The sequence below is a fragment of the Phoenix dactylifera genome, chromosome 3, assembly GCF_051530095.1.
Source record: "Phoenix dactylifera cultivar Ajwa chromosome 3, Ajwa_hap1_PhDact_Kaust_v1.1, whole genome shotgun sequence".
In the NCBI taxonomy this organism is placed as follows: domain Eukaryota; kingdom Viridiplantae; phylum Streptophyta; class Magnoliopsida; order Arecales; family Arecaceae; genus Phoenix; species Phoenix dactylifera.
In genome coordinates, this window is record NC_143192.1 from 34,623,224 (window position 1) to 34,684,171 (window position 60,948).

Genomic DNA, 60,948 nt, shown 5'->3' on the forward strand with positions numbered 1-60,948 from the left:
GAAAGAAAGAGAAACTATTTTTTTCTCCAGTGCAATGTCCAAATGGGAAATAAATGACAGAACTAAGTTTAAGAGAAATAAAATTGAAAAATATTACCAATCATCACAAGCAAAAAGCTAGGCAAAACACCACCAGATTTCCGGTAGCAATCAATATTGCATTAAAACTAAAACGAGAAAATAATCATCAAAAGGCTCGGAAAGCTCCTCCTGTTCCTACTTTTTAGGCCTTATCTCGATTCCTTGGATGATGAGTCCACTCTTATTATTATAATTATACATTTGTGTCATGGTCATCTCCAATTCGCCAACTTCAGCCTCACCGTTCCGGAGCTGTCCCATCTTCCATCTCCATCCAACCATCTTCCCGTGCCCGAGGGGTTCTGAAACCACCGACCCTAGTGCCGAGATGGCTCATGAAGTGCCGATAGCTGCCTCTGCCCCTGCGTGTATATGTATCGGGTTCATCAGGTCGTAGACAACGGTTTGCTTGGAGACATGGGCTCCCAGTTTTACTGTTGTCTTCTTTATGATGGGGAAAGCCAAGACTGCATGAACGATCGCTTACTTCGAAGTAACTTGAAACTCAGCTAAGGAGCCCACGTAACTTGAACAACACCTGAGAACCTTGAAGAGGAGAAAATTACTTGTAATACCTAGGCCCTTTTAGAGCCTGATTACAAACCGGGCAAGATCCATTTGACCAGCCAAAAAAGCATACTTCGGCCTAAAGAAAAAAAATTGACGCATGCCATGCATGTGCCGGGAGGAAAGAGACTTCTGATCAGAGTCTTCTTCCTCCCCTGAAATCATCGGACGGAATCAGACTTCGGGTTGGATTCTGGTCGTGGCCGAGCCTATTTAGAGGCCCTTTTGGTCCCTCTTTCACTCCACCGGAGGTCCAACTTTGATCAGAGCTCCCTGCCAGAGAATTTCTTCGAATCCTTCTCCGAATGCCAATCGCCTTCGCACCGTCTCCACGACCAATCGTCGTCAAAAAACCAGTAAGGACCCTGCCACCATCGAGCTACTCCTCTCCTCTTTCTTCCAGACCTTTTGAAACGTCGATTCCAGCCGATGATCATCAGAATTTGGCCGAGAAGGGCAACCACCTATTTTTCTCTGTTTTTGAAAACCGACCCTATTTTTTTCCTATTCCAGCTGCCTCCTAAGCTAGCGCTTGTCGCTAGAGGCTTTTCTTGCTCCCCCACAGTGGCTAGAAGTTGTGGCCAGAGCTTCAGCCACTAGGATATGTTGGATCGATAGTTTAGGCGGTCAGAACCCTATTTGTTTTCTCTTTTCTTTTTATTTCAGCCGCCTCAGCTGTTGATGTTCATCACCAGAACCTTCGCCCCTAACAGATGCCGAAGCTCCAGTCGTCAACAAGCCGATTGGTGCTTGGATTTGATTGGATTAAAGATCGCTTCTTTCCATATTTTTGGGTTAAATTCAGCTGACCACCACTGCCGGCTACTCTCCACTGCCGCCACCTCTACTGTCTATCGCCTCGCCGGACCATCATGGTTAGCCACCGGTCAAAGCCTCCTTCATCATCTATTTTAACAAGAAAAAAAGAAAGAAAGAAGAATAAGAAGAGGAGGAGAGAGAGAGCTATATTTTTTCTTATTTCTCTCTCTTTCTTCTTTGTCATCTCCCTTTCTCTCTCTTATGTTTCTCTCTTCCCCATCCTTTCTCTCTCTATTCATCTCTCTCTACATGAACTGGGGCTCAATAGAGGGTCCTAGGTATTTACTTTGTGGACTCCATAATGGCCCAAATAGGAGATACGTGACTAGCTTAATTGTGACCATTCAACAATCCTGATTGTTGTTGGATTCCACTAGATATGGCCATCCTGGATCACTATAAGTTACATGTATTTTGATTTGATCTTTGATTGAATAGAATGGACTTGACTAGACCGATTTGATTGTTGGCCAGGACTTGTGAGAGGGAGAATAGAAAAGTGGTTGATTGGCTATCCAAAACCTCTCTCAAGAGATTAGAAAGACCGAGCGGCCAATGACTAGAACGTATGGAAGTATTGGAGGAAAAAAGTGTTTAAAATTTGTTATGTTATAGAAAAGGGAAAGAAGAAAAAAAAAAACTCGCATTTACAGCGGAACTGAGGGGGTCTACCAATCATGGCCATCCATATATAGTTTGATGGCTGAGATGAATATGTCATCCATATTTTATGCGGGGCCTATTCCATCATGATTGCCGTGCCGTATACGGATGGCCTTGATAGACAATCTTAGACTGTTCACATTTGGTGTGGTGGATTCATGTGAACCTTGTGCGAACTGCTTTATGAAAAAGAATCCAAGCTTCTAGCCCTCCTACTATGGAGAATGAGATCTTTTTTTCAAAACTATTCTTAAGTTATCAAAATTTATGAATAAAGTATTTTTTTAATTAAGGATATATAGTAGATATTTGTACATAACTTTTTCAATAAAATAAATGCTCATCTGGAATATATTACTTTTTTATGGTTAAGCAAACATACCAAAACTATTTTTTCAAAAATTAGCTTCTTAAAAAAAAATATTCTGATAAGAAAAAATTATTTTCACGAATCAAACGAGTCCTCTGTGGTGAAGTAATTATGGATATATATAGCACCCACGAGCTTCAAAGAGGACCCATCAACACCCGTTCATTCTAGGGATGGTAGTCAGACATGTTTTTTTTTAGATATTTGACCCATTTAGAATCCCAATAGGACTCATTTGGCAAAAACTTATAGGGTTTGAAATTTAAAATTAAAACTTTTTAGGATTTGGGACATGTTTGGGATTTGCCTCTCAGATACATGCTACTTGAACCCGATTACATATATATATATATATATATATATATATATATATATATATATATATATATATATATATATATATATATATATATATATATTGTGAGGGGACTTAACCCCAAATCTCAAGGATATCTTACCTCTACCAAAACTCATTTGTATTTAGATTATCTGCCAAAATTTTTATACCCAATTTTAGTTGATATTATTCCCCCTTTTTTAATTTTTTCTTGTAATTTCGGGTCGGTTATCCGACCCAACCTGAATAACTTGATTCGAATAAAGATTTATCAGGCGGCTTTGGGTACCCAACGGATTTACTATTTTTCGATGGAATGGGTTTTAGGATTTTTAAGCAAATTTTTAATCAAGTTTGGGATGAGCACAAATAGTCAAATTTTAAACAGGTTCGGATATAGGGCAACTTTTGCGGGTACATAACCCATGCCATTCGTATTTCATTCTTGGGTTTGTGAGGTCCCATTCCCCTCATAGAAGACCTGTAGTCCTATTAGCACCATTCTTTTGAGGGTTCGTGATTTGATCTTGCTGTTTGTTCTTTAGCTCAAGTGATCGGTGATTGGTACATCTAATGGTTCCTCCATGTCCTTCTATTTTAGAGATTTTTGAATTCTCCGGTCTGCTTTTCTTTGAAACTGGACTCTATTTTCTTATATTTGGGAGCGGATGCTAGTCATAGCTATGGATTCATGCCTATACGAGAGATTATTGTGAAATATTGCTTTGTAAGCAAACAATGGGCATGATTAGGGATCTGTTTTGGTTTAAGATAGATTTAAGAGGCCGAACGTATACACAATTAGGGTTTGTTTTTTGTAAATAAAAAAAATTCTCAGAGAATACTAATTTCGAGTAGCTTTTGATTCTGATGTTTCTTCTTTAATTTATCCATTTGATAGCTTTTCGTTATCTTCTTTAATCATGCGTTAAGGGATGAAGTTAATGTAAACGAGATTTTAGAAGCTCTTTTGGAATCGGGTCCATGGTACAAACTAAAGGAGATACTTCAGGGATAAGATGGCCTCAATAACAAAACTACTGTGCCACGAAGAACCCATCCAAACAATTATCGACCGTCGCCATGGTTGTAATAGTTCTTCTATTTGCCCCAGTCTATCCGATATTAATTTATCTAGTATTAAAATAACAGCAGTGATAGTTCTCATTATCTAAACACCTGTTGATGATAATATGAACAAAACAATGGGTCTCTTTGCATGCTAATATAATGGCTGTTTTTGTTGAACCATGCCTTGTTGCACCCCTGATGCAGTCCTAGCTTTTCTTTTTTTTCTTGGAGAGGAGTTCAGTTACCGAATTTGATATGCTTCTTGATTCTTATGCTCATAGATGTTAATTGATGCAGCTGTTATCATAACGAGGGGCTTCGAATTTGAAATGGAAGAAGGCAATTCTGAGTGTGATATCTACTCGCCTCGTGACGTGTGCCGGTGGTCGGCGCGTCCACCACCTTCTTGTCCGCAGCAATGTCGGATGTCTGTCTTGTAATGGATTTCTCTGCAGGATGCTGTCCTTTGCTCAGGATGAGGTTGCTTCGGTTTGTGAATGGATTCCTCTGCCCAATTCCAGGCCTGTGCCTTCTTTCCCAAAACTTCTCGACTTGATGGTTGGTTTGGTCAAAATTTCCTCTCATTGGAGTGGGCTGAATGGGGTACTGCTTTTGGTACGGATTTACATGCCTCATTCCAAAATCCCCCCAATTTGTTCATGTTTGTGATATTGCCGCGTAACATGGCGCTGCCTCTTTCATTTAAGCCTAGAAGTTCTTGGTGCTTTTCTAATTTTATTGTTGAAGTTGTTTATTTTTTGTTGTACTGGATATATTATCATCGTATATTCTGGATTGGAGATTGGTAATGTCAAACCCTGAACTCGAAGCGCACTCTGAACTTAGACCGTAACAACGCCGAATACTTGCAGAGCGGATCATGCAAGCATGCAAAGCTACAGATCAAGTCATAATAATCTCAAAGTAATAATATTAATAATTCTTCAGTCCTCGAAAACCAATTTAATCAAGACAAAATCATTCTCATAATTAATTGTTCTAAAGTGACATAAGTCAAAATATGCTAACTAATTCAAATCAAATACAATGTTCTAACTAAACTAAGCTAAACTCGAACTTCAATAATTTTGAATATCTTCAGAATATCTAGCGCACCCCCTAAGTCCTGGGCAATCATGATTTAGGATTGAAAAATAGATAAAGAAAAAATAATAAGCTATACTAGCCTAGTAAGCAGCATAGCACCAAAAAAGTGGAGTCTAAGCATGCTAAATAAATAAGTAATTAAAGAGCATAATACTGACCAAGAATAAATCAGTTTTCAAATAATACATATATCACTTCTGAAATTTATTATTATTTTCATAAACTAATACTAGAAATCCAATATCAGGCTATGGCCACATAACTCAGTGGCATGAGTCAGATACAGAATGTACAAAGTGCCAATACCACTATTCTAATTACCGGTGGTTCAGTATTGAAATCAGTTTTTCAGATTACAAGTCTACAGAGCTAACAAATAATCTCCATTGGCATGGTCAGATCATAGCCATGCAGAGAATATATACATATAAAATAAATTTCATAATTCATCCAATTATATTTTTCAAATTTCATAACATGACACGTAACATAATTTAAAATAATTACTATCGTAACAATAATATATCCGTTTAACTAAGTATAAAATAGATATCATAATCAAATTTAATTATCATTCGGAAAACATGCTTTGAAGCATAAGGTTACTTACCTCATCTTGCTTCAAAATCTCACTTCAATTAGATGGGTCAGCTTTGCTTATTTTAATATCATTAAAATATAATTGATTTTATCATTATTTTAGAGCCAAGCAAAGTTAAAAATTAAAATACTATTGCAGATACAGCCTTATACCCAAATTAGGATGAAGGAAAGGAGAGGCAATGTCAATGAGATGGCGGTATCCGATTGAATGGGTCGGTCTGAACAAGGTGAACTGAACTGGTCACAATCAGACATAATTTAAATAACTCAATGAAGATCAATGGTAATCATATTTTAGGAATACCCGACAGGGCTGGGGTACTGGGCTGATAAACCGCCCGAGTACTGAGGTAATTTAGGGCCTCCTAATCGGAGCCATCTTGGATTCGAACAAAAGAAAGACATGGCTTCATGTTCGATAAGGATGAAGATGATACGGCTAATCGAGCGATGAGGCCCAAAATAAACATATTCACGTAATAGTTAAAGCATTCACCACCAACTTGCAAACTCACATGAAAATTAGAAAAAACAGAATCATTTCAGCATGTGGTTGAGTAATCTCGGTCACAAAGAATTTTATCCCCAACCTTCGAGGCATATTTGAGTCACGTCCATTTTCAGAATTAAAAATGATTTGATCCCCCCCCTCCCCCCCGCTTAATTTATGACCGAATTCGAAATCGAAATAAAATTTGAATCTTAGAAGAGAGTGGAGATTAAATTTTAGAGGATTTAGACATTCCTATTTCCCTTGGATCGGAATGAAACTTCTTCCAACTAAACGGCTTAAATGAAAGTCATCCAACTTCTCCCCCATCCAAACATACTCTCAAAAAATATCGGATGCCTAGTGACCTCGACCTCGACTTCCATAAAAATCCTCGCCACGACTATAGTACCAATATAAAAAAAGTAATACACAATTACATTACAACAACATCAATCACTAAACCAGTAAATTGTCAGGTCAGCGCACCAAGGAACACCTCAGGGAAGCAGGGCGACAGTGGTGACCTTGATCCTTCCAACTAGTTATAAACGAAAGTATAAAGGAAAGCAAGAAGAGCAGAAGACTTGTTGATTTCCCCCCACTTATCCACCAATTACATGCACTTTACAAAAAAAAATATGGAGAGAACGGTGGCAGGAAAAGGACAAGTAGCCCGCACAAGACAAAATGTTGAAAATTACAGACTAGTGTTCATGCTTCACGCGCGTCTTTAAAATTCCAGGAATAGGAGGTGAAGTGGGCAGCTTATGCGTAGAATTGGGCCTCGCAGGTTGTTGCACGTGTTGCTGATACGTGCTCAGCGCACTGGAGCACTCACCTCCATTTGAACTGGGCTCTTGGGCACCATCCTTACGTTCGCTTTCACAGAAGCTCATTTCTTTCAGAACAAATGCGTCGTCATGCAACTCAAAAGGAGTGCTGCATTTTGGAATTGCATAAAACCATATGACCAAAAAAAATCGCTGTAACAGCCAATACAAGATTCTTCTTAGGGTTCTTGTTTATTTCCAAGATGAGTATAATAAGCTGTGCGCTACATGATCCACAAAATAATAAGCCATAATCCAAAAGGTTGCCTATTCTATTTCCAAATTGATTGTGTTTTTTTTTTCGTTTTTTTATTCTTCGAAGTCTGTCAAGAGTTTTTTGATATCTTGTTTAATTAATACTTTTGCATTCGTTAAAAAGTTTTAGACTAAATGTGTAGAAAATTTATTTGATTTATGCATTTTAATTCTAGAGCACATTTTTTGGACAAATTACAAAAAATCAACAGAAACTACCAATAGAGCTTGGAGTGAAGCTGACACTGGAACTTAGCTTACAAACCTTGCAAACGTGGAGGATGGTAGCCGCATAATTAACAGAAATCACTCTCATACTGCTCGGCAGAAAACTAAACAGAAGCAAGGCTCAAGGTTGGGCAGTGATTAAGACTTCAATATGAGTATCTCCCCCACCATTACAACCGTCCATAGATGGAAAGAAACCACATTTGTTTTATCTGACTTGATGATGGAACTCAGAATGCATGCTCAAAAGGACCACCAATGTAAACACTAAAAGATTTTCAGATTTTCCAACCATTTCTACTGATTAGTCCAAGTTGCCTGACATGCTTGAAGTTTAGGAGGAATTAAGTAATTATGTCAGGATTGCTAAGAGAATTCAGCCACTCACTTCATTAACTACTTACATGCACAGTGAAAGGCCACTATCTTTAGCCCGATGGACAGACAGATGGACAGAGGACAACCTAGCAACATTCATGGCCTTCTACCTTCATATGTATTTTGAGAAATTAGTTCCTAATCCTCATGAAGATGTCAGACAGGTATAACCATTAATTCCGACCCCCTGCACATTCTTTGTGTGGTCACATCTACTAATCAAGAAAAACTAGAAAAACCATACCCTCATTTCTTACAAATTTAACGTTGCAAAAGAAAATGTACTAGTGTGTTATTGAGGGCCATGAGAATTGGAATGGGTCATGGATAGCGGTTTGGAAAATGGAATCATTTAAAAGAAGTCGCTCTCATAATGACACTTTAAGAAATCTAGAGAAATTAGGATAAAATGATTTTCAATTTGCAAGGGAATTAGATCATCCTCACTCAGTTGACAGATAACCAGGGCAGGTCAACTTTCCGAAGGTTGGAACAAATTCATTGTCAAAAGGCCTTCGTGAGTCTCCTCTGTTGCTGAAGCAATCTAGTATTACAAGCAATCTAAAGGAATAACTTCATCAAAATGGCAACATACAGCAACCAAGGCTAGGTTACTATCTCTGAGGGTGGTACTAATTCATAGTTGAACGGCCTTCTTAAGTCTCCTCTGCTGTTGAAGCAAGCTAATCTTACACGCGCGCACGCATACAAAAAGAAAAAAGAAAAAAAAAAGAGAGACAAAGGAATAGATTCATCAAAATGACAAGCTACAGCAATTCATTCCTAGTGCTGAACTACTATCTGCCTCAATAGTCATCAAAAAGGAAGCACTAGAGGCTGTGCATCAGCTGGATTTTAAGCATGCATAGATCAAATTCAGTTTTGAGGTTTTTATACATATTGTGCACGAGTTCATGAATGAACATATGCATCTCTTTTACAGCTTCTGTTGATTCTTAGCAGTCTGAAATTTAGAAGTTATTATATGATACGTTCTAAGGAAAACTGGAAATATCATGCAAACCAGATGCCTAGGTGAAATAGTGGACAATATTAGATGCAGGATTCCCTACTTATAGAACATATTCAGCTACCTTAAAATGTACATGTCACATAGAACTTCTAGTAAGTTGATCTAGAGCAAAAATTCTCCAATTCCCCATTACAATGTTGGTTGTAAGAGGTTTATGATTAACAGAGGAAATAACATCTACAGTTTGTTTACCCATTATATCAGCCATATGAGTCTACATTCAACAGTTTTTTTACCATTAGGAAAGTTGATCACTATGAAGATACTGAGACCCATATTCCAGCCTGGTTCAATGATTTAAAGATTGGCACTTAGAGATTATGATCCAAGTTACCATCAAAATCTGTTATGTGCCTTTGGAAATGCAGATATTTAGATGGTGATATTTTCTGAACAAATGATGTGATGCATGACAAACAAGGGAGAAGTTATATGCGTTACCTGTTGAAGTCGAAATGCACCAACTGCATATCTTCTGATATTTCCACCTCTACAGTTGCATGTGAACGAGTCTGTTTGTTCACATTTGGAAAGAAAAAGGAAAGAATCACATCATTATCTAGTCAATTGAATCTAAACAAGAATATGATATCTAATTGATGGGCATTGTTATTTTTAGAGCGCCAAAAAGTGCTTCTTGGAGGACCAGAAGCTCTTTTGGATGATTTTGAGATGTTTGGTAAAAATTTTGAAAAAACTTTCTAGCTCGTCCAATAGCTAAAAAGGATCTACAGGGGAAAACTCCAATTTTGAATTTTTTGGCCAAAAGCTCTAATTGAGATTCAATGGGAAGCCTTTTTTTAGACGAGAGACCAAGGTTCAAGTCCTAGCAACAAAATTTTATTAAAAATTAATTTATATGTTAACAATACTTCATAAGAACAGTTAGATGATATTGGAAGGTTTTGCAGTCATTGTGGAAATTCCATTCTTGCTGCGATTAGTATCTTCCCTCGAAGAAAAGTTTTGATAGTACAATAAAATAACAAAATAATATAACATACTAATAATATAAAAGTATAATATATTATATGATATTATAATAATATTATATTAATATCATCATTATTATATTATAACTATCATATTATAATTATTAATATTATTATACAATAATAATATTATAACTTAGTACTTTTGTAATACACAAATAATAATATCATATTATTACATTGGGATAATGATACTATTGTTGTACAATAATATTATAAAAATACTATTACATTTTCATAAAAAATTAAGATTTTATTATTTATTATACTATTTAGCATAAATATCACAATAAATAATAAATAAATTAAGAATAATTTATTATAATATTTTTTGATAATACAAACAATTAGACAATTAAAAGCACTATGTAATATCTTTTACTATCATTTCTTGATACTAAAAGCACTTTCTTAGTTTGATTACCAAACAGATGGTAAAGTTCCATAGCACTTCGAAAATGTAATTAGCAAATAGTAAACTTTTTATTAAAAGCTCTAGTACCTATAGTAATACCAAACAAGGCCTAAGTCGTCATATCTTGTAATTAAAAAGATAAGCAGGTTGCAAGTGGTCAAATGATGAAAGAGTTTGATCTTCAAAGTTACTAAGAATATTTATTTGCACTATCCTTATAAGACTTTACTAGTCATATAGGTAGGTAACAAACAGATTTTACTAAGTCTTTTCCCCTTCAGGTTAAATGATACATTAAGATGATATCTAGGAAATTTATATAGCTCCAGAAAGGGGAAAAAAGCCTCAAAAGGGATGGTACCTTAACCAAGATAAAAGGCAAAGCCACTCCACCTGAAGGAGCAATTCCAGATTTATATAATTGCTCATTCCGTTGTATCAACTTCTGCAAACCTACAAACTTAATGAGAGAAGGGAAAACAATGAGAAATATGCTCTTATCTCATAACATATCAACTTTAACAGCATTGCATATGCCTCTTACTATTTATTTCTCCTTAAAAGGAAAAAATGCCTGTTGCTATTTTAATATTATTTCACGCTTGTAGCATTCTAAACATCTCCGCAAGATTAAGTTGAATTATTCATAGAACATTAGCATGGGGCGCTGCTTGATGCAATGGTAAAAGACGAGCTGACAAGTACAATGGCATAGGTTCCGGTCTTGAGGCAGCCACTTTTTAAGGAAAAAAAAGGCGAAAGATAGGTCTACCCCTAGTCCACCCCTCCTAAGACCCTCGATTGTCGAGATCATAATTGGATAATGGCCTTTTATTCATAAAACAATAGCATTATATCTTTAATATTAAAGTAAAGCAACAAGCCTTACCACATTTGCCAACCAGATTACCCAGCTGTTTGGCATCCTTCACTTGGGAGATTTCCAGGATTCGAACCTTGGTAATGGCATCCCCACCATATTTCCCAAAAAATAAAATTAAGCCCTATCCCACTCATATTGTGGATTAACGAATTAAGATGACCAAGAAAAGTATGGGTATGTCTTTAACTCATGCTTTGGACCTGACATCAACCATCCACATGGGTGTCAAACTCATAGACAAGGCAACTCTAGAGTAAGAGAAGGGCCTTCCGTAAAACCTATAAGTCCAATCAAGACCTATTGGTTAGGTAAGGATGGAGATTTCTTCTTAAGCACACATAGATATCTTTTTTTCCTAATAAAACATGGAAACATAAAAAGCAAGTAATGGGACCTTCGTGTTCTAGGGTCTTCACAACAAGCAAGCCCATCAAGTTATACGTAAACTGAAATTAGCCAAATGAACAAATTATTTGTTTCTCACTTCTTTGCACTTAAATTCTTTGCCTACACAAGCAGTATATACTCAGTGCCTTGCTGGAGGCACTACATTATTTGCTATCAGTATTTTCTATCTTTCCAACAAGGCTATAACTAAAAGGTTCTAAAATCTAGGAGGTGTCACCTCAGATAAAGGAGTCTCAAGGTGTTCATGCAATGAAAGCAATAAATATGTCTGTAAATAACAATCAAATATCAAACTAGCATATTCAGAGTTTAATCTACGAATATGTGGGTAATCTTACTTGATCTTGTAATTCATGCAAATATGTGGCTCTCTTTTCAATCTTGCTTTTCAAGCCAATACGCTCTGCCTGCAATAAATATGTGGAAGTCAAAGAATTAGCAATACAAGAGAAAAAACAATGGCTTTTAGAAGTAAAAATATATTCAAAGATCTCATGCTTTTATCAGATACTAGCAACTCAGCATACATAATGCACACTTGAGGAAAAGAAAATAAATATCAAATTTTAAATCAAATTGTATGACATGTTATGAACAATAATAATATTTGAATAAAAAAATAAATATTACATAAAATGGATTGACATGAGAGTGAGACATAAAAGGAAAATATTATCATACAGGGATGGAAGATTTCAAAATTGAGTAACTCAACAATCAAAAATTAAAAACTTAGTTTTTCAATGGTTCGATTGCTCCAATTGGCGACAAATGCATCGAGCGATCAACATAAGAAAGAAAAAAAAGAATGGCAGATACACAGCTATACTATTTATTCCTTCAAAAAGGAAAGGCATTTTTTGATTGGCTGAATTTCCAATTTAGATAAGATTCAATTGAAGAGGGATATAATTTTGAGAAAGAAAGGACTAAGGGTATCGTCATCACAGAATCTACAGGAAAATGTCATTAAAAATTGTCATTTTTTCACATAGTATAGACTAACCAAAATGTTATGAGATGAGAAAAATGGTATAGACAAACCTTTAACTCTTCAATATCATTTAGACTCGTTCGAGGTAAACCTTTCCACTGTATTTCCTTTTTATCTTTAGAGATAATGTCCATCGCCATAAGAACATTCAGAGCATCGTACACCCTCCGCCGTATGTTCTTCTCATCATACTGTTGCTGTTTATTTTCAAAAACACTTTTAAGAAATGTTTATGAAATCACATCTAGAAAAAAGAAACTAGCTAAAAGCCTTTCTTCACTGCTAAGTGGAGCTCTAGACTACCTGATCTGGAGATGCCAGATTACTGTGGGGATCTGCAAATTCAGCGACAAGTTCATCTGCAACCTGAAAAGTAAAAATTAAAAATTAAAAAAAAACATGAAATAAATAAAGACTAGCAATTATAATGATAAGGACCTGATACCATCAAGTAACTTGTCTCTAGAGAAGACAGGAATTACTGTTCTGCCATTCAATGGATGACAGTTTATATAACTATTTAAAATAAAACAAATAATATTTCAAAAACAAGCATCTCTTATTGCTTCCTAACATGTTCTAATCAACAAATTGCAAGTGTAGGGATTTACCACTTTTGCTATCGGTGAATGAATGGAATATACTACTGCAGGCTTGCTAATAAAATTAAGTTGGACTAAGAAGAGAAGCAAACAAACCAAAATCCCCTCACAAAAAAGAAAAAACAAAATGCAGAAAATGAAGCTACAAAAAGAAAAACCAGATGAGCGAAACAAAAAAGAGAGATTGTTTTTTGTTAAAAAAACGGTGACCAAATCTTGACAGGATCTACCATCACAAAATGAAAACAGGACTAATTAAAAGAAAATGTAATGGGTGATCACCCAACAGGTAATATTTCACTTAAGAGAATGCAAAATAGCAACTTAAATCACAGATCCTCCTATCTCCCTTACTATATTAGGATTTTTTCAAGGGGATGCTCTTACAAGCCCCTACCAAAAATAGATAAGTATAATGAAAGAACAAGATTCAATGAGAAAACAAACAGAAATAGATGTGTATGAGAAGCATATGTTGGACTCCCTTTATTCAGACGCTCACCACAAACTCGTTGAAAAGGTTGAGATTTTGTCAATCCGTTTACTCAAAGTCCCAACTGAAGGACATACAACCACAGAATCAGCTCGTCTTGTTGTCGGCAGACAAAAAATTAGCTAGGTAAGTAGCTAGGTAAGTTTTCCCTGGATTTTCGTTTTCTTTTCCAAATTCTTATAGGCGTGCAAGATGCTTATATTTTTCTGACTAGAAGAGGGAAGAAACCACCTCAAGTCATATCACAATCAACAAGAAGCAATTACAGGGCTAGGTCCACAGCCCTGATGTACAAGTCCAGCACTACCATGACCGATGCAGTACCATATAGAAGTATGCGAATCCTTGGGAATAAGTCCCTGCCAATTTATGATTAACAAAAATCTGTATTCATTTAGCAAGGAGCTATTAAATCTGGTTAGTTATAGTCAAACATCTTTCACAACAGAAATTTTTCAGATATTAGAATGGAGGACAGTTAGCTGGATGTGATTCTATAATTCACTCCTGATAGGGAATATCTGTGAATTGATATAGCTATCAAGTACATTTGCAATGTAAAGCATCTGCTAACCTGTTATTTCACATGTTGACAGTGAAAAATTCAAAGATATATTGTCCCAAAATAAACACAAATCAGAATGTACAAAGCACCACCATTGTTGCCCCATGTTACAGAATAGTGCAGATTCTATGCAATAAGACAGCAAAACATATGGCAAAAAGGAAACCAAACAAAAGGAAAATGGATAGCTGCCACACCTCATTGTAAGTGGTTCTTCCTTTGCTTTCCACTTTCTCACAGACTATGCACATTCAGAATGCAAATGTTAAAAGTGAACAAAGTCAAATAATTTTTCAAAGACTACTCAACAGAATTCATAGTAACTGAAGGCTAATATTCTATAGCATTAGCATATCCCCACTCTTTGAGAGACTTCATGGAACCTGGTCTCCTATTTTCAGGAAAGACATCGTTTCAAGATGAAAAGAATAACAAAAATTAACCAAGAAAAAGGAGAAGGATTTTTCACTCACCTTTCATGCTGAATTGGCGGAGTCCCCTACCACTTTTATCACCTCCAACCGTCCGTGCTCCTCTCTTTTTCTTCTTGCCACTGCTCAAAAACCCATGCTAGTTTAAAAACTCAGAAAAGAATGTTGAAATCAAATTCACTGATTGGGATTTCTTTTCAGGCAATAATTTTTAGCAGAGCAATCAATTTCTACAATAACAATGAAAAAAAGCAAAAAATGAATTAATTAAGACTATATGAAGGAGATACATGTTTCACTCATTGCAGTCATCAGATATATGACAAAGTAGTATCCTAAATATTTTCGAAAATGTTTGAGGGTATGCCACTCTCTATTTCAAGATTCAGCTTTTTCAAATTTAAAAACATAGAAGAAAAACCATCATAAGGAAGCCATAGGTCAAAAGATGCCAGAAAGATCTAAATAGGAAAGACTTCCACCTCATTTAATAAAATAAACATATCTTTGATGTTCGAGAAGGTGAGTTCACTCTTTTGATACCTTAAATGCATTTTTACTTTTTATGCCAACTTAGTTGATAGAAAGTTCCATAAAAGATTTTACCAGCATTCACAAACTTGAAATATCTTGATCAACGAATCATCAGGGGGTGACATGGGTGTCAAAGTCCTTGCAGCAAAATACATTTCATGCAAAAATAAAATGTTCAAAACCCAAATTCACTGTCCCAGTTTTCATGCTCAGTTATGAACCACTAAACAGGTTTGGAAAAGCATCTCAGAGACGCAGCAAGGAACAATGGACTGGAAGTTTAACCAATCGGCAAAATAATAGAGGCTTTTCCTATTGTTATTCCAATCAAAACCTTGACAAAGACTATGAGCAATCAAGAAGTTCTTGTTCCAATTGTTCAATCACATAATTTAGACTAAGAACCCTTTATTGCTCCTATCCATGGAGCAACAGGTCATGTTAGAGTCATCAAAACTACATCAAGGACATAAGACGTTCAATATTTTCATTTGACCTAATGCAGCATAATTTTCCTTATGATTGCATCTTTATAGATCCACAATAAGAAAAAGCACCCTTGCTAGGGCCTTTCCTCGATTATGCCCAATTTCATTCTTCACAAAATCTTAGAAAACATCATTGGTTCTCGCATTTGTCCATAACCTATAATATACATGATCCTTTGTAAGTATGCACCTCCCTTTTGATCTTTATATCATACACAGTTTTAACTGGATCTTGAAGTTACTTCAGTACACTTGCAAACAATAGTAACAGGCCAACAAATGTCATATGCTCATGTTTAGGACTTTTGGTTCTTACTGCACATGACTAAGCCCCTTTCATGTTGCACGAAAAACCTTCTTAACAGATCAGTACAATCTCCCCCCCCCCCCCTATTTTTCCTCAAATCTCAGCAATATACTTAATGGTTCACAACTTAAGGCATAATTTTCCTTATGATTGCATCTTTATAGATCCACAATAAGAAAAAGCAGCCTTGCTAGGGCCTTTCCTCTATTATGCCCAATTTCATTCTTCACATAATCTTAGAAAACATCATTGGTTCTCGCATTTGTCCATAACCTATAATATACATGATCCTTTGTAATTATGCACGTCCCTTCCTTTTGATCTTTATATCATACACAGTTTTAATTTGATCCAAAGTAGTTCATCAATATTAATTCATTCTTCACATAATCTTAGAAAACATCATTGGTTCTCGCATTTGTCCATAACCTATAATATACATGATCCTTTGTAATTATGCACATCCCTTCCTTTTGATCTTTATATCATACACAGTTTTAATTTGATCCAAAGTAGTTCATCAATATTAAAGGGGCAGGATTCAAGAAAATATCATAGAACTGTTTTCAAGACAAACAATGAACCCTAATCAACGACCAAGTTAAGAAATACGATTAGGGTGAATGGATCATTAACATCATGGAGGGACTCTGCTTCTTGCTAAACAAAATTGGCAACTGGTTTCAGCGAGTATAGAAGGCTACTGGATTCCAATCCAGCATTTATCAGGACATTTTGCTAAGACCTTGTCTTCTCTAAGAGTATGGCAGGTGTCCATACTCTTAGACAAGTTACGATAATGATCATTGCTATGAATTGAATGGGCCTTACAACAAATGTAGAGGGCTTCCACTAGTTCAATTTCTCAAGCATCATTAACATGCTTATAACTCCTAGAAAGTCCCTATTCCAGCAACCACAAGGCATAAACGTCTCAGATATAAATATAGAGAGAATAAATACATCTTAAAGGCCAAATAAATTTATGGATCCTCCAAATTCTTCCATAAAAGGTATTTCTCTCAAAACACCTTCATTCCCACACACAAGGTTAAAGAATGCACATAAATCCTTAAGTACAAATCAACTATTTCTTTACAATATAAGTCCACATATCTCTTGTTCACCATGTCATTGCATGAAAGCCACTGCAATTCACACCTGTACTAGTAAAAACGCTACTACTGGTCAGTAATAAGTGTAGATTTTCTATGAACATTTAGAAAGATTCCACTAGTACATGTTGTACTTCTTGAAAAGGGAAAAAAAGAAAAAAGAAAAGCAATGTTTGGTAATGCCCAATATAGAACACTTCAAAAAAACTGGCAAAAATCAACTAGCTGATTTTAGGAGAAGCTAGACAATCAACATTTCGCCGTATGCTTAAATGAAGAACATGCCTATCTTGCACAAAAAAAAAGATAAACCTTGCTTAGAAGTTGATATATTGAAGGAGCAAATAGATTAGGTAAACTCTAATATAAATCAGCTCATCGTGGACCCCCTCAAAACCCAAAAACATGATTCCAAATTTCTTAACCTAGATATGAATTTCAAACAAAGTTCAATTTAGGTTTAAAGAATTATAGATGCCAACAATATTGAAACCAAACCTAAACAGTTCTTTTACATTATCTATTAGCAAAAACACCAAATAAGTGACAAAGTGCTTTCTTCAAAGAACTTTGTGCAAGTGTTTCACAACCCTTCCAAAAAAGTATGAGCAATCGAAACATGCCAATGATCTTCCTGATTGGAGCCTTATTTAAAATTTTTAAACTGCAAAAGGCACAGGGAAATGCAGACATCCCAATGGAAGCCTCCAACCCTATCATTAACACCAATATATGTTAGTGCCACAAAAGATGATCATATAGTTATTCTTCTTTTCATTGAAAGCAGTGAAACATAAGTAGAATTAACTAAAAGATAATCCAGTGTGGTCTCTTATATAGTAGAGACCAGGACATGATGCATGCAGCCAGCCAGCTTGGATCAAGACAGCATCATTAGGCAAATTTATGCATTCACATGCAACTTTCAACTCCCTAGTTCACAAAAACAACCAGGGTAGAAATAAAGAAGTGTTATGTCGACATGGAAGGGTCTTCTCCCTTCCAGGGAGGAAAAAAAACAAAGAGGAGAAAAAAATTTGAAGCTGTTACTGAGTTAAGGGTTGTTATGGACAGACAACACCAAGGATCCTATGAAATTTATGAAAATGTAGAATCAATAAAAATATGTTAAAATTCTTAAATCACAAGAACTTGCTACTACAATGCCTGAAGAAGAACAAAAGATATCCTATGTAAAATTTTATGGTTTGGAACGTCTTGCATTCTTGTCACATAGTTCTCATATTTTTCATGTTTGCTATCAACTGCACAAATAGATTCCAAATGATGTCTAATAGCTTTGATATTGTTGATGCTGCCAGCTGGGATTTTCCTTGATTGTAACCTCTGGTGACCCAGCATCTACCAAAAACTAAACAGAGCTGTCTAAAAAAATATCCTCAGGCAACAAGAACTGAAGTATTGCATGGCCTAAAAGAGCAATAAATAAGTTTATAGTGGTTTAAAGATGGATTGGACAGATAACTAGCAAGGGCAACACAAAGAAGTTTAAGAGCTCCATGAAGTGGAAAGAAATGGTAAAGAACTGATCGAGATGGCAAGGACATGTTTGACGAAGACTGATGGAATCACTAATAAGGAAAAGGCTTGAATTTATGCCGAACTATCAACAAAGAGGAACATAATTTCCAACAAAATTCTAGCTTCAAAGATGCAAGAAGCATATGACCCTTTCCTCAAATTCACCTCATTCAACACATTTATAGCAAATTCTTTATGTACAACAAGCGTGTAATTCAACATGGATTCAATGTGCTAAAGAATAAGATAATTTTTATTGGAGTTTTAATTAAAAAAAAGATTTAAATTTTCTTGTCCCCTAAATTTTAGTTGTTTTAAATGCTTTAAAATATTTTTTTTAGACGCCTCTTTCGAGAGAGTTGTGACTCTTCGAAAGATAACATTGGTTTCCAAAAAGAGACGATGTTTCCGAAACATTATATATCTTCGAAACTATCGCGTCTCTTCGGTATTCCCGATAGAGTTTATAAATACTCCTCTGAAATTACTTCAAAACAATCCGATCTCTCTCTCATTCATTAGCGCTCTATCTCCTCTCAAGAGTTTTTTCCTCAAACAGAGTTCTTCATCCACTCTTAAAAGTTTTCTTCTTTCTATTCTTTTTTTTTTTGAGCATCCGAAGGAGTCGGTTGGATCAAGCCTCCCCAACGATCGTACTCATTAGAGGATCGGGCTGAGCCAAATTGTTGTACCTTGGGGACGAAATCGCTTCATACCTGCACGTAGAGGGCGAATCACGTTCTTAAGACAGTGTATATCACACGCCTCGATTCAAACAAACTCTTTCAATCTTCTGATTTTTATTCTAGTAGATTATACTTTTATAATATTTTTATATAATAAATATATTGCAGTTTTTAGACAAAATATTTCCGACAGTCTAAGAACATGAACTTGATTGTACTAGAAATTGCTATATATATATATATATATATATATATATATATATATATATTTATATATTTATCAAAATTTAATTTGATAGCATAGAATTAGTTTAATCTAATTGTATAAAAATATAAAAAGCCTTAACTTCATTCAGTAGGTTGTTTTCTTTGCAAAAATCAGTCTTTTAAGAAAGTTATATTGCTCTAAAAATTGTGCAAATAGATTTCTGTAATTTTAAAAACTATATAGAAAATTTTCTGCATATTTAAATTCTTTGCAGGATTTTCTGCATCTTTGAAAATACTACAGAAATTTTCTGCATATTAAAAATCTGTATAAAAATTACTGCAGCTTTAAAATCCGTACAGATTTTCTACGGCTTTAAATTCTGTGCAAACTATTTTCTGCAATCCTTAATTTCTGTAATTAATTATATTTATTTTGTTTTTAACTCCTCTAAGTGAACTCCTAAATAACAATTAAACTAATCCTCCATAATTTCCAGATCCTGAAGTGGTATCACCTCAACAAATCACAGCAGAACAACCCAAACCGACAGCAAATGACCTCCATCGCATCAAATTCCTCCGAACCTCCATGAATTTACGCAATGCTGTTCCCAAAATAATTAAATTTGCAAATAAGATGAAGGAATTGGGCAAAGTGATTGGCCTGACCTCACTGCCCCTTGGGAGGAGCCGGCATCGTCCCCATGGATGTCGAGATGGTTCATCCGCACGAAGGTGCTCTCACTCGCGGGCGTCGCCGCCGTCGTCGGCTCGCTCCGGCTCGAGGGGGACCCGGCGCTCCCGCTCGTGGACGCCGATTGCCCGCCGGAGAGCGCCGGCGTGCCCCACGACGGGGGGGCGCCGCCTCCGGGGGGCTTGGGAAGGCTCGCGGCAGTCTTATTACCGTCCTCCTCCTGGCGGTTGCCCACGCCGGTGACCATTCCGGCGAGCGATCGAGCCGGAGAGCGGATCAAGAAGGGAAGAAACCCTAAAAAGACAAAAGGGAAGATGCGAGACAAAGAGGCAGCAGCGATCGTATGTTTCCGTGGTGGGAGCTCCAAGCATGTTACAAGGGGTGCGGGGAAAAAAAAAACCGCAATGCTCGCCCAAGGACAGGACGGTGCCCCGGAAGTAATAAAAAATTACTTTTTATAGGAGGCTGCCGAATGCTGTGGTTGTGGATAGGACTAGCTGGCCCATGGACTGCCGCTAGCTGGGCCTGGCTAGGATATAGTTTAATTCTATGTTTTCAAAAAAAATATAAAACATTTCAGGACTAAAACATTTTGAATTTTTTTAACTAAAGCCCGTCTGGCAGAGCTTTTGATGGGGCAGAAAGCACTTCCGGACCTTCCAAAAATACTTTTGGATAGAATAAGGGTGTTTGGTAAAAACATTAGGGGCTCATTTGGTTCGCAGGAAAAGAAGGGGGAAAAGTGTGGTCAACGGGAAAGTAATGAGATGCCTTTTATTTGATTGGAGTTTTCAAAGGAGTGAGACGGAAAAGTTGTATTCCCATGGGAATATGATTCCCACATTTCATGGGAAAGTCTTTTTCATTAGAAACATGGGAAAGTTACTTTCCCATGAGGCGGGAATCACTCAATTTTTACTTTTTCCCAAAAAAGCCCTTCAGCATTAAAGAAGTATTAAAGAGGCATTAAAAATCTAATTTTTATTAAGGGCATAATAGAAATTATACATAACTTTCCTAGGAAAGTGGATGGCCAACCAAACATAAGCACTTTGGAAATTTGTTACTTTCCCATGGTCAACCAAACATACCAAAAATACTTTTCTAGGCATCCTCTTTCTAGAAATTTGTTTCCCAGGAATCATATTCCCATGGTCAACCAAACATGCTAAAAATACTTTGGAAATAGCTTTTTATAAAAGCTCTACTACCGACAACTCTATCAAACGGGCTAAGTTTGCCCAAGGGTGATCCTGCTTTATGGCCCATGTTACTTCCAACTTGAGTATGAAATTGACCAGTTCAACGCCCATCTTTTAACTTTACTATTTGTCCATGGATCTTGTGAGTTTCTACATATAATTTGGTAGGAAGTTATAAGTTTTATAAGATGACCTATATAAAGGTTTAATGAATAAAAGCAACACTGAAATAAAAAAAAAAAAAGGAAATAAAGGAGCAAAAATTGGTGGCAACCTGTTGTAGAGCAAGAAGATCAAAGAAGTGCCCCTCAAAATAAAAATCAACACCATTGACTATCATCTAAGCTGTATAAAGTACTTGGAAACTAAATCATTTATTTTGAAGTTCAATTTTTGTTTTCATTGGATGCACAAGTAAAAGATCTTAAAATTCATGATTTTTTATTTCCAGCAATTTTATATATTAGAGTCATGATTAATGGGATTGGTTTTCAATTTGAGTGTCATTTCATTGATCTCTAATAGGAAGAATTGAGAGCCACATAATCTCAAAAATATTCTGGCATATTATAAAATATATTTATAAATATATACATTGATACATACATATATGCTAATATATGCAATTGCAGAAATTAGAGATTGGAGGGATTGTAAAGTTATAGGTCAAAATCTGCATTTGCACTCTTGGATTAAAAAAATATAGGGTGCATAATAATGATATTTGCAGTTTTTCCGTCGGAAAATATTCAAAGATCACTAGAATAAGTAAATGGTGATCATTTGTAACCTAAATAATATATACATCTTCCCTCCTTTTGTACCATTTATAGATAAAAATATTAAACTGTCAATTTTGAGCCAAGTGTGAGCCTAGTCAATTTAGACTCAAGTTGAATGGCATAAGGTATAGGTTATTCAAGTTGGGCTCAAGTTTAAGATGTCATGGCCCAAAACCTGTCTCGTTGGCAGCACTAACTTTGGTAATAATACAATTTCAAAGACAATAATGCAAGCAAGGACATTAAATCTCCTCCACTGTTTCCTCTTCTTGCACCCTTTAGTATGCATAATACCAATATGGATGGCCCCACTAGCATGAAAGAGTTGAGGATAGTTGATCACACATCCTTGTATGCACTTCCAAGCGTAAAACAGAAATTTTTGCTTATGGTGCTACAGTTACAAACAGGATTACAAGATAACATCAATAGATAAAGTATTGGTTAATCATTGCCGTATTTTTCTATAGTATCATGGTGGCGTGTTTTGTAGGTTTTGTGTATCAGGGCTTGATTTTCTATAATTCAATGGAAATTCTTAAGCATAAGTTAGCAGTAGTGTTGACTCCATTAGAGACAATAATTAAGATATCTTTTTGTCTAAAAGAAGAAATTAGGTTGGAGCCCAATTCAAAATTAGACAATAAATTTAGAGATTAAGATTTGGATGGTGCAAATTAGTATAAAAGATGAATTTGAAAAACAGACATGATGTCATCAAAGTAGATGCATATAAGATTTGTTATGTAATAAAGTAGATGCACATAAAGTATGGTTGCTTGAACTCGATTTGGTATATAAATGGTTAACCAAGCTTGGCTTGAACTTGGATGAAACTTAATATAACTTGTTCAAGATCAAATCACGACATGCTGAACTTATCAAGAATCATTTCCAGAATCTTTTCTTGAAATAAAAATAGGATTTGACTTTTCCGCAAAACATGTGTTCGCCCATCGATGTAGTTTAGATCATGAAGTTTCATGTTTTTCAAAATAGACTGGTTTGCACTAGGGAGAGCAGCAACAACAAAGAAACCTTTCCTGTCATTTTTTCTTAGTATGACTCGGGTATCTCCTAGCAAGTACTCCAATTGAAATAAAGGAGGAGCGGAGTAGGATAGCCCTATATATATAGAAAGAGAGAGAAGGGGAAGGGGGGGGGGGGGGGGGAGAGAGAAAACTCTCTTCCACACACACACACACTCTCTCTCTCTCTCGATTTAGAGAGATGAGTGGGGTCGAGTTTATTTCTCCTATCTATGGGGGAGGCTTGCCTTATCTTCATGAGGCTCGAAAATAGTACACCAAAAGGAGTGTAGTTTGATAGTTAAATACATACTCGCTCGTCAAAAGACAGTCAATGCATACATTTTACGAGTGCATATTTGTCGAGTGCTAGATGCATATAAAATGTTTGTGAGACAAGCATCAAAACTTTCAAAATTTTCAGAACTAAGAAATATATGTACATACATACATACATATATGTGTATGTATGTATGCATGTATATGTGAATATGGAGATAACAACGATCACATGGAGACATCAATTATCTCAAAGCTAAGTTGTATGTATATATACATATACGTGTGCGTGGATATGTATGTATATGTATATAGTTATATAGATATGTACATATATATATGAACATATTTATGTATATACAGAAGTATCTACACATAAATATATATACACACACACACGTACTTATATACATTTGTATGTATATATGTCTATATATGTATGCATGTACATATGTATGTATTGCATGTACCAAATATGTGCTAAGCCTAGAAATCAAAGTTACCTTGTGTGACAAAAATTAAAAGTTTGAAACATTTTCTTGTTCTCACAGCTTTTAAAGCAAAATGCTTTCGCATCTAAGTGCAATGCAAAATTGAACAATTTTTATATGTATATATTTATGTGTATACCTAAGTATATATGTATATACATGCATATGCATATATTTATATATATACTACAATGTCTCACACTTCCTACCAAGAATGAAGAACTCCAAGACCTGCAACTTCTGCCTCGAGATCTTCTTCCACCTCAGCCGCAAGTGCAGGTGGCTCAATGATGAGAGTATGAGACGATCAAGAACGGCACCCGGATGCACCACGACATGAATTCCAAGACATGAATTCCCTGTTAGACTCTTGCACCACGCTTAATTAAGATCTTCGAAGGCATTCTGTTGTAACTGGACTTTGGCGGTCTCGAGAAGAAGCTGGCCAAGAAGTGGACACGCGATGTGTCGAGGTTTGAATGCATGGCAGCGGTGACGGCGGCAAGGATCGATGAGGGCGAAGGTGAGGTGGTGGAGTTTAGCGAAGTGAAAACTGAGACCTATGAAGACAACAACATGATGGACTTAAGGAATCATCGGAAGAAGAGGAGGAGGAGGATTGCTGTACTTGTTTTGAGTTGGATAAGGTGGAAAACGAAGTGTGGAAGTTGACGTGCTCCCACTCGTTCCACAATCACTCTATAGAGAAGTTGTTCCAGCAACAGCTGTGCCCACTTTGCCGATCAGAGGTGGATTAACAAGCTTGATATTTCAAAGACATGCGGAGATTTGAAGGCCATATGAGATATGCCATGAATGTACACAAAAGGATTTCCATCAAAAGATATGTACTAAAGAAATTTGTTAATAATTTTATGAAGTTTGGTTCCAGAATTTATTATAATTTTCTTGGAATTTTCAGATTTTTAATTATTTGCTGGGAGGTAATCATGATCATACTGCAGGGCTCGAAATCTTTCTTAATATATAAAGCAGGACTCTTTATTCAGCCTCTGTACTTCTCTCATACATCCAAGCCCACTGCAAGCTTTTAAAATTATTTTGTCTAAGAATAGGCACCTGTGCATAATATAAGAGGTGGTTTCACATATATATTTTTTTTCATGTTGTTTCAAAAGTTGTCCTTTACTTTATAGCAGGCTCTTGTGTTTCATGCAGGTGAATATTAAATGGAGAATATTTTCTTACCCTTTTTCTCTTTTTTTTTAAAAAATAATTTTTAATATAATTACTCTTCTTACAGAACATAGTCAGCCAGTTATGTAGCTGGTTTTCTTTTACTGCATGCATGCACTTGATACTAGTACTCCTTTCTTCTGGATTATATGGAAGCATGTGATAAGGACTTCAATAGTGGCACATGACAAGGTTCAACCTAAGCAGTTGGCCTACAATCGAGCTATCCATGGTTTCTCTGAAAAGTCACCATTTGAGGTTTGTTTAGGCTATCTACTATAAAGTCCTTTCGTTCTAGAGTTTACAGTTGGTTTTACACCAAAGAATAGTAAGGAGGAAGGAAGCCAAGCATGAGCTCAAAGGCTCCTTGAGAATATCAAAAAAATGCATCAAAAGATCAAAGCGCAGCTTCATCGGATATATACAATTGGATGATGGCCCATCTTGGGAAATGGATATATGATATCCCAACATTACTGTTAAGCTTCATCAGCCATAGAATTGGTTGGAGACCCAATAGAAACTCAACTGCTTCTAGCATAGGTTTTTACTTGGAAGCTATCGTGGGATGAGCTAACGTATATACAAGTGAACTTCTCTGGGGCTTGTCATCGGCCGGATTTTCAAATCAGGTTTGTTTTGAAGAACCCAACAAAAAGCTCCAAAAAAAAAATAAAAGAAAGAACCCAACTTAAGACAACATAATTGATCACACAAGGATATCAACTATATCTTATCCATGAATGATTTATAATTTTGTAATGAGGACCAAATCCAATCCAAAACCTTGCCCAGGTAATAGTGAAGCCTTGTGCTCAAAATTTTATCAATGTACACTATAGCATCAGAGGTGACAATGAGGTCATTAGCCCACTAAACCAATATGTGGTAGGTCATTACGATGACAGTGAGGTCATTATAGGTCAAGTGGGATGTCTCTAAAAATAATAAACTTGATATATCTGCACATCATCATTATTATTTTAATTATTTTATTCTTAAAATTATAATGAATTTAGAGCATATGCAAATAAAAGATAAAAATTTGAATAAATAATTCATGTCTAAAATAAAATAAATTATAGTTGATTGCACTTCTATAACATCTTTCCTAATGTACTGTAATTATGATTACCTTTTCTTTCCTCCAATATTATGAAGCTCAATTGCATTTGCTTTTTAACAAATTATGATCATTTGATTTTTTTTTATTTTTAAAGGATGGAGACTTTAAAAAGGTTCTCTATTTTCAAAAAAGTTGATGAACAGAATTTATAAGAAAATATTTCAAGTATAATATAGAATGTAGAATTTCACGGGCATTTCCATTTATCTGTATTTTGGGTTTCTATGTGAGGGATTGTCATTGTGTACATGCTTAATATATCTCTCAAAATTTAGTCACCTCTCCTTTCATGTTCATTTGTGTTCTAGGATGGCGATCTTGCTGAGCGTTGGTGCAATTAGTTTAGGTTGTTCAGACCTCAATTAAATTTATTTTTATCGATACAGTTCATTCTTAGGTTAGGTTGGATAGTTTAACGTTTTGTCCACATACCTGTTAAACTGGACCAGTTGATGCTTAACTTGGTCCAGAAAATAAAAGCTGCAATCATTTTGAAAACCTTTCAACCTCAGCTCAACAGGATGAGGTTGATAGCACACGACACTCAAACTTACCAAGTAAAACCTATCAAACTTCTTATTTTTAGGAAACTTCGATGACTATAATAGAAGAGGATTTTAACTCTTGGTCCGGTTCTAGCTTCTCTATTTCATGTTTCCATTCATCCCTACCGTGTGAAATGCGCACTATATATTGATTTGTGCCCAAAAAAAAAACCACTATATATTGATTAGTGGAACCTACTTAAATAAATGGATGGTGATTTAATTAGATAGAATTGTACATGAACAGGAATTCATGAGAGGATGATACAAACTCCTTTAGATCCCTTCCCTTCACACAGAGAGAGAGAGGCATGTAGTGGGAGACGCGCATATCGTGCGCGCGGACGCATAGAGAGAGAGAGATGTTGGGGGTTTTAGATTTATAACTAATTAAAAAGAGTTGACAGTGCATATTTCAGGCTTGTGGTGGATAATGAGTTTACATAGACTAGATGGTGAATGCTGGATGAAAGAAAGAGAAGGTGCATTGCAGATTGCATGTGGTCTAGTTGAAATAAAGAGCAAGATATGTATGATAGGGAATAGAGAGATAATGAATATAAGCTTTAAATATGCCTAGATCAAATCATGGCCACTTGATATTGATAGAACCAAGATCTTTTTGGCCCAAAATTTGGTTATGGTGGCATTTTGTTTGGTTATGATGCCTATCCTTTGGAATCATTTAAACAGTTCATTTCATGTTGAAGCAATCACAAGAAAAATCGCAATTTGAAAATAATAAAAAAATATATGTTAGATGAATGCTTTTATACTATCGAATAATTTCTAACATAATTTGCTATAACTGTATGTTGAATAACAATACCATATACTTGAATATCAGTATAAAAATGTAACATTATAACTCTGGATCCATGGCTATATCAATTATTAGTCTCCGTGGAGAATGAAAAATTATTGCGCATAAGCCCCTATGAAAATAATACTATAAGGAAATATTTTGACTTAGAAAACTTATAATACTATTAGAATCATCCTTATAGAAAAAACATTTGTTGTTAATATAGCTCATATTTCAAGACTAAGATTGTTTTATATCTGTTTTTAATTGAATGCCAACATTATTTATTCAACCATTTTATTGGTAGCAAGTTCCTATCAATTAGATATCTTATCTACTTTCAGCCATTCACTGCTTTATTTACAGATAAGGGGCATAACAGGCTCAGCCATTTTCATCCTTACAACCAATTAAAGTCTACATCTATTAGTCATATATATATATATATATATATATATATATATATATATATATATATATATATATATATATATATATATATATATATATATATATTGAAAGTAAATGTTCTAGTTAGGATATAGAGTTCATAAATGTTAATTCTGTAAAACATTTTGAAGTTTTATGCAAGGTGCTGTAAAACTTTTGCTCATGGTTATTCCGACACTATTTTATGATGATGCTATTTAAAACCATGAGTTAAACCTAAAATTCTTTATTAGAAATTTATTTAAAAATAAATTTATGGATCCCACCTAACTAGATCCAATGGCTATTATTGACATAATGAGACAAAAATGGAAATATTTAAAAGCAAAAAAAGGAAAAGCTTGAACATAAATATACCAAGTAACTATAATCAACAACTCATATCTAAATTACTGCTTCGCGCATTTGTAAGCCACAGACTTGAGTTCTTGTGAGATCATTCTAGGAATTTCAAACTCAAATAATTTCTTGGTTTCTTAATTAACTAGGTATTAAACATAGTGTGGATGTCATTTTAATGGCATCAATATGCATGTTTGCAACTTTGATATGCATGATGCACGGTCAAATTTATGGCAGACAAACTATAAGCAATTAATGAACATGAGGTTTAGTACATCGAACCTAAAATGGTTGCCCAGATTGTTGCCTGATTATTGATAGAATAATACCATTAATGGGGGAGGGGGACAAGGTTTCAGCTTTAGATTGGTGCCCGAAATCCAGATTAACCTCGGCAACAGGTCTAGTTTTAGAATTAGGGAACATTCAAGGGCTCTTTTGGAAACATGCCTGCTCTATTCCTGAATATATCAATCTATGGGCAATCCACGTCGGCCCTTAATAATACCACGTGTTTTGGACCCCGTCATCTCCTCTTCCTCTTCTAGAGTCCAAAAAGACGACGAAAAAACAAAAAGAAGACGGCCTCACGGGTCCCACGTCGCACATGCATGCATGGGGCATGCTGCTTCTGCTGATGATGATGGTCATTCATGCTGCGTTCACATAAAAGTCTCTACGATCCGAATCCGAAATAGTATTCATCCCCCGTTCTCTCAAGTCTCATCCTATTTATATCTCACCCCCCAAGCTATATTTCGCCTGCAATTCTCCGGAGGGAGGGAGAGAGAGAGAGAGAGAGCGAGCGAGCGAGCGCCAAAGATATGGGTGAGGTGAGGATGGCTTCTCTTAGTTTAACTCTGATATCTTTCAGGAGTAATTATGGATGGCTTTCTTTATTGACCTTTTTTCTTGTTTTGGTTTCAGAAGGAAGAGAAGGGAGAGGAGAAGCAGAAGAAGGGAGATGGGGAGAAGAAGGAAGGAGGAGGAGGCGGCGGCGCCGGTGGCGGAGCAGGAGGAAAGAAAGAGGAGGGTCCGCCGGCGGTGGTGCTGAAGGTGGATATGCATTGCGAGGGCTGCGCCAAGAAGATCAAACGCTCGGTCAGAAGATTAGAAGGTCAAATCTCTCTCTCTCTCGCTCTATATGTATTATATGAATTGGATTTATTTTGGATATCGTGGTTCGATTCCATGAGCTGAAGGGAGACAACGGGAACTCTGGAAATATCCGTTCCTACCGGTGCACGTTAGCAAGTAGCCCCCTTGTACCTAGCGCGACCCCCTTTTTTTTCTCTCTCCGTATTTAATACGTGGGAATATCCATCATTACCAAATTTTGTCTAAAATCTTGGACAAAAAACTTTCTAAAATCTAAATTGCCTTCGGCGCACGTAAGCGTGGAAATCCGTTTCCCTACAGTTATTTTATATGCGGAATCTGAACTAGGTCGATTGGTCACAGGAGTGGAAGGCGTGAAGGCGGACACGGCGAGCAATAAGCTCACGGTGCTCGGAAAAGCTGACCCCTGGAAGGTCAAAGAGCGGGTGGAGGCCAAAATCCGCAGGAAGGTCGACATCATCTCCCCCGCGAACCCCCCAAAGAAGGACGCCGCCGCCGGCGACGTCAAGAAGCCTGCCGCCGACGATGCCAAGAAATCCGACGACAACAAACCCAAAGCGGTAAATTACTCAATCAATTTGTTCTTCACGCCATAATAATTATTATTTTTAATTATAATTATTGATCAATATTTTGTGCATTTACTGATTTTTCTATTTTTGGAATTTAATAGCCGCCTGCGGTCTCCACCGTGGTGCTCAAGATTCGCCTCCACTGCGAAGGCTGCATGCAGAGAATCAGGAAGACCATTCTCAAAATCAAAGGTAATCGATTGCATTTATTAATTTTTTTGGATAACAAATAAATCCCCTAAATTTTTTCAAAAGAATGGAATAAAGCAGCTATTATTGAATAAAATAAATAAAACGGTGTTAATGATAAGTTTGGTAGTTCGGCCTTTTCTGACCGGTACAAGTCCGCATCTGACGAAGGATTTGCACGGGTTTATCACTTTAAATACCGCAAAATGACCCTGCTGATTTCTCGTTATTACGTTTATATCCAGGGGTGGAGCACGTCAGCATCGACGCGCCCAAGGATCTGGTTACCGTCAAGGGCACGATGGACGCGAACAGCCTCCCGGCGATCCTCAAAGAAAAGCTGAAGCGAACCATTGAGATCGTCCAGCCTAAGAAGGACGGCGGCGGCGGCGGCGGAGGCGGAGGCGACAAGAAGGAGAAGGGTGGCGACGGCGGGGGCGAGAAGAAGGAGAAGGGAGGCGACGGCGGCCGGGGCGGCGAGAAGAAGGAGAAGGGCGGCGACGGCGAGAAGAAGGAGAAGGGCGGCGACGGTGGAGAGAAAAAGGATGGAGGGAAGAAGGACGACGGAGCGAAGCCCGCACCGCCACCGGCGCCGACGGTGGCGGCGCTAGTGGCGCCGGCGCCGGTATCTGAGGTGAATATGATGAACTACTACGAGCCGTACGGTTACCGCATGGAGATGATGGCGACCGCACCGCAGCTCTTCAGCGACGAGAACCCCAACGCCTGCTCCATAATGTGATGTTCCACGGTGCATCCTACCGCTTGCTAGTGTTAATAATCGAGAAAAATGTAAATGAATATATAAAAAAAGGAGGATAAGGGCGATAGATAACTGAGCTGGGAGAGGAGCGGAGAAAATAGCTTTTGGGCTTTTGCTAGTGGGTTTAATTCGATTTTGTTTGTTGGTTAATCTCTTTAATCTGGCTGTTTATGATATCAAATCAATCGGTTATTAACGTGCCACGCGTCTGAACAATTCTCCCTCGTATGGGTTGATCACCCACCATCCATTCGATTAAGGCAAGATAATTAAGATGGACGGCTGTGATTCAGGAATAGCTGTCTTAAAAGTGGACAACTCATGATTCCGGACGGTATTGGGAATTTATGACAAGGATGACGACAAAAATTCTTTGCCACCAAGGTGGTAGCCTAGTGGTACTGGACAGCAATTCTAACCATGTCCCAAGTTCGAATCGCTGCGGCGACGATTAAATTGTGGACCGGAGCTTACTACTTTGGCCACTGCTTGAACTTGTGGTGTAGGACCGCTCTTGAACTGCTAGTAGCCGGGGTGGTGCCGGGTGTGACGTACTCACACGTGGGACTCGAGCCAGAGCTCAGAGGAGTAGCTGAGCCGGGCCCACGGGTGGGGAGGGTATGAGTAAAACCGGTCGGGGTGCCCAACACATGGCCATTTCTGCCCGCATCGAACATTCTCCTGGTGGGGCGAGGGCCCAGTGGGGGCTGCTACGCGGGGATGGGCTTGTCCCTTCCTCCCCCTATCCCTTTTCTTTAGCAAAAAAAAAAAAAAAAAAAGAAGACAGAAATTCTTTTATTAATTTTGGATAAGGAAGTTTCACGTAGAAAACACGCAAAAACGACCATTTTCAGCCGAGGCGTTTACGAAAAAGTTGTAAAACTTTTCCAGGGGATTTGATTCCATGGACGGTTCGGATTTTGACGTGAAAACTAGATTGTAGAGAACTGTCTTTGCGCTGCGTTTACTTCACACCGTGAATCCCAGCAGGTATATAAAAAAAAAAAAGGGTTGCTGGGTGGTGAAAGGTTTATCTGAAAAATAAGATAAAGTAAAACATAAATAAACTGTAACTTTTGTCCAAACCGTCCAAAAAAAGAAGAATATTCTTTTAAACTGATAGAAGAAGAATATTTCACGGTTATAAAACTCTGGACACCTTATTCATAACTAGTTTAAAGATATTCATATAAATTAATTGCAAGGAATGATGCTATGATTTTCTTCGATTCACGATCAATCTATATAAAAGGCATGGTTTTAAATGATGGTATTATAACCATATAATAACTATTTTATTATAACAGTTTTGACCACCTTGTAAATAACATGAAAAAATATAATTGCCATTCTTTTGATTTATATTTTCTTTTCAATAAAATAATATTTATTTTAGATTTGATTTATTTTAATTTTTATAAAAAAATTAAAACCTGTTATATTATCTAGAGAATATTATAATTAAAAATATATTATTTTAATATCAAATAACAAAGAGTGGGATAATACTGTTATTTTTTATTATACCACTCTTATAATAGTCATTATTTTAGTGATTATTTTAATATTTAAAATTATAATGTTAGTTTTTTAGACAAATAATGGTCATCACAACCATTATGATGGTAAATAAAGGCATTTCTGCCGGGGGTAGGGGTGGTATATATGGTACATGGTAATATGTTATCTCAAACTTTGGTATAATGTCCGCTATAGCTGGATAAATTTTGCTTCATTTTAATAGAGCAATAATGAAAATTAATATTTAAAAATTTTAGCAAAACCAAGTAACCTATTCTCAATAATAGATTAACTAGATTAAAAATCTTATGCGTTCCTAATTAATTGTTGGTGGTAAGTTTTCCAACCAACGAAAAATCTATAGAAAGATCTAATCAAGGATAAGTATTACATTAGAAGGCATTTTCGAAGAGACTTGTTGCAATTTATTATAAATATGGGCTTCTATTGATTGTAGACTGGTTTCACTGCTTTATTATGCTATACGGGCTAAGTTGTTGTATGAGTATTTAAAGAGCCTAAAATTAATTTATGATAATGGTGCTGTTAATTTGGGTCTTGTTGTTTAAGTTATGTAGTATAATAAATGTTGGTGTAGGTCTGTATTGATTAATGAACTCTGTAATGGATAGACCTATTGGTATTATATTATTTAAGCTATGTTTCTACTCTACTCCTACATATATCCATCGAATATAAAACTCTAGGGCAATTGGAATTCTATGTTCCTAAATGCACCTATCCCATTAAGTAGGTAGATACTAAAAAAGTAAAAGGGGAGGAAGATCTGTCCGTGCTCTCATCTTTTAAGATATCTCACCACAGTGATCATCAATGATTTTTTAGAGATCTTAAGATATGCCTTGACCTTTTGTAGCTTATTATTTTATATTTTTTATATTTTAATCTCCTGCATGCATGCATGCATGCATGCATAATGTCCATAAAAAACTCTACAGGGGCTATCTTCATCCTTCGCTTTTGAAGAAATTCTGTCATGTCCATAATGTTCTAAATTTGGTGCTTGCTTCAAATTGGCAAAAGTAAAAGTCATCGAATTCTGAAATGTTTACTGAATTGATTCATAACCTCTAAGGACTTTATTCCATCACTTTGTAGTCTTGCAACCATTAAAAAATGCCCTGGTAGCTGATCTTTTCTACCTTTCATGGTTCTGCATATAGAATCTAGGATTCACTCATCATCAAATTCCTGAAGCCAATGAGGAATTAACCGAGCTTCTTGATTCACTGCATTCTGTAGTATTATTGGATAGAGAGAGGCTGTCGTGGCGTGGAGGGGGACTGAGGATGCCTTGTTTCCTTTCCATGCTCCGTGATGGGTTCCAATCACCTTTTTCTTAAACGTACAAATAAAAAATTCAACCCTTTATACTCATTTCACATACCACCAAAAGTATCGCGTTCATCTTTTCTCACGGAGAGGTACTGGCTGTCGGTGACATGTGGAGGAAGAGCCTGGCCACGGACGCAACCATGCACTGTTAGTTGAGATTGGTCTCGTCCATCAGACTGTTGCCTCAATAGTAATTATTTTAAATTTTTTTTATAAATATTTTTCTAAATATTAAATTTTGTATGAATATCTTTTCAAAATTGATATTTGCATGTATACACTCGTGAAATACTTGTTTTGTCATTTTATTCTCTTTTTATTTTTATTTTTACATATGTACCCATACTATCTAACGACGTTAAAAAATTAACGGTTTCTAATTAAAATGACTAAAATATTCTTAATGGGTAGACATGCAAATAGATCGCGATCCTGATAGCAGAAGAAGAAGACAGGAACAATAACGTAATTTTAAAATTCTATTTTATTTTTAATTAATATAAATATGATTTTTCTTAACACCGTTAGAACAACCGTGATATTACGGGCACTTGTAGAATAACGGAGTTTTACAAGGGTATACATACAAATATCAATTTTGGAAGGTTATTCATACAAAATCTGATATTTGAAAGGATATCCATGCAAAAAACTTGTATTTTAACCTAATAAATTAAGAAGGATGACTATGATGGTAAGAAGAGAAGGGGTAAAACTTGCCAGCATAGCCCAACCTTCATTTTTTTTCCTTGTTTATTTCTAAATGATGTGAAATTTTTTTGGTCTGCACAAGTACATCTAAAGTTTAGTTAAAAAATTAATAATATATATTGGTTATAGCTTAGCTTGGAATGAACTCGTAAAAAAAGTGTATCTGCTATTAGGGACGGCAATCAAATTAGGTTGGATAAGATATAGATCGGATCAAAAACATGGTAGGTCAAAAATTTATTAATCCGAATCCACCTCGTAAAATCCAAACTTGACCGGTGATTAAACAAATAATCCAGCTCGATCTGCAATGGATTGAAACAAGTTAGACAAATTAAATAGTTAAACGTCGCCATCTCTATTTGCTATGTCATTCTTGAGCCCTATCCATATCAAGAATCGTGTGAAATATTTTTCTCTAATGAAAATAAAAGTGCTTAGAGCTTCGGCAAGTTTTCAAAAATAATTCTCATTTGTATCACATGCTGCATATCACAAATCATCACTTGCCAACCACTCTTCCATTAAGGCCTTAGGTCGTGGATGGCTAGCAGAATATTCAAAGCATGCAATACCTTGTAGCATTTCTTTCTCCCTATATGACAAAAGGGGACCAATAAGCAAAGAGGCAAGGCCAAGAAACCCAGGTTCCAAAATGACATCTTTCTAATTAATTACTTACAGAGATTGTATGAGTTACGATTTGATCATACAAAAAGAAATCATATGGATTTTAGAAAACAACTACGTCACAGCATCTGTATTCTTTATTGTTCCTTGTAGTTGGGTTCCTTATATTTGCTTGGCCTTTTCTGTTTCCATTTGGTTGTTCTCTTTTAATTCTAGAAGGTGATCGCGTTGAATCCAGACAAAATAAAAAACGAAAACCGGTGTAGTGTCCTAGGCGTAGTCGTCTAATGCATCAGGCCATCTGGTGGGCAGGACCCACCACCTTGTTTGGGTCTGGGTGTCTCTTATCAAAAGCTAAACGATTCTGTGGTGGATACGAGCTGGATTTTTCAATTGAGATTTTCCCCCAACGCTCGCCCTTTTTAGTCTAATTATTAGATAGACCAAGTCCACCGGACCAGTCCAATAATCACTCGCTATATTATACAAAATGCCCTAAAATTTGGACTGATCCACTAAACCTAGTCCATGTAATAATTTCTCCTCCTCCGTCTCCAAAACAAAAAGCCACTCTACAAGAAGAGGATAATTTCTATATATATGCAACTCTAGCTACCATTAGATCACCCACTGCGCAGATATATAAGCACTTTAAATTTTATTGTGCAAATCCCATAGTGTCCTAACAAGCTACAAGCTGAGAAAATGTTAGTTTGCCATGTTCAACTTGCTCTCTAACTCTCAAGAGTTGTACACGACTCAAAGTCTTGGTCCTTCTTTCCTCTTCTCCTTATTTTCTGCTGTCTTGGTTTGTAAAGTCGGTAAAGTTTCATCTTATGAGCATTAACTAAAGGTGGGAATGGTGAGCTTGTGACTGTAGGTATACAAGCGATTGGGTTGAAAAGCAAGGCTCTGAAGACGTAAATAAACTCCAACCAAACTTATTTATATATTTTTTTAAAAAAACATATTCCATATGATAGAATATAGAGTTAAGTAAATCAGAACAATGACGTGTTAATCGTGCCTTTGAATAAAGAAACAACGGCGGCAGCAACCGAGAGTGATGGCAACGGCAATGAAAGTGATGTCAGCGATGGGGGGCAAAAATATAATTTTTATTTTTAAAAATAATAAAATTAAGATTTTTTTATTATAATTTTCATAAAATAATAAAATAATCAGAAAATAATAGTATCAAATATTTTTTATTTTGATTTCTGTAATTTTATTTAAAACAAATTGTTCGGAGCAATAGTTCACAAAGAATCAATTTTTGTCAAATAAATAAACTGTACATAAATGAAAAAAAGAATATTTAATATTAACATAGATTTACGATTCCATGCCAGCACATTTTTCTAAAAAAAATATTTAATCTATTTCTTAAATACAAGGATAGAAAGGAAATGGACAAAATATAAGACTTTATTTATTAATATAGTTACTCAGAAAATAATAGGAAGTAAAAAGAAATATATCATAACCATGCATTCATTAATTTTCTTCCAACGTGCTCGTACACGTAGCTCCATCCAACGATCTCAACCTAACAAGGAAAGAGAACTAATGAAAAGAGTTTTTTCATATATAACCAAGCATGGAGGACGATCGGGACGCATTCTGAGATTAAAATGAGAACTTATAAATTACTCAGAAGCATATATAATGAGCTGCTGGGGAGTTAGGGCAGTACATCCTACCAACTAGTAAGCAAAGCTGTCAAATGCTACCTTTCCCACTACCACCCTACATGCTGCAACCGTGCTCTGATATTCTTTCAGCTGAAGGTGACCTGCAAACTGACACTGCACCAACTTCTGCATCAAAACCATCATATCATGAACAGTTGCTGCTTAATCTAACCAGTAAATTCTTTGCCTACTTCTCGCTTGCAGGAAACCTCCTCCTTGGGAAGGAAAGAATGGCTTTTTGCTGCTTTTCAGTTGCCAATGGAGGTGGCGACCACCACCAAGGCACCAACTCCCCATGTCTCTGTTTAACTCGCCCACCCGCATGCGATCAAGGAATGAGGAGCCTCGAGAACGAGGATAAATGACAGCCGGTATGGTAATACATACAGCAGTTATAATGGATATGGTTTTGTGACACCACCATTGCATCATAATAGTTCAATATTATATCATGAGAACTATGTTTATATTATATGCATTGTAAAAATATCAATTCCCATGGCATTTCCTGAGTTTTGTAACGCTGTTTTGGTGTTTTCTTTTTCTTTTTTTATTCTAAAATCTCACCGAAAAAAAAACTATTCTAATGATTCAAAGATATCGCCGATGCCAACTTCTAATGATTTTATCAATTCTACTTGTTGGCATCCTCAAATCACATGGTAATATTAAGAATTTAAGATAACTTTTTTTATTATTATTTTGCTTTGCATATTAAAAAATGCTTTTGAACATCTTAGCTCTTAGTCAAATAATGATTTCAGTAAGATAAGTATTCACTACAAGGTAAGTTAGCAAATGATTTAGTTTTAGATTAGAAAGGGTTCATAGTACAGTTATGTTGGCCACAGTTTAGCACACTTTATCACATTTTTTATGCAAGTTAGTATGTTTTATGCTTGATTTCATATTTTTTGGGTGTGATTCAGCAGGGCCGCGCATTTTCTCATGACCTTATATGGTTCGAGTACAGTATGCGACAATTTAATTGCAATTGCTAACGGATTCTTGTAGCTTGTTTTGCTTTTCATTGATTACTTTTTAGCTGAAGGGTTGTATTCGTGCTGCTACATAATTAAAATCAAGACACCGTTAGGTACAAAGTCATAGTAGCAGTGTGGATTTCTGGCATCTCTGCTGCCTCTAGAACCAAGAGCCAGAAATAGTTGCTTTAATCTAAACGACGTCCCAAAGATGTACAATAAATTTTGTTTTGGTTGCACAAAGGTAAGATATTGGGGTTGGCCATATCCGGCGATGCATTTACCTAACGGGAGATACTTCCATCGGCGTTGGTGGGAGATTTAGGAGTGGGCTTGCGTCAGATGACTCAGATCCCACGCACAACGTGACCCCTCCGTGAATTCTATCACCGAGAAACTGGACGATGGTGATCGTTTGAGGGCGACGTGGTTCTTCTTATATTATAAGGGTGAGAACCGGCCCATAGGGTCCATACAGGATTGAAGTTGGCATCACCCACCTAAGTTGAATTCGAAAATTCCAAAAAAAATAGACCGAAATAGAGAAACTGTATTCTCCTGCTCGACCTGCTGGTCGTTGAGAGAATAAGACCACAGAGTCATAGCTGGTGATGACTCTCGAGACCGTTCGAATGGCCGCCAGTTGTTGGGTCATGCACAACCGCTGCCATGTTCGCAGGCGGATACAACGATCGCCTTGTTAGGTACTCCAGAATTTGGTTATCGTTGACTTTTATTGAGCCACTTAAATTGTAAGTCATCTTGATCAGTCATGTTCACCTTGCTCGAACTGGTCCGGGCAATCAGGCATTGCCACTTGACCAATCTAATTTAGGGGCATAAAATTGTATTTCCAGTAATATTTTAATTTTTGACTTTGCTTGGTTGTTAAAATAATGATAATTTTAATGATGTTTTAATAATATTAAAATAGGTGCACCTAACCCGTCTAATTGGAATAGAATTTTGAAGCAAAAAGAGGTAAGTAACTTAACACTTCAAAATGTGTTTTCCGAATTTTTAGTAAATGACAATTAGTTTATTAAATCTGATTATGATATTTGTTTTATACTTGATTAAACGAGTCAAGCATGTTATTATTATGATAATAATTATTTTAAAATATGTTATGGTTGATGTTATGAAATTTGGAAAATATGAGTAGGTAGATTATGAAATTTATTTTATATATATGTACTCTTAGGTCGGCTATGATCTGGCCTCGCCAATAGGGATTATTCAATGGCACTAGGTTACGTAGCTATGCATGATGTTGAATTTCTAGTATCAATTTATGAAAATAATATTAAACTTCAAGAGAGATATATGTATTATTCAAATATTAATTTATCCCTAGTCAATAGCTTGCTCTTTGACTAATTATTTACTTGGCATGCTTAGACCCCTACTTTAGGGTATTTTGTTGCTTATTGGGCTAGTGTAGCTTATTATATTTTTCTTTCTCTATTTTTCGGATCCAGATTCATGATTACTCGGGACTTGGAGGAGTGTGCTAGATTTTCTGTAGATATTTCTGGTGACTGGAGTTCTAGCTAGACTATTTAGACTAGTCAGAATATTTTATTTGAATAAATAGTTAGCATATGTTGATTTTTATCACTTTGGAATAATTGATTATAAAAATTATTTGTATAAGATTATGATAAAATTAATTTTTAAGAATTACTATTATTTTGATATGATGGTAGTCTTGTATGCTTGTGTGATCTATCGTGTAAGTTGTAATTTTGCGGCATCTGTTAGCTCTGCATTTAGGACATGACAATAAGAGCTCGCGCCAGCCTAAAAGCAGCAATTCGTGCGGTATTATAGTGGGATCCGCATGGGATTTACCACGAGTTTTGGCCGCTTGTTATTGTCGATGAGGATTTATGTTGGCACCGAGAATTTTGCGGCTTTGTTCGTGCCAATTTTCAATGAAAGCGATGGAGTTATAGAATTTTGTCCGGACGGGTTAATCTGTGAGCTGGTTTCTACGTGAAGCCAAGGTATCAAGGCTGGAGTTTTCTAAGGGAATGACTCTTTGATGGGATATTTCCTTGTCCTATAAGTAATTATTCATTCAAAACCAAGATTTTTTTCTACCTCCCATTTTCCAAAAGCAACATTGTCGTATTCCAATTCTTTTTCCTCCAATAAACTTGATTTTCCAAGATTAGATAGCTCAGAGCCCATGTTAATTTAGCATCACTCTTAATGAAACAGTTTGTGTTTGGCGGCATTATCATTTTACTCATGTGTATGTTGCAATGGCCACATGGATGTTTTCATTTTATCATGCATGTGTATGTGTTTATGGGTGTATTGTAGAGCTTTGTTTGCTATCCATAAAATCAATATGGATTTTTTTTTTTGAATTAATGCATCAAACCAGTCCCCATGCATTCCATGCCCGTTGGATTAAAATTCATGGATTATATCATGATAGTTATATCAATATTGCCTTATTTTTAAATAGATCACAAGACAGCATAAACATTTGTGCTAAATCAGTAAAAACCAAAAAATAGTAATGAGCGGCTTGTCTAACTCTTCTAGAAATCTTTAACCTCATCAATTCAAAATATGATAAAAAAAGCTTTAGCATGCAAATATGATTCTAAATATGCTCTGTAATTGTCAAGATATGTGCTCTTATTTATCGAGTATGATTGAAAATGAGTCCTACCATAAAATACAGGGTATGGCAGGAATACTTTGAAGAATAGGCATGTGCCTATATCATGCATAAAATATATTCAAGAGCATGTAATATAATATAATCTTAATTAAATTGCCATTTGTTGTTGCTTACGCCGATATCATTATGGTGATAGGTACTAAACAACACCCATGCAAATTAAAGAAGAGGGTTCTCCATTGGTTTGAGCATCCAAAAACCAAGCAAGCGTATATAATACAAGCAACAAGCAGCCATTTATCTTGGGGTGGAAATCATCCTAAATCTCTACCAAGAAATCAAACCGCATGTATTGACCATAACCCGTAGCAGCCTATTCTTTTTGCTCAACAAAATTAAATGGAACATGTGGGCGTCTCCAACCCGGTCTATGTAGAGACCAATCGTCTCAACAAAAACATGCTTTCCAAGGATAAGGAAAGCGAAAGAGTTGAATAAGATAAACGAATGAGAGAGATCCAAAGATAAAAGAAGAACCCAGAAGTAACCAGAAATTGGCTATTGCTGGCGGAAAGGGAGAGATTTTGTTTGAATTGGCTGTTGTTTTTTTTGAAGGTAGAAATCTTGGAATTCGTTGTCAAGACGTCACGATCATAGTACTTGACAAAGCTTGCCGACTCCACATCGTCGTTTCTTTTTACTGCCGAGGATTTACCTTAAAATGGGCTTGGCCAAACCTCTAATTGCATATGGGCCTCTACAAGGTCAGTGTGCCGATTGCTGAGTTGTCTCTTTGCATGCAGCTAAATAAACTGCAGCCCAGTGTGTGGTCAAGCAATAGCTTGGCAAAAGATAAATATTGAGCTCAGGAATCTAGTTTAGTATATTGATTAAGATGTCATAAACCCTTTATACCAAGATTCAAAAGATACAATCATCTTGGTAGCTAGTCCCATTCAATCTCACCTAGAGAATAAGGAATTGTATTAAAGAGTTAGCCAGAGTAAACTTGTTATTTTTCTCTTCTAGTTCAGCTTGCAAGCTAGTGTGGGGGTGCACAAAGGGAAGAAGCACTATTAAGAACATGAGCCACATGGGTCTACATAAACAAGTCATTGGGCTTATCTATCACCATATCCAAGCAAAACCACATGCAAATCATTTTTCACAGCAAGCATCCAATAAGATACTTGAACCCAGAAGGCCAGAACCTCCTGCTACAATAGGGCTCTACATTGACCTGGATATGTATCCATGCACTAAGGTCGACCATCTCGATCGAGCTACTTGCAACCAGCGATCTAGATAAACTTTTAGATATATATACATTTATACATACTTTTTTTATGGTGCCATGATCAGCACCGTTTACATCCATAGCTAAGAGCATTCAAATTAAGTAACCTATATAAAATATATGCTATGAATAATCTGGAAATGGCTATACTTATTACAAAATTGTAATTGTAAAAAAGATTGATATCAATTTGCTGAATAATTTGAACTTTCTGAATAATTATGTATCAGAATCTCTTACTCTATTAAAAAAGAAAAAATCCTGTTGCTCCAACGGTATATTGTACCAGTGCCGAGGTTATGGCCTAATAGCTCAAACATCAAGGCCCGCGTTGGCTGGCGATGGCAGGACCATTGACGTTATGAAGGACCCATGGGTGGATGCTCTCCCGCTGAGCTTGTGGCCGACGATGATTGGAGTTGAGTTAGCTATGGGACTCCGGGTATGTGACCTCCTCGTGCCAGGCGCGAGGGAGTGGGATGAGGACAGACTGGGACAGTTATTTGGGGAGCACCTAGCGGAGCGCGTTCGGGCTCTTCCCATCCCGGGATCAGCAGGTCCGGATGTCAGGGTCTGGAGTACCACTTGTAGGACCAGAGTCAGTGTTGGTGAAGTTTCTCGGGTTCTTCTGCAGGAGTCTGAGCTGGGTAGGGACTGTGGTTGGGTATGGAGGTTTGGCCTACACCAGAGGGTGGCACTATTCCTCTGGAAGGTGGCCTGGGATCGCCTGCCGACTAGCTTAGAGATGAGCCGACGGGGGGTCGGCATTTCCCCCTTGTGCACGCTCTGCGAGGTGGACGAGTCAGTGGATCATGTACTCTTCCAGTGTGGTTGGGCGAGGAGGACTTGGAGGCTGTCAGGGTTCTCGGAGGGCGTCTGGAGCCGGAGGGACGGCTTCCTGGAGGAGGTTCGGGGCTGGTCTAGATCCCCACCGATGCGGTATTTGACCGTTAGAGCGTCATGCACAGCGTACCAGGTTTGGTTGGCCAGAAATGGTCGAATTTTTGGTGATATCAGTCTGTCCCCGTGGTTTGTGATGGAGCAGGCTCGGGCATAGGCAGCGGAGTTCCTCCACGTAGACTCAGTCTTTGGACCTTTGACAGCTCGGGACATCTGGGGCCCCCACTCTGCTTCGGCAGCTCCTCATGTGGTGTTTTTCACCTGGGAGCCCCCACCCCCGAGCTTCCTCAAGGTCAATTTTGATGGCTCAGTCCAGGATGGTGGTAGGAGGGGAGGTGCTGGGTTTGTCATCAGGGGCCCGGATTCCTGCATGGTGGCAGCAGGAGGCTGTCAGATCTTCGACATCTCGGTCCTAGGGGCAGAGCTGCGGGCAGCTTGGATGGGGTTGCGATATGCGCGATCCGTTCTTCGGGCGAGCTCCATCATCCTGGAGGGAGACTCGGCCACTGTGATCAGTTGGGTCCGGAAGGGCCCTTATAGCGATAGGGGAGTTCATCCACTGCTCCGGGATATATGGTTGATGGTGAGGGAGGGGGTACTCTTTCGAGCTGGGCATGTATATCGGGAGGCCAATGGGGCGGCAGACTGGGTGGCGGCGTATGTTGCGTGCCACTCAGGCGGCTCACTATGGGTTGGTGAGAGTGATTTGCCTGGTGCTATCCGGGATATTTTGTATGCTGACTCTTCTAGGTGTATTTGTACCCGTAAAAAAAAATGCCGTGGGTTGGGAGTGAACATTGGGGCCCATGGGCATTAGGTCAGCAAACACCCTCAATTTTTGAGTGAAATGCGTGGAAAAAGGGTCCGGTTCATCCACCGAGATGGTGGGTCCCACCAATGTGCGACCCACAGCTGACTGTTTGACACGTCCTGCTGACGGGCTCTTCTTTGACCGCCGAGTCCGAGATTATGATGGCTACTTTGTCCGACTCCACGAGTCCACAGGATATAGATGCTTTCACACTCATGCATGCATATCATGATAGGCATAAGATGGTGAGCATGACTACATTTAACAATGCTTGTTTTAGCTATGTTCATTTAATTGTGTCGTGTCGCATGGATGGATGGATGGACGGATGGGATCCCGGAGTCTTTTTTTTGTTTCTTCGTCGATGTCATGTTTTCGGGGTTTGAAGTTTGACCGGACGCCCTTCCGCCGCCGGACCGGTCTGGTGTTTATGGGACCAACTGTTAACCCCACCTACAGTCCGCCCATGTGGATGACTGGGACTTGGAATATGGTGACTCAGCAACTACCGAACAGGTGCACAGCACGTCTTAGCATGATTTTTTTTTGTTTTTTGATAAATCTAACGGCGACATAAAAAGATAAGATCTAGAATACCATAATATTGATCTTATATGATTCGCCACGTAAGATGCTTTTTAATTAGTTGTATATATTATTGGCTTTTCTGTATATATGAGTAACTTTAAACGTAAACAAGGAATGTAACAGTTGCTAACAACCTAAAAGAAAAAAAAAGGAATTGTAAATGCCATTGCTTTCGTAGCAAAGAAATCTCATAAAAAAACAAACAAGTTCATGAGGTTGATGTGCCACCTCTTTATTGCCTCTCAAGATGGTGGATGGTATTGTGATAGTTAAAAGAGCACTCAACAAGAAAGCTACACATTAATTTACAATAATTTTGAAAGATTTATGTATTATTGTAGCACTATTACTTTAGAAAATGACTTAGATTAATAGCAAGGACTGAATCATGATTTATGGGGTCTACTGGATTTTGGATCTATCTTTAGTAATAACGTAATTCATTTGTTGTCGCATAAAATACAAGTGATATGGCAATATGATAACTTCATGCTATACAAATGTAACTAATCCTTAACATGTAACATCTTCTACATGATTCACTAGTAAATATATAATAATTATTAGATTAATAAAAAATGAAAATAATAAAATATACAAAAAGGGTAATCATCAATCTTTTATGGGAAGGTGTAGAGCTGTAGCAAAGAGTAGAAGAGATGTCCACCTAGAAAATTGTGGCATGAATTCTAAATAGAATTTAGATAATTCCATTGGAATTTTAGGATCACGAAGTAGATAACATTAACAAAAAAAGAAAAGAACAATAAGAGCACGAATGAGACATGTAAGCTAGTGGACGAATAGATTTTTCTAATATTTATGATTATGTTCCATTAAAACATTTTACAAACGGATTTATTTAAAAAAATGGCAGTTTTTGTCAAAAAAAAAAAATGATAGGCTTGTGGCCCCAAGTCATTCTTTTATTATAGTACTAATTTACCATCTAATAAAAGTATACATAGATGTCTAGAATATATTTTATAAATATTATTATAAAATTATGTACTTCTTATTACTAATCGATATTGTTTCCCATGTACATGTACATACATACATATATTCGTTAAAAGAGTATTGGATAATCCTTCAGGTTTATTGGATAAAAATTTATTATCTAACAATCAAATAATTTTAGAAATAAAAATATAATTAAAAACTACTCTCATTCAAATTCTATATCTTATAATGTCTTTCATATACTCTAAATATCTTTTCCTCTGTCCTAACACCTTCATCAAACTTATTTCTCCTCAAATAATCTGATCAACCTCCAATTTATATCTTTCATTTTAACTTTAATTTTATTTATACAACATCACTTTAATTTTGAGTCTCTAATAATTATTTCAATAATTATATGTTTGATTTGACCAATGGATGAATAATTTTTTACTAAATGCACATCACATGTATGATTACATGTGATGTGATGTATGATTAAATATAGATAGAGAAGAAGCAAACTAGAAGAGGGGTAACCGAGCCGGGCCCACGGGTGGAGAGGGTATGAGTAAGGCCCTGTTTGGGGGAGCTTTTGGAGGGCCAAAAAGCACTTTCTGGCCCTCCAAAAGTACTTTTAGGGAAAAAAGTGTGTTTGGTAAAATTTCCAAGAAGCTGTTTCAGCTTTTGCGGGAAGCTGAAAACAGCTTTTTGGCAGAAGCTCAATTTTGGAGCTTTCCGAAAACGCTGTTTTCAGCTTTGTCGGGAAGCTGTATTTTTGACCAAAATACCCTCATTTAAAAGTTTCTTTTTTCTTCCAAAAATCTCAATCCCACCGCCTCTTTCTCTCTCACCATCCCCCCTCTCTCTCTCTCCCTCTCTATCTCCTTCTCCTCAATGCCGTCGGCCCTCCTCTTTTTTTTTTTTTGGGAGGCAGCCACCACGCCGGCCACCCGTGGCCGCGCCCCCCAGCCCCCACCCGAGCCCCCCGCCGCTGCGACCCACCACACAGCCAAAAAAAAAAGGAAGGGGAGGAAGGGGCCGCCATGGCCGCTGCCTCCCCGGCCGGCCCGCCGTCTCGGCCCCCTCCCGAGGCCCTCCCTCCCCCGCGGTCGCCGCGGCACGCTGTCCCGGCCCCCTCCGAGCCCCTCCTCCCCCGCGGTCGCCGCGGCACGCCGTCCCGGCCCTCTCCCGAGCCCCCCTCCCCCCGCGGTCGTCGGGGCCCGCTGTCCCGGCCCCCTCCCGAGCCCCCCTCCCCCGCGGTCGCCACGGCACGCCGTCCCGGCCCCCTCCCGAGCCCCCCTCCCCCCGCGGTCGTCGGGGCCCGCCGTCCCGGCCCCCTCCCCCCGCGGTCGTCGGGGCCCGCCGTCCCGGCCCCCTCTCGAGCCCCCCCTCCCCCCCGGCCGTCGGGGCCCGCTGTCCCGGCCCCGTCCCGAGCCCCCCTCCTCCCGTGGCCGCCGCGGCCCGCCATCCCGGCCCCCCTCCCGCGGCCCGGTCCCCCTTCCGGCGCCGCCGGCTTCGCGGGAGAAGAAGAAAGGAGAAGAAGGAAAGAGAGGAAGGAAGGAGAAGAAGAGAAGAAAAAAGAAAAGAAAAAAAAAAGAAGAAAAGGAAAGAAAAAAAGAGAAGAAAAAAAAGAAAAGGAAAAAAAAGAAAAATAAAGAAAAATAAATAAATAAATAAATATGTATATAAATGAACGAATAAATAAATAAATAAAATAATAAATAAATATATTTCAATGAAATAAAATAATAAATAAATAAATAAATAAAAGTAATTATTTAACCAATTTTTTCACCTAGTTAGAAAATTTGTTAGAGAAATAAATGATCATCAAAAGAGTACAAAATTAATTTATACTAATAATTATAATATTTTATACATTTATTATTGTATTATACTATAAATATAATATAATATAATATTATGTTATGTTAAATAATTTAATATTATTTTAAATTATTATCCTATAGTATACAATGTTATAGTACTATATTATAATAATATTATGTTACATTACATTAATATTATACTATATCATATATTTATGTATTAATATATATTATATTTTATTATGCACTATTGTATAATACTAATAATGTCCTTAATGGTCATTTTGTCATACAAAAGTACTTTCTCAGTTTGTTTACCAAACAAATGTTAAAGTGCCACAGCACTTTAGAAATGTAGTTACCAAACAGCAAACAGCTTTTTATAAAAGCTCTACTTCCAACAGCTCTACTTCTAACAGCTCTACTGCCAACAGCTCCCCCAAACAGGGCCTAAAACTGGCCGGGATGCCCAACACATGGTCATTTCTGCCCGCATCAAACATTCTCCTGACGGGGTGGGGGCCTAGTGGGGGCTGCTACGCAAGGATGGGCTTGTCCCTTCTTCCCTCCTTCCTATTTTTTTAAACAAAAAAAAAGAGCAAACTAGCCTTTTATAATTCCACCGTGGAAGTAGTCAACAGCAGAATTGGTAAAGCCATCAAGGTAAGGTATTAGTGGCAAGTCTTACCTTTAATTTTAATTGAAGCATGGTTGGTTCTGCAAATACCCTTAGGGAGATCTAAAAATAAAAAACTAAATAAAAAACTCTAGTTTGAAAAGGTAGCCTTATCCTATAATTTTTTCTTCTCTCTATTCCTTTTTTTCTCTCTCTCTCATGCAGGTTTCTGCACCTTGCAGTCATGTTGTTCATAGAGGCAAGATTCCAAAATCTGCACGAGTTCAACCGGTTAAACAAGTTGTATTATCAAATGGCTAGTTTGTAGCCAGGATGAATCGGCAAAAACTAGATTGGATCGACTGGTCGAATTGATCGAATCATCAACTGGCCAGATCTGTTATCCAGGTAAACACGAGAATAAAGTTTTAAAAGGTAGACCGAACCAACCGGTCGGCCAAATCTGCATTATAGATTAAAAAAAAGAAAAAAATCTTTTTATGGTCAATTTGGTAACGTTTTTTTTAATCGAGATATAATAGAGTTGATTGATGATTTTTTTTAATAAATTTCATTATTTTTGGAAAAAATAGGTTTTATTTCCCCTGGGTTCCTCAGTGATGAAGAACCCTAATGACCTTTTCACCCTCCATAGTCGGCAAAAATCTTCTTCAGTAACCAGATCTTCAAGCTCATTGATATTAACTATCTTCACTGTAAAGTTGATCATGGGCCGGACTTAGGTATAAAAAATATGAAATTTTACATAGGCTTGATCTGAAGTCCGATTAAAAATAAAAAAAATTTAGGCCTGAATTTTGGCTTATGAACAACTTTACTTCGTTTTGCCTTTCTACCTTCATAATGTTCTTTGTTGCCTCGACAACTGCATCGCTCTCTGACACCTACATGGAGATGGGGTCGTTAGTGGTCTTCACATTTCTCTCTCGATACGGGCTGTAGTTAACTTTCGGTTCTTGTGGGACAAAGTTAAATATGCTATATGAAATTTGAAAAATTGAGTGACCGGTTAATTTGCTTTTAGTTTTAAAATTCTAAAAAGGAGGGGTAATGGAATTTTTGTTTGCAGTTTTTATAGAAGAAAACATGATGGTGATGCAAAACGCACAAGAAAATTGGATTGGTTTGCCCGAATCAGAAAGAATGCCCGTTGAGTCAGACATCCACTCGAACCGCCCCAGGTTCAACCGAACCGAGGCGGTTTTCATTGCACATTGATGTAGGATTACGGTTTGGTGATCAGGATCGCGATCTTTCTGCCGTCACCCACGACCTCGCGGTCACCTCCTCCACAAAGCAAACGGCGGATGGCCTCTCTGTAACTCATCGTCCCGCTCACCGTGCTCGAGCGCGGCAGCCAACGGCCTCTCTTGCTCTCTCTCTCAAGCTCTCCAACCCTCCTCTCTGTCTGTCTTCCCCCCTTCCCTCCCGTTTTTGGCCTCGTGGCTGGACAACGTCACGGCTAAGATAAATTCGGGGATCAATTCGAAGCTCTCCTTCCTTCCTCCAAATAGGATTCTACACCAGTGACTCGACCGGCTTTTTATTAAAGCCGGCTATGGATTGGCCGACGTCATTAGCCTTCGGTGGTTCGAAGGCAGTTCGGCTACCTCCCGTGCGTTATAAAACAGCAAGAACGGAAAAGAAAAAACAAAAGAAAAAAACGTGAAAAAAGACAAAAGCCCTCCTCTGCTTCCCTTGCAACTCCACTGCGATTCTTGATCCCCGAGGGAGAAACCGGCGGCGATCTCCCATGGCCCAAATATTCCCAATCTCGACAATGCTCCCATCAATCTCGCTTTCATCAGGTATTTCCCGCGCTTTCTTCCCCATCCACTAGCTAATTTCGTGGTTTGATTGCTATGTTTTCAAATCTGCATCCGAAAGCAATCACAGAAGGAGCTCCTCAACGTTCTCAAGAACGCGATCTCCCCAATCTCACGCCCAATGTTCCTTTCTTGATTTCTTTTCTTTCCTTTTAGTCTGCTTCTTCTTCCTTTTTTTCCCCGGTTCTTTGCGTTCTTTCTGCTTGCGTTTTGAATTTTGGTATGTACGTGGGAAGAATTGTCTTGTTATTGATCCGAGGCTCGGTGGCTCGCTCTCGCTGCCGATCTAGACGTCGGTGCTGAAGGTATGCTAACCATTATCTATCTTTCTTTGGGGATCTTAATCTTGAATTGTGGTGTTCTTAGATTTCCATAGAAGGTATAACATAAATTTTAGCAATTAGTCCAAAAGATGGTCGGATACTTTGTTTTATTGAAAATTTTGATCACATTGTTGTTTTTCCCCAACAAATTCACAATTTCGAGTCTTATACAGGTCTTCTACGTGTTGTTTTCAAATGAGTGTCTAGGATATCTATTTTTATTTGTTGAAGAAAGTGATTGCAGTTTCTGAATCCGTCGGCCACAAAAGCAAATCCGACATCTATGCACTGTAAGGTCCTAACTTGTTTATCCTCCTGGAAGATGAAATAGCAAAAAGAAAAAGAATGTCTATATTATTTATTAAGGAATTAAACAGGGCATAAGATTTTTAGGTTATCGATTAACACGATGAAGACTTCACCTAGTTGAAAAATGTGTCTAATGAACAGATTGTTCAGGAAGCATATAAATTTGCTCCCAATCTGGTATTTATTTATTTATCTTTGCCTGTTCAAGTCATGTTCGGTCAAATCTACATGGGTTAATCTGTCACGATAAGCATAATTTGAAAGATTTAGCTACCATGTCGTATGACCTTGCACACAGTCTAGGATCTTAGATGCATGAGTTTAATGACCTTGCTTGGCTGAACATTTTAAGTTTCTAGGGGTTTATGTTTGCTTTGGAATTGAAAGTTTCTAAAACTCCCTTGTCTCCTAAATATTATTCGCTCAAGGATTTCCAAGCGAGCATTTACCTTCTACATTAGAAATCCTAGGTAGATGACCAATGAAAATCAAACTTTACGAGTTTAATGCACTAGCATATCAAAATCTTAATAATTTTATCTTTCAAAAGTTACAAATTTGGAGATCTAATGAATAGATAAACTACTTTATCAGTATAGCCTACTGCAAGATACATGCAAAAAATGACCTAATTTATCAATATTGTTTATATGTTCCAATAATTAATTGTCATCAAACTTCTTGAAACGAGTTATCTATTGTCATCTTAAAAAGATAGGGTGCTTGGATTTCATTGACTCCAAGTTATCCATTTGCAAATTCCAGGGTGCTTGATTAGCACAATTTTGTCTATTTAAGGATACCGGATAAGAAAAATTCCAGCTTTTTTTTTCTTCTAGAAATGATTATTTTAATAATTGCCTCCTGTTTTTCAAATCATGAAGATCTACTTCCCCTTCATAGTTCATACACATGCTTAGGGAGTCAAACTTTAAATTTGATTTAAGATATTAAAGATTTGCTGTGTCTTAATCCTTTAACATACTGATATACGCTGATTTAGGATATTTGATGGACAAACTTCTCACTGGCATTTTCTAGCTTTATGTGAACATCAATAACCCAGTCAAATAATCTGTTAACCTTGTTGACATAAGGAGATAATACTTTTTCTCTATTCTGTTAGAATCTCCATGTACATATAAATCAATGAATGAGCAATATGCAAGGCATAATAGTTTTTTTTTGGATCTGTTATATTCACTAAAATCCTGTCTTCTACCCCCTAAAGCCTAATTTCCTTTTAGAGCCTTGGTACTTGAATGAGGTAACATAGGAGCAAGATATAACTTTAGGCACTTCCATATACTCAGAAATCATGCCTTCCCTTGTGACAGAATTCTTTTAGCTGCAACTACAAGTAGGCCTAGCTATCAATCCATGGAGCATCAGAAAGCTTGTTGAGTTATTTGTCATTCAACCAAATTTATAACATCAATTTTGGCTGGCTTAGCACTCTTGAAAGCCACCACAACACACATTCCTATTGTTGGGTGCAGTTTACGGTGGTTGGCCATTTTATTAGATGAAGGAGAATGGGTTTTATTTTAAAATCTCTTCAGAAGGAGTTCTATATAAGTTTTAGAGTGAGTTCAAAAAGAGTTATCATGAGCATTCCTCTTTTAGCAATGTTCCCTATGCAGAATTTTTGTCCAACTCCATTTCATTGATGATATAATCACTATTATTGGTGCCTTTGGCTCTTCTACTTCTTTGGGCCTTTAATTTGCTATCTTATTGCAGTAGAAGTGCACCTTTGATTTGATCATCTATGTATATAAACGCCAACAATTTTATTGCTTCAATGTATTTTTTCCTGTTAATAGGCCTCAAAAATCTCGTGCCAACAATTAGAATGTAAATTGTGTGCATATGACCATACTTTTCCTGCATATGTATATATGGTTGAGGTGTTTATTTTTTTCTTTGACCATTATTTGGTTCTTCTGCATGTCCTTTGATTATAAAATGGTGTCATCACTTGCTTGATTATTTCTCTTTCCTAACATAGTTTTATGTCCTTAAAGACATTGATGGGGAGAATATTTGTTATCATGACCTCGGGTTGTTCTGACCTCCTTGGCCTCAGTCTTGACTGAAGTGAATAACCTCGGTATTGTCCGACATGCCTTTCTGATCAGTCTTGCCCAGGAGTAAAGCCAAAGGAAATTGAATAGGTTGCAATCATAGTCTTGGTAACGGTTACAATAGTAAAGATACGATCAACGCAGTTATCACTACATGTCGATCGTGGATTGTCGTTACCATGTGGTTAATGCACGATTAGCCGTTATCGTGCGGTTATGGCATTGCCTGATAAATTAGTTAATAGACGCTGCTGTCATCCTATATATAAGGATGACAGGGGGCCCTCTGGTAAGAAAACTTAAGCTCCCTCTTCTCTACATTCATTCTCTCTTTGCCATTGTTGCTCTAGATCTCTACTGGCTTAAGCATCTGAGGGTTCCCCCGCTAGAAACCTTCTAGCAAGTAGACTTCTTTGTAGGTCAACCCCGCCTTCCTCAGTTTTGGTCGACCTCGATTTCAGCCGACCTTTGCATACCTCAGTTCCGACCGACTTAAGCACTCTTCGGGCGAAGACCAACTTCAACCCAGATTCTAGCAGCAACAGACATTAATTGAGTTTTAATTCATACTCATCAATATTTTAGATTTGCTTTTGTATCATTCTTGGACATACTTGTACTTTGAAAGACTGCAAAGCAAGATCCGTTTCTTAAGTCTTGTCTCATATAATGACTAGCACCGGACTGTGATCGGTTGTCTACTTTGCCCTCTCTTTCACCTTGGCATCTGATGTAGGACTTATTGGGATTAGTGTACAATACATTGATGGATTTAAAGGGTTTGAAAAACCAAGGTTTTAAAATTTAGTTTTAGTTCCGGTTTTGGTCCTCTAGGTTGAGTTTCAGTTTTCGCATCTGATTTTTATTTTAAAAATCCGAAAAGTGGTTTTGGTAGTATGTGTCAAGTTTCAGAGTTTGGGTCAAAAAATTCAATAAAAAATTAAAAAAAAAATTAGGAAAAAAAATAAAAGTTATTTCACATCTGAATCTTAAGGGGCAAGAATTGCAATGATAAAAAAATGTTGTAGTCCAACATGAAGATCGGTATTGATGAAACTTTTAAAGTATGCAATAGTATTGAGCTGTACAAGTGTAGTAGCATCAATCTTAAATTGCTTCACCTACTTAGGAAATATAAATATCCAGCAATGTAGATAGTACCCTTGTTCTAACCAAAGGGGTGTTAGTAGTAGAGTATGTAATGTTAATCACAAGTAAATAATTAGTTATTTTAGATTCATCATTTTTTTGGAAGTTTTAATTAGCTGATTTCTGGAGTTAATCCTAGAGTCCTATATGAAGCAGGATTGGTATGAAAGAGTTCTACTTTAGGTATGTTTTGTGTTGGATTAGTTACAAAGTTGTTAGGATTTAATTTTTAGTTGTTTTAGGTATTTTTCGATATAGTTATATAGGACTCCAAATTTTTGAAATTTTGGGAAAAATTTTGGAGATTGGTGGTTTTTTTCTCAAGAATCCAAGCTTAATTGTAGAGGTCATGAACAATATATATATATATATATATATATATATATATATATATATATATATATATATATATATATGTATATATATATGTGTGTGTGTGTGTGTGTGTGTGTGTGTGTGTGTGTGTGAAGGGTTTGTTGGGGCTGGATGAAATATTATCTTTGGTGATTTATTTTGAAAATAATGATTTTTTTTAGGCCATGTTTGGCCCTTTTCATCTCTCATTTCACTCCTTCCTCCCTCGTCCCTCTCTTCTCAATCTCTCTCTATTATCTTTGATATATATTTATGTTATCCCTGTTTTTGCTGATCCAAACCTCACTTTTGTTTTCTACATAAACATTTGTGATTTTAAACTGTCATAGGACTACTATATATTGCCAAACAAGTGATAAGTTTTCTTTACTAACTTGTTCTCTGGGCCTATGCCTTATGTGAAAAATTAAGATAGAAACTTTAGGCCACTCTAATTTTATAATTGCCAAAGAACACTTCTACTCGGTTTTTCTATAGGAGGACGACAAGGTGTTTTCTTGATGCAAACCCTAGTTTTCCACAAGAGTTGATTTTTTGTCCTTTTCATTTGAAACACAATACTTTTGGCCCCAACTAACCTGAAATTGCCCTTTTTTTTTTATTTTAGCCGGTTTTGGCCGAGTTTCAGCACTTTTAGCTGAAATTGACACATCTTTTTCAATCTTCCTTCTGTTTAACAGGAGTATGTGTTCAATATTTTTCAAATGTTTTCTGAAATTTGTCAGTATTATTTAATATCAGATTCATCTAAGGCTCTAATGATTTAGTTTGTGATGTTTTCTGGATCAGTTTTTCTACTATAGTGGGCAAAATGCAATCTTTATGTATATATTTACAACTTAGAAAGTGTTATGCATTTTTATGATTCTGTTTCTACTTAAATGGATTCTCTTTTTCCTTCTTTTTCTACTTTTAGATTAAATGGTATATTAAAATGAAATAATGAAATAAAATAGATTTTTATTTTGATGGATCTTTTGTTGCTTAAATTGATTGTTAAAATGGAATACAATGTATGATTAATGTTTTTTTTTCTTACTTAGATGAGTTATTAAAATGAAATAAAACAAAATATGCTTGAAATTTAAAATTAAAGCAAATGTGCAAGATTATTTTAAAAAAAAGTGCAACAAAGTCATAAAAATTAGTAAAATTGTAGAATAATTATAAAATTAGAGAAAAGTATAACATATTTAATGCATTAAGCCCTAAAAAAGGTTAGTTTCAACTTGAAAGTTCCTAGACTACACAAATTATGATTTTTCTACTGCCAAGTGTGCTGCATTGATGCCTCCTTTAAAAATTCTGTTGAAATATCCTTCAAAGGATGTTTTCTCTAAGTGTGGTGATGCTTCTTGTAGTGTTGTTGCTTATGGTACTAGTTAAGGTGAGGGTAAATGAAATATAGGGAGGCCCTGGAACTCAACCAGTGGTTTAGTGTCAAGAGGCGATAGCGCTTGTGGCCGAAAAGAGGAAGAAAAACTCTGCCAAAACAGGGAAAAACAGGGTCTCCCTTTGTCAGTCAATTTTTAGCCGATTTTTTGGATCACGGCTGCAATTTTGGGTCATGGGAAGAAGAAGGAATGGATAAGAAGATCGGAGTGTTACCTCGGCTCTAGAGACGTCAACGACCTCGATTTCCGGCGACAATCGGGGAAGAATCAAGGAGGAGATTCGGAGAAAAAAACTTGGAATCGATGGCGATTCTCGGCGATTCTGGTGGTGGAAATCAAAGGAGGAGAAATGAGCCTTAAATAGAAGTCTTCGGTGTTGGAATCGCCTTAGGACTCCTGGAGTCCATGGATATTGGAGGAGGAAGAAGACTCCGATCGGAAGTCTTCTCCTCCAACCATCGTGTGCAACAGGCAGGCTTTTGGGTTAATTGGGACTGGCCTCTTCGGGCCGGCCCACAGCCCATGAGCTGGGCTGGGTGAGCGGGATCGGCTTGAGTCTGGCCTCTTCATGCTGGCCAACAAGCCCAATAAAACTGGTTTCTTACAGTGGATGTGATATCTACTAACTACCAAAGGAATGCTTGTGTCACTTGATCTCCTCCACATCACCTCATGATGTGTGCCGGTTGTTGGCGGTGTCCACCACCTTGTCGGCAGCAATGTCTGATGACGTCTGGAAGCGGTTCTTTCCGGTCGATTACCAGTCGATTCTATCACGAGCCATCAATCTGGTGGAGTACGTGCCAAGGGGGAGCTCTACTTCCGCTTCTGCAACCCCATCCTCATCGAAAACGGCTTGATGGTAGTCTTGATCCATTTTTAATGTCTTTCGCCACCTCGTTTGCCGATGCTGCTGGGACTGCTAGGTTTCGTAGCTGACTTTTTGTGTGCAGAGCTTTGCACTGGAGAAATCAAGTGGTGCAAAATGCTACATGCTGTCTGCAAGGAAGCTGTCATTTGCAGTGTATGGTTTGACAATGAATTCTATTTCTCTACCCAATTCCAGGTCTGTGCCTCCTTTCCTGGAACTATTTGATTTGATGGTTGGTTGGTTGATTAAATTTTCCTTCCATAGGAGAATGGACTGAATATGGTACTACTTTTGGTACGATTTACATGTTTCATTCAAAATCCCCAAAATTGTTGATGTTGCCATATTGTCACATAACATGGCTCTGCCTCTTTTATTTAAGCCTAGAGCTTTGCTAATTTCGGCTTTGCTTTTTCTGAAATAACTAATTGCTTTGCTAATATGATACTGAGAATAAATGAACTCCAATTTTATTGTTGAAATTGTTTTATCGTTTGTTGTACTGAATATATTATCATGGTGCGTTCCCGATTGGGAGGTAATTTTCTCATCTACAAGGTTCGCGGAGGTTGCTGAAATTGAGTATATGCTTCTGTTGGAGATCCGAGGCAAGATTGAGAGCAGAGTGTTTACCCCTAGGTGATTATCTACCTATCTAATCTTGTGATTATACATTGTCTCTTGGCTTTCCCTATCAGGAGACAACAGTGACACTGGGAGCCCATGTCTCCAAGCAAACTAGTTGTCTACGACCTGATGAGCTCGATACACAGGGGAGCAAACGATTTTATCGACGCTTCATGAGCCGTCTTGGCATCGTGATCGATGGTGTTAGAGCACCTTGTGAAAGGGAAGATGCTTGGAAGGAGATAGAGATGGGAGAGTTCTACAGTAATGAGGGTGAAGATGCCGAATTGGAGATGAGTCTCACACAAATGGATAATGAAGCTACGAAGAGGGGAATCATCATCCAAGGCATCCAGATAAGGCCGAAAAAGTAGGAAGAGGAGGAGCTTTCCTACGAGAGCGTGTGAATTGTCTTGATTATTTTCTATTCTACAAACATTTGAGTTTTATCGCAATACTGGTTGCTACTGGAAATCTGGTTGTGTTTGGCCTCGCTTTTGTTTGCAATCAGATGAGTAGTCAAAATTTTTCAATTTCATGTCTCTTAAAATCAGTTCTATCATTTTTTTCCCATTTGGACATCGCACTAGAGAAGAAATAGTTGCTCTTTCTTGAATTAAATTGCTTAATGTGTTTAACAAGGTCATGTATATTTATTCTTTTTAGCGAGGCCAAATTATAATTGGGCGTCATGAGATTGCAGTGGGCTCTGGAGCTGAGAAGATTCTCTTATTGTGATTTGTTGAAGGTCATGTGGTAAGGTCACGGGGTAATCACATCTTGACATATGAGAAGTTATTTTAAAAAAGAATTAATAACGATAAAGCTTGCAAGCGTTCCATTTTATGGTGCCACACTTTCCTCAACCCTGGCAGAACTCTAGTAGCTAATGACGATTAAAAAATCCTCCGTGAGAGAGCAGACTCGATCTACTTACATGAATCTCTTCCCTCCACTAGAAGGAAGCTGATAATTTAAGATTATTTATTATAGCCATAAAATTGATTTCCACCAGCAAATGGAAGCTCATATGAATCTCATACCTAAGTTAACCTAGATAACCCAAAAAAATACTAATTCAATTGAAACATTTCTAGTGATATTGAAGTTTTGGGAAAAAAAAATACAAGAGTTCATGCTCTGTATTATTGATCTATGTATCTAGAGATATATTTTTTTGAGCAAATGTAGAAGTACAAGTTAATTTTGGAGAAAAGAACTGCAAGAGTTGATTGAAATATTTTTTTTTTAGGGTCTGTTTCTTCAATCTCATCCCAATTTGGTTCTTGATTTGTTCTTGCCCGGCTCTGTAGCTTGACTAATCTTCTTTTAAGTAGTTGGTATGTTGATTACACCCTAAAAAATTAGACTATATTTTATCTGTTTTAGGGTTTATGCAACTATGAAAGATTATATTAAGTTCCAATTCGACGTCCAAGTCCGGTCATCGCTTCCGAGAGAAGTCCAAGTCCCATGGTCCCACTGTTCGCTTACGTGAGAAAATTCATCATACGATCAATGAATTCCTTTTCTATCCATATTCAGCCGTAAGGCTGCATTGAGAGCAACAAGCCTTCTAACAGCCTGGCATGGAGGACAAATTCATCATACCATCAATTAAGCCTCTACCGTGCGTGATTTGCATGGCAGAGATGACAGCTAATTGTTTACTTGACTTGAGAATATAACGAGTATCCTCTAACGTGAGAAAGTCACATCATACCATCGATGAATTCTTTTTCTATCCAAGTCCCAAGTCCCACTATATTGAGAGCAACCAACCTTCTAACAGCCTGGCCAGAGGACATATTCCACAAAGATTATGACTAATCAAAGCATGCAAGTCCATGCATGGTTTACTTGACCCGTGAGATAGGGGCTAATGATGACCACGTCCAGTCTCAGCTGTTGTGGCATGCCGTCAACTTCAAGCTACCATCAGAGTTAGCTCTATCGACGTCTTCCACAAACTTGTAGACATTGGAAAGGTTGGAGTCTACCTTGGATCTCTAGTAAAAATACGAAGGGACTTCACTAGCAAGCAATTGGGCAAATTTATTTTGAGAAATCAATCTGCATGCAAATTGATTATCATGATGCTAACCATTTATCCCTGAAAGGTGCCGGGGGAACCATCGAATTTAAAGTCCTGTTTACTTTTAGAGCTACGTTCCACCTAAGTTCTTTATTTGTCCTCATCCTGATTGCATTGAGTAATAGTTGTTGTCATCTCTCTAGGGGCAAAGTCCAAGTCTCCGATTTTACTTGGAAAAATTTGTTGGATTCCTTGCGGATTACGTTCAGCCTGGCATGGAACTCAGCAACCAGCCGCTGTCAAATAAACACCAATGACTAGTCATACAACACCGATCCTCTACCATGTGTAATTTGCACGGTAAAGGATATACCGAATATTACTGACAGTGCAATCTAACGTTATTGTGAAAGTTTCGCATGATTCCTATGAAGTTTTCCTTCAAAAAATGATATACTTAAAATCCTTTCAAAAAAAATACCAAACGTCCTTCCGTACATAGAAAGTTAATTATTCTTTTTCTAATCGTGAACCAATCAAACATTCATAAATAAATTCGTAAACTTTAAAATGATGATCATGGAAAAAAGGTCTTATATTTTATTGATTTCCACGTATTGGGTTGTGCTCGAGAATCACCCAACAGCGGGAGATGGTATGAAACCTAATTCCCAATACTCGCAGGAAGGAAAGTGGGGCCCATGCCACAAAGTATAGATGGGGCTGCGCCACATCATAACATCCGCACACAAAAGGAAGTCGAGCAACCACGGAATTGTCAAGTCTTTCTGTTGCATGGTGTTAGATGTATGCCCTAGAAGCCAATTTTTGGCTGACACATTATTAATTCTGGGACATAATTTGTATTTGACTTTATTATTGAATAAATAAAAGACATCTTTTTCATTCATATTAATTATGTGTCTATGAATCGTCCAAGAATTAATAAGATGATGATGCATATTCTTAAGAGTTAAGAATTTGAACCATGCATCATTAGTAATTAATTTCTGAATGCTCCTGATCGATGGATCATCACGAGGACGGTGATCGATCCGATGAGATCAGTGCACACATTACTTTCCTTATGGATGGACGAGACTCGAGTTCACAGTGTGGGGACACTGAAGTAATAGTGCAGGTGCTTGTTAGAGAACAAGGGTACTGAGCGTGACCAAGACAAGCAGTCACTTGGATGTCTATCCACTCGTCAGTGACTTGCTTGATGTTGCAGTAGTATGACTGGTCCTTTGACCTGCGGTGCTTCGGCCACTCACAGTGAGGTTATTGTAGTTTGACTGCACACATACATAGTCTCTAGCTATATGGGTCCATGCAGTGTAGATTGGCTGCAGTAGGGTCACTGTAGGAGTAGGGTATGCACCTATAAGGAATCTATCGACCTTGATAGATAAGGAGAGATCCTATGTGATTTGTTAGGCTGAGTTCTAAGACCTCGGCCAGGGCAGTAATATAAAGTGGAGAAAGAGTTTTCCACTATCGAACTCGAGTCGAATAAATCTTGACATATGACAGACGAAGGGGTTTGACGAGTTATCCATGACCTCCGTCCTGTAGGGATCTACGATAGAAGGACTGTATCACATAATTACTGCACCTAGAGGTTCACCATTCTATTCTGCTGGGTAGCGACTACATGCTGCTAGGTGTCACTGGTGGATGGTGGGACTCATAGGGATTGTCTCGATGATCGATAAACCCTAATGAGTTGAGTTGGAATCGTTCCAACCCATTGAAAGAAGTTTTCAATGATATTGTGATAGAGATCGCAATATATCTCATTACCAGTCAGAATAGAACCTATGGGGTCACACACACTAGAAGTATTGACCGATCCGATGGTTGAAAAGTGATTATGAATCACGAGTAATCAATTCGATTGATTATAAGTTGAAGAAGGAACAATGGGAATTGATTAATTGGACTTAAAACACAAATCCTACTTAGAGTAGGATTTCTAGAGTCCTAATTGGATTAGGACTGGGAATCCTATTTGGAGTAGGACTGGAATTCCTACTTGGAGTAGGATTCCTACAATCCTAATTAGATTAGGATTTTGAATTCATTTTTTGGATTCCTACTTAGAATAGGATTCCTAGAAATCCTAATTGGATTAGGACTTCGGATTCAATTAGAGTCCTAATTGGATTAGGACTAAAATTAAATATGTCCTAATTTGGATTAGGGTTTCTTAAGTCACAATTAATTATTAATCTAATGAATTAATAAGACTCCTAATTGGATTAGGATTGAAGAGTTCAATTGAGTCAAAATTGATTTAAGTTCTAATTGGATTAGAAC

General features: G+C 37.2%; 3 protein-coding genes and 1 long non-coding RNA gene across 6 annotated transcripts; 3 read left to right on the forward strand and 1 right to left on the reverse strand.

Moving 5' to 3' along the window:
- Positions 1–6,527: 6,527 nt before the first annotated feature.
- On the reverse strand, positions 6,528–20,602 carry LOC103721312 (transcription factor-like protein DPB). 3 transcript variants are annotated; one of them, XM_008811470.6, is made up of 9 exons: positions 20,170–20,602; positions 14,661–14,740; positions 14,385–14,428; positions 12,831–12,893; positions 12,578–12,724; positions 11,872–11,940; positions 10,604–10,702; positions 9,277–9,347; positions 6,528–7,050 (listed from the first exon to the last, which is right to left on the reverse strand). In XM_008811470.6, exons 1-9 carry the CDS (start codon positions 20,439–20,441, stop codon positions 6,816–6,818), a joined length of 1,080 nt encoding a protein of 359 aa, XP_008809692.5. In that variant the 5' UTR covers positions 20,442–20,602; the 3' UTR covers positions 6,528–6,815. The 3 variants fall into 3 exon arrangements, with proteins under 3 accessions (XP_008809692.5, XP_038979578.3, XP_038979579.3); XM_039123650.3 differs by having other exon boundaries at positions 6,864–7,094; XM_039123651.3 differs by lacking the exon at positions 6,528–7,050 and adding an exon at positions 8,280–8,485.
- Positions 20,603–29,132: 8,530 nt separating this feature from the next.
- LOC103721310 (heavy metal-associated isoprenylated plant protein 3-like) lies at positions 29,133–31,280 on the forward strand. Its single transcript, XM_039123649.3, has 5 exons — positions 29,133–29,274; positions 29,369–29,558; positions 29,903–30,120; positions 30,234–30,324; positions 30,567–31,280. Exons 1-5 carry the CDS (start codon positions 29,266–29,268, stop codon positions 31,061–31,063), a joined length of 1,005 nt encoding a protein of 334 aa, XP_038979577.1. The 5' UTR covers positions 29,133–29,265; the 3' UTR covers positions 31,064–31,280.
- Positions 31,281–42,278: 10,998 nt separating this feature from the next.
- Positions 42,279–42,974, forward strand: LOC149768065 (uncharacterized). The gene has a single exon (XM_089929919.1). The coding sequence runs from the start codon at positions 42,279–42,281 to the stop codon at positions 42,972–42,974; it is 696 nt and encodes a 231-aa protein (XP_089786045.1).
- A 13,266-nt stretch (positions 42,975–56,240) lies between these two features.
- Positions 56,241–58,250, forward strand: LOC149768066 (uncharacterized). Its single transcript, XR_016399862.1, has 2 exons — positions 56,241–56,603; positions 56,738–58,250. It is a non-coding gene; the product is annotated as an uncharacterized LOC149768066 (long non-coding RNA).
- Positions 58,251–60,948: the final 2,698 nt, after the last annotated feature.

Coding starts and splice junctions, on each gene's coding strand:
- LOC103721312 (XM_008811470.6), bottom strand. CDS start 20,441: ATGGTCACCGGCGTGGGCAACCGCCAGGAGGAGGACGGTAATAAGACT. Junction 14,429..14,660: donor CCGCCAATTCAGCATGAAAG/GTGAGTGAAAAA, acceptor GAATGTGCATAG/TCTGTGAGAAAGTGGAAAGC. Junction 12,894..14,384: donor GAAGAACCACTTACAATGAG/GTGTGGCAGCTA, acceptor TTTACTTTTCAG/GTTGCAGATGAACTTGTCGC.
- LOC103721310 (XM_039123649.3), top strand. Junction 29,559..29,902: donor CTCGGTCAGAAGATTAGAAG/GTCAAATCTCTC, acceptor GATTGGTCACAG/GAGTGGAAGGCGTGAAGGCG. Junction 30,121..30,233: donor ACGACAACAAACCCAAAGCG/GTAAATTACTCA, acceptor GGAATTTAATAG/CCGCCTGCGGTCTCCACCGT.
- LOC149768065 (XM_089929919.1), top strand. CDS start 42,279: ATGAAGGACCCATGGGTGGATGCTCTCCCGCTGAGCTTGTGGCCGACG.